The sequence below is a fragment of the Cinclus cinclus genome, chromosome Z (genome assembly GCF_963662255.1).
Source record: "Cinclus cinclus chromosome Z, bCinCin1.1, whole genome shotgun sequence".
NCBI lineage: Eukaryota > Metazoa > Chordata > Aves > Passeriformes > Cinclidae > Cinclus > Cinclus cinclus.
The window spans coordinates 31,050,099-31,122,187 of record NC_085084.1 but is presented as its reverse complement, the minus strand read 5'-3'; the positions used below and the strand labels follow the sequence as shown (position 1 = coordinate 31,122,187).

The window sequence follows — 72,089 nt, the reverse complement described above, 5'->3', positions numbered from 1 at the left end:
GTTTCATTCTAGTGTAATTCTAGCTATAAACAGTTTCTTTGCATATATTTCTAAATATGCTATAAGTAAGGAAAACAGTACTTGGCAAAGTTCCATATTTCTGTTCTTATTGCCAGAGCTTTACTTAGGACTGCTACAAATTTTGGTGCAGTGTTTATATTGCAGCAAAGCAAGAGGGTGTGTGTTACCTACTTTGTTATTAATTCTTAACCAATAATTTTCAACAAGTTTAACAGTGTTATAGTGTCAACCAGTGTCTGTATAGTCTTGTCAGAGTTGGGTTGATTCAATAAATATTAGGCAAAATGGATGTGGGTTAATCGATTTGGGTGTATTGGATGGGCAGTGATTCCTCACACTGTAGCAATAACATTTCTTGAGTGTTTATTCTAGAACACTAAACTGAAATGTTTACAAAACACATTGATAACACTAATCTGAGATGGGGTAAAATTAAAACAGATTTTTGTTTCTTGGCTTGTTTTAAATCTTTATTATGAAGGTTTTACATCTTCATTTTGATGTTGGTGCTGTTTCAGAGGCCTTGACCTCTGTCTTTTTTTAATTTTGGGATTTGCTGAATATGAACAACACTATTTCCATTCTTCATTCAGCTCCTTTCCAAGTGCAGTAGTACTTCAGGAGCAGTTGCATAGGCTGCGCTGTCTTACAACTTTCTTATCACATTTTAGTTTCTCCATGAAAGCATCCATGATGAGGTGGTGGCAAAGCTTGCCAAGGCCTATGCCCAGGTCCGCATTGGTGATCCATGGGATTGTAAGTAGCTATTTCCAACTCATGGGTTTAGGAAACAAGTTGCTATTGGTTTCTTTCTGTTTAAATTCTGAAGCAATTATAGATCCAAAGTATCTAATTTTAGAAATTTACCAGGGGGTGGAAATAGCTGGTTTTATTTAGAATACAAACTCTGAAAGGAAGATGAAGAATCTGGCTAATACTGGTCATCCTGGACAGATTAAACAGTTAGTTCCAAGATGTTGTGATAAGAATATTTGCAAACAGTTTTTATGAAAGTATGCTTCTGAATATTTTTTTTAGCTGATACCCTGTATGGGCCTCTTCATACCAAAGAAGCTGTGAAAATGTTCCTTGATGCAGTAGAACAAGCAAAACAACAAGGTGGCTCTGTGGTCTGTGGTGGAAAGGTGACTTAACTTTTATTTTCCCTGCTACAGTTTGTGCTCTAGGAAAAAAATACAGTGGCTTAGCTCAAGCTTGTACCTCAGCTTGTCCTGTCAGCCACTACAGGATGTTAGTTTAGTCAGTGTGAGAATGTTTGAATTGGAATCCTGTCTTCGGGGTAAAGGCAGTTCTGCTTGGAAGCTGTTCTTACACCACTCCCCAGCTGCCAGTGATAGTGAAAATAAAAACAGCAATGTAAGTGGTAAATGTCAAACACGAAACAAAGGAAAATTGCAGTTCTGTTCCTCACAATATCTAACTTGAGGAAATATCGGAGATTCAAGACAACCACTTGTACATCTTCATCATACCGGCTGTTTAATTCTCATTGACTTGTTGTTCTGGGACTTCTTGTCTTTCATTGGCAACTTCTTTATACCTTTAAAATTCTAAGTAGCTTACAAGTAGGAGAAAGGAGGTTTCAGCTGCTAGGCTGTACAATTCGATTATGTCCTTAGTGGACATAAGTTATGCTTCTATATTTTAAATGCTTAAATAAGTAAAATTTAAGTTACTCAGACTACCTGGCCTTCCATTTCTCAACTGTCCTGTCAGACCATGAAGGATTCCTTTCATATACTAATACTAAACTGCATGTTGATTGGAATGTAATGGTTATTTTATATTATTATTTTGAAGGTTATAAATCGCCCTGGAAATTATGTTGAACCAACGATTGTGACTGGCCTTCCTCATAATGCACCCATTGTCCACACTGAGACATTTGCCCCCATATTGTATGTGCTGAAATTTAAGGTAAAATAACAGTGGGGAAACAGGTGTCAAGGATGGTAACAGTAGAGTCATGAGGGAAATCTCAGATATGTGTCACATCCATGCAGTTGTCCCAGTGCTTCAAGAAGTGTTCTTCTCTTGTTTTGCACTGAGAGATAGCCACTGTTCTCACTGTGTAGCTGCATTTACGTGAAAAATGGTGGAGGTAGGGTGAGAATCTGTACAGGAATGGATTTCTGCTGTTTGTGTTCATTGTTGATATGTTCATACCTGTGCAAAAGCAGACTGTGTTTAGTGCAGCAGTGGAGGTATTGCTGACGTGATACATTTATATTTGTCCAGTGCCATTCTGTACATTTGCATTATGGCTATGGTATGTTGGGTTTTTTCTCACAGAACTTCTTTGTAACTGCTTTGGGTAGTCAGCTTAACCATTGACACATGCTTCTTCTAGGAGGAAGAGGAGGTTTTTACCTGGAATAATGAAGTAAAACAAGGTCTTTCCAGCAGTATCTTTACCAAGGATTTGGGAAGGATTTTCCGCTGGCTTGGGTATAATTTAAAATATTTTTATACTTTTGTAAGGTACATAAGATCAGTCTTTCATGTCTTTTGTAAACCTATGCATAGTGCTAGCTGAGCATTTTACAGCCCTCATTTTAGGGAGGCAGCCTTTCCTGATCCTAAGGAGGAATTGTGCCTTATCTTTGTTTGTAGGCCAAAGGGATCTGACTGTGGAATTGTGAATGTTAACATCCCAACCAGTGGAGCTGAGATTGGAGGTGCTTTTGGTATGTTACTTGTGCTTCTTCAAGGTTTTAATCAGTCCATTTAAATGACTAAATGTGAATAAATCAGTGAAGTTAATTTTGAATAATACTGCTTTAGCAGAAAACAGATATTGACTGGTGGTAGTTAATTTTTTAAAAATACCTGTATTTGATTTCTAAAAATTCCATGTTATTTCCTTCTCCTCTCCTCCTTCAAAGGAATGTAACTCAGAGATATATTCTGGAGGTGTTTAAAGGTATGGCCAGACAGAAAGCTGTGTAGAAGTTTTAATTAAAACAATCTTGAGCAATTTTGTGTATATTGGCATGATGTGTACAGCATGTAGTATTTTTGTAAGAAAATAAAATAAATAAAATTTTTTGCCTTTCTTTATCTTCTTTGTATATACTTAAGGAAGCGAGGAGGTGGAAGAAGAAGCATTAACCTTACAATTTAAACAGTACAAGAAATGAGCTCATTCTTGTACTCTTGTCTTGTGTTAAGACAAAATGTTCTTAAAACAAGTTCCTCTGGTGCCACTGTGATGAGACTTTGAACTCCAAGCAGATATTTCTTTTGCATCAAGCATGAGGGGAGAACTAGTGGTGTGTGTTGTGTGGGGTGGTAATTTAGTTCAGATACAGGACAAGGGAAGGGAATAGTTTTTCCAGTGTATCTTTGCAAAAATGTTTTACCTCCTGGAATTAGTCCAGGTTCCCATATTCAAAAATAAGTTTTAATTTATAATGTTTTTGCTACAGGTGGTGAAAAGCACACTGGTGGGGGAAGAGAATCTGGAAGTGATTCATGGAAACTTTATATGAGACGGTCTACTTGGTAAGACAGACCAAATAAGTTTAAATTACAGATGAACTTCCAAAAGTTCAAAATATATAAGTCTTTGACTACAAGGCTACTGCCTTTACTGAGTGTGAAGTAACCATCTATAAATGTAATTGCATTTTCTTCATATTTGTAGTACAAGAAGATTTGAAAGGTTTTTATAAAGACATTTTCTTAACTTTCCAAAGGAAAAAAAATAGGTGGTTTTGGGTTTTTTTCCCCCACTTTTGATTGGTTTTAAACTCATCTGAAAAGCTACTGAAACTTGTCAGGAAATACACTGAGTGGCAACCACAGTGAGGGGACCATGACAGCACCATTATTGCCTCCAGTAGGTGATTCAGCTGTATATTGGTTATCTATCCACAAATCTCCTGACAGCCCATAGTGGATGACCATTAGGATCCTGTGCTGACTTCCATAGCCTTTACTTGTGCTATCTTTGCTTTCCGTGCTAGGACTTAATATGAGAAATCCCACCTTGATTTTTCTGTATGGGTATTCTCCTAGTAAGAGATTAAATAGATAAAAGAGAAGTAAGATTCTCCATAAAGGAAGAGATAATGGAAAATGTGGTCTTTTCCTGTACATGGTTACTATATTAAAAATTGGAGTAGAGTTAGTTCATAATTTTAAGTAGGCAAACTGCTGTAGAGAAGTCTTTTGTTTAGATGTGACAGGAATCAGAAGCTTGTACATAGGAAGCAGACTGCATAATCTGTTTTAGTGATCAAGTCTGGTCTCTAAATTCTTGTTTCTCTTTCAGTACAATCAACTACAGCAAAGATTTGCCCTTGGCTCAAGGAATCAAGTTTCAGTAACAACCTTACGAATGGATATGCTATGAACCGTCCTAGCATTTTAGAATCAAGCAGCTCCTAAGCATCTTGGGGATAAAAATTAATTCTATGAAACCAGTTCTGTCCGAAAATCAGCTACTCTTAAATTGCTTCACTTTCTATGTATGTATTTACTAATTTAGTCTTCAAATAAGAAGTCTGTGGCCTTTGGGAAGAAGGGAGGGTGACTAAAACTAACTGCCTTGGATTCAGGTGGATGAGATAACATGTTGCCTTAACAACGTATTTCAATACCAACACTGCCCCTACCCCTTCCCCACCTTTTGCTGGTATTTCCAGCAGTGTCTGTGTTTCAAACTGTGTGCCAAGTTTCCTACAGGTAACTGGTGCTGTGGGGGAAATTTGGGCTGTAGTACAGGGCTGTCTTTCAATGAATAAATAAAGGTACATTTTGTGAAATATCTTGGGCTTATAATTTGTTTTATTCACTGTTTCTGAGCAGGAATATTCAGTGGACTATTCATTTTCACACACTGAGCTAGCTGTGAGAAGAATCATTGTTCTGAAAGCACTGCTTTAGTTTTCCTGCCTCACCTTCAGAAAGGAGACTTTCAGCGCACATGTTGGGAGATAGAGGTCTACAGTGGTTTCTTGGAATCTCCTTTTAATACTTGAAGGGGTTACAGCCAATCCAGCTTGTCACAGCTTCTTGTGATACCCAACCACCAGACTGGCAGGAGATGAGAACTGGAGATGCAGTTAGAGTGAATACTTTTCTAGGGAAAAGTATATTGTTCACTTATGTTTCACCTCAAATGAGAGTTTATTTTGGCCACTGGAGACTACAGGCAACAACAGCTCATTTAAGAGCCCTGCTCAGGACTCAAGATGAGAAAAGATACAGTGCTACTAGACTGGTTTTAGCTTTCCACAGAGGAGTTTCTGAGGTTCTTGAAGTGTTGTTTCTGGGGATTTCTTTTCTTCTCAATGTCATATGCCAAATTTCAAAAATCTCTGAACATGGCAGAACTGTTCATTATGGCTCAGATTCTAGGAGTCTGATTTGACTACTGATTTATTTTGATGATGTCTTGATGGCAATGCCATGCAAACTGGCTTGAAAGTCCACCATACCACAGTGCTAGTTGGTCTCCTTTCATCCTTGTTTCTAATTTTAAAATACATAGTCTTTAGAATTTTACATCTGTCTAATACAAGGTAATTTGGGTGTCACATTCTGTAGATGAAACTTTAGGCTGCCAAAGCTTTTTTTCCTGCTGAATCTCTTGCGGCCAGGAGTAGTCTTTCCTCTAGTTCTTTGTGTCTGGCCATTTCACTAAAGAAAGTTGTATGTTAGCACACAGAATGAACTGACATACCTTAAGCAGACAGATAATCACTAGTAGACAGGACAGAGAAACAAATTCCCAAAATTAATTGTTCAGCAAGTAGCACCAGTTTATAGAAATTTTACTCTTTAATACTATTCTGTGGCACTGAATGTTACTATAAAACTCTTAACAATGAAAAATAAGAGTATTCTTATATTATTATATTTTTATTCTTACATTATTATTCTTATTCTAATATTTTAAATATTCCTGAAAAATAAATTCAAGAATTCTGTTTTCTTACTGCATATAATAGTTTTTGGATAGCCTCATACCATACCTGTTTTTTCTTTAAAATAAAAGGTCTTTTTAGAGTGAAATACTTCTTTAGGGCAAAATTATCTCACAAGCCCAGTTGTTTAATTTCCACAAATAAGTTTGATTCTGCCATCTGGATTTAGATATGGGAATTCAGCTCGTAAAAGGAACAAAACTGGTATGGCGAGTCTAATGTTTGGCTGGTTTTCAAATCACTATCTAATGAAAACTAATACAAATGGAATATATGCACAAATGTGATCAAGAGGTGACTGCATTGCAAACACACTAAACTTTGGAAGGTTAGCTTGATATCTTGATATGTAATTCCTTCTTCAATACAGACTTTTCTAAGGGTAGCCTTACAGGGGACTCACCGTGAAGTACTTGTGTAACTGCTTCTGTGTGTTATGACTAAGTGGTTTAGATCATGAGAGAGGCAGAGAATGGGCTCTCTGCACGTATGAAGGTCACAAACTCAGCTCCACTTTTGCGGCATATGCGAATTGATATTCCAAAAATCTGTTAGCCTCACTGTTGCTGGATTGCTAGTGTAGAATCAGAGCAGCTCTTTCCAGACAGCTTTGAATTGCTTATATGTGGTGATGAACAATCTTACTAGAATTGGTTGGCTTGCTGAATGACTTCCTTTGAAGTCGCTCTCGGAAGAGTGTCTTTTAAAGACTGCTGCAGATTGTAATATATTTTGGCAAGTATTTAGGTGCCTATAAGTAGTTGTGGTTATGATGAAGCATTAAACTAAGGAGGTTTAAAAAACTATAAGCACACAGATTCTCAATTCCTGCTTTAACTTGGATGGTCCATTCAGGAGATTGTAAACTGCATTTGCTGTCAGTGGGTTATCTCACCCAAGGAAAGCAATTTTGAGAATTCATAAAATGTGTCTTGGAGTTACTGGTATGCTCAACATAATGGGCTTGCAATTTTAATACAAATTCTATCAGCGTCTTCCACTGTTGCATAAACTTAATTACCACTGAGTGTGTAACACCAGTGAATAACAAGTGTTAAATGACACATGATCAATAATTCATTTGTTAGCACAGTATTGCTTACTGTGAAATGACCTTGATGGCAACACTCTTACAAGTAATTCCTTTTCTTTTTGCCATATTATTACCTGAAGAAAAAATTCTACTAATATTTTTGCTGATAAACAGAAAATGCTTTTTTAATGAAATGTGAGAATGGGAGCTGTAGGCTGCTTCTCTTCTATCCTGTTGTGCCTTATCACAGCTTCTTGCAGAGGTGATGATTTTCATGAACCAAGGATACTACATGCCAGTAGTAGGTCTCAGCTTGGGATTTTGCAAAAGGTCCTGCAGTGCTGAATTTAAAGCAACTGGGAAAGTTCACCATTTTCTTTCAGGAATAATACAGCAGCCCATTCATGTTATATCACATTCTTTTCATTTAGTTTTTTCATCATTCTGTGCTGTTGCCGGATGAGTTCAAAACCACATAGCTGCCAGAACTTTTGATTTGTGGCATCTATGTTTCTGTATGAGAAATTATGTGTATAGGTGCTGCATTCAAGACTCATCAGATGTACTAACCCATTTATGTCTCTGCATTAATTTCATTAGTAACTATGTGAAAAAGTGTAAATTACAGGACACTTCTGTGCCTGTATTTTCTTTCGAATTGCTGTCTATTTTGGTCCTGCACTAAGATGTTGGTCATGTATTGCACAAGTACGTGCTCTTATTTTCCTAAGTGGAAGCAGAAAAAAAATTAAGGCTTATACTATAGGGGTGAAGCTATTTAATCACACAGAATCAATTTCTGGAGTAAAAACAGTGACTTAGTAAGGATTTATTTTAGTGTCTTTTCTTTGGTATTCCTTATTCAGTAAGCTGTGCTGTCATGTGGTACATGCTTGGTGTTTGAAAACTAATGGATTAATTGCATTCAGTGTGCAAACATCTGCTGTCACTGAAGTACTGCTTGAAATGAGAAAGTGTTTTGGCTCACATTTTGAATGTGGTTATCCACATTAGCTGGTACAAAGATAAGTACTGTCTTATATAATAGCAGTCTTTCCTTTCTGCTAAGTTATAAGCACTGATTTTACATACAGCTCATTGCTTTCCTCCAAATAACAGAAAAATGTATGTGCATTTTGGACAGGGACTTACACAACAGAGCACAGCAGAGCCTTTTTTGAAAACCTTTGTGTTCCTCCCGGTGTCGCTGTTGGTCAGGCTAAAGCCTGCCCAAGGGCAGCTTTTGCAGTTGCTAGCCAGCTGTGTAGAACACAGATCTCTTTGTCTGAATGTTTTTAATGTTTCAGTACATCTGGGACTGCTGCCTCTGAGCTAGTAATTAAATACACTCTATTCTGCAAAAGCCTCAGTTGATTAGTGCAATTGTTATATAAAACATTAACTCCAAAAGCCAAAGGTTAAAAATAATAGTGTTTCAGCCAGGGAGAACAAATGGTTTGATACGTACTTTACCCAGTATGCTGCTGCTTCTCTCTGGCATTATAGCCCTTTTCCTGCAGCCTGATTTCAAGGTGAACTTATGAGGAACAAACAGCTCAAGTTAGATCCCTGAATTTCAGAGAAAGACATTATATTTATTTCATTATATTTAAGTCTGGAAAACTGGCAGTATGTGGCAATTGTGTTTCATGCTTCCCTGACACTCTCCTTACAGGTGTCCCAAGCCTCCTTATGTGTGATTGTGAAGCTAATATCACCTGCTTTTATTGAGCAGAATGTTATAGAGGTAATGAAATGGCAGTGTTTAAGTTTAAAAATGACAGACTCAGGAGGGATGGGATAAATATTAGCTCTCTTGCTTCTAAGGATTTTTAGTTAAACCACAAACTGTTACTAAGTGATTATTTTCTTCTGTCTTCTGTGGATTTTATAAGGCCACTTATTCACAGCCTGATTTAGACTGACCTATAATACAAACTGGTCAGTCCAATGTGGCAGCTGTACTAGAAACATGTCTCAAAAGTAGCACATACCTCTTCTTTGAGTTGTATTTTGTCTCCTACATTTTTTTACCACAGTTGCTGATATTTTTATTAACACATTTACCACAAGAAGTGTGTAGAATCCCAGAATACAAACTTCCTTCTAGCTCCTGTGTGACTGTTTTCACTTAACACTGTATGTGCTCATGATTAAGTGCTGGAGAGATGGGGGCTATCTGTTTTCCACAGTCCTCTTCTCAGTTTTACCTAGACAGCAGTTGATTTATGGTCTTGGTTTAAAGCAGAATAAATAACAGAACAAGGTTATGGTGATGTTTCATGAAACAGTAGAAGTTGAACTATCCTCTGAAGCTTTGCTGTTGTTGTAAGTCCTTGTAGGTTAAACACCCAGTATGAGGACTTTAGTTTGGCTTAACCCACTGGCTACTGTGAGTCTGTTTTGCCTGCTTGTTTTCTTCCCATATTTTTCAGTTAGCTGTTTTACTGATTTACTTATTTTTCCCCCTGCCAATTTAATGTTGAAGTGACTCCCTGCAAAGTCTGAAAAGTATTTTAGTTTTGCTGGAGGATGTATTATAAGGCACCAACCCATTGCTGGCTGCAGAAAATGAAAGGGCCTTGAAAGTGAGAATGAGGAATTCAAAATCACCAGAAAAGATTATGAGATGCTGATGATGGGAAGCCAATGTGAAAGGCACAATCAGGATTTTAACTACCAGTACCAGGATTTTAACTGCTGGCTATTACATTTGGAATGCTGAGGAAGGTCAGACTATTGCAAGTGGGAGGTGGGGCAGAGTGCACAAAATAGAATTAATTTAAAGAGCATGGTTTTGAATATATAAAAAGAGGCTTACTGTGTGAGGAAAATTCAGGGAAAGGAGGCAGATGTAGTTTAAGATAGCATTAAGTTTACATTTATGGCAGATGAGACACAGACATATTCACTAAGGTACAGTATCACCCCAAACCTCCAAATCTGTTCAGAATTCATCAACTGGAGCATGAATCTAGCAGGCTGTCAAAACTATCTATTGTGATTAGGGAAAAAGACCCCACCAAGAACACAAAGGAAAGCATCTCAGAACAGAAGAAACATTGTTTTGATGGTTGTGTACCTCTTAATGTGTTCTTTGCTGTAAAAATTGTCCCAACATCATGAAGCATGTTTTGTCAAAGAAAAGCCCCAAGCCAAAACACCACACCAGTCTCTTTGTTCTGTGTTTTTAAAATCATCTCTGATGTTGCAAACCATGTGTTTCAAATCTCTGTGAGATTTATGTCAGCCATTGTTTGTCTAAGTACTCTGGCTTGCATGCTGATCATATAATTTTCTCTTCCGGCTCTTCACTGCCTTCTTTATGAACAAATACAGAAAGTTCACAGAAAGGATAACCCTTCCTTTTACTTAGCCTACTGTGCACAATTATTTTTTGAGTTCTTCATACTAAAAATTGCCTAATTAACTGAGAAGTTTGTAATTCCTCAGAGACTTAACTTGTTTCTTTAAGGATTTTTGAAACTGTGATAAGACGTCGGTGTTTTGGAGTCTGCTGAATATGCAAAAGATGAATGATTTTCTTGGTTGTCAATGTCTTTCAGCTACTCAGAAAACATATTTTGAATTCTGTATTTAAGATGCTAAGAAAACTTCTTCTGCAATGTGGGTTAAACATGGAAGTCATGATGTTTCATGAGTTGTCTGCCAGAAATTGGACCAAGTCCTGTTGTAGAAATATAGCAGATATTATTGAAGTCAAAACAATAAATTGACAATAAATTGACATAATAGTCTCTACAGCATCTCCATGAACTTGCTATTTTTTAAAAATGTTTTATCTGTTTCATCATTCTGTGGCTTCTCATTCCTTGGTACTAAGGTACACTTTTGTTATGGTTCAGTAAATCATGACAGCAGAGCCAAAAATATTTGTGTTCTTTTTTCTTCTGAATTTGTATGGTTTCTGTTTGTATAATTTGATCTAATTACTCAAGATTTGTATTTGCTGGGGATAGAGAATCAGATCTACCAGGCCACTTAACTTAGACTCAAGATACTAATTTTTGCTCTCATCCACCCAGGTAAGATGAATACATGAGTACAGCCAATACACAAAAATCTGGGTCTTCCCAATCTTTTCTGATAATTTTCTTTGCAGCTCTTTCCCAGGAGAGTGGATGCAAAAAGCTGTATTTTTTTTTTTCCAATATGCTTTTCTGCTACCTGTCCAAGAAAAAAGGTGTCCATGCTTTCCTGTTGCCCTTCCTGCCCCATTGTGGAAGCCTACACCCATCCAGCTGGGGTCTCCTCCCAATTTCTCATCAGCAGGGGTGACTGCCAGGGATCAGAGTTACCAAATAAAGACCTCATACTACATGAGCCACAAATGTGGTGGCTTGACTGCAGCATGTCCTGACTGCCAGGTGAGAGCAACCCAGGAACATCTTGGGCTGAGTGAGGTCTGCTCCTGTCTACAAGATTTCCAGAAGAATTATTATTGCTCCACAGCCCCACAGTGGAGAGACAGATTTCAATATGAAGACAGTTTCTTTACACAGATGTGGTCAGAACGTTACAAAACAAGATTTTGGCCCGTGCATTGACTTGGAGGTTGGACCGGATCTTGGTTACACTGCTGCCTCATCCTGCTGTTTCTCACACAGGGTGTGTCCTCCCCTCTGAAACAATGCTGTTCTCTCTGTGGTCTGCCAAATAGTCTGTTATCAGTTGCTGTCCCAAAGCATTTGTCAGCCTGATTTGGTAAGTTTTCTCTGAGCCAGCACAGGGAATCTAACAAAACCTGGCTGTAACTGTTTTCCTTTTTGTCCAGGGATGTGTGTGATGGTCCTATCCAACCTTTGCCTAAGCATAGGAAAGTGCTGCTAAAAGGGAAATAGAAGCATCTATTTAGAACCATCTAAAAGGGAATAGGAGCATCTTCCACATCTACGTATAAGATGTGAATGTATTATTACCCCAGACTCTCATAATTTCCAGTTCCACATTCCTCCACCAAACTGATTATTAGATGCTCTAATCTTTTTAGCAAAGCTGACACAGCAAAGGTGATGCAACATATTTTTGCAATGTGGACTTTGCACAAAGTAATTCCAGCTCATTTTCCTGGAAGAAAATAAGGAATACTGCAGCACAGGTGTACTGGTAAGGATGAGGAGCAGCAGCATATTATCAGGAAGGTGGTGATGGTAAGGTGACAGTAATAATGGGCTTTAAGGAAAGCAGCTGCTGGCAAGTTGCAGACAACAGTCACAGCTGGCTTCACTTTAAATTCTTAATGGCAGAGGGGATGGACACATACATGGATCTGAATTGACTCAGGCAGATGAATGACTAAAACCTTAAGGATCAGGCAGTGCTGATTTCTTTACATTCATTTTTAATCTCAGGAAAGACACCAGAGTTGTGTAGAAGCCTAACTTACTGCTGCTGACAGATCTGGTCAATTGTTGGTGGCTCCCTGGGAAAGCACAGAGGTACAGGAGAGGTGTGCAGAAAACTTGCCTCAGAATATTGCAGTTTCCAAAGCTGCTTCACTTTACATGGAATGCAATTGCAGAAACAACAGAGTAAAAAAGTTGTAATGTCAGCAAAGCTCCTAAAGCATTATTTTAGGCATTGTACAACATGCCTGCATTTGATACTGGGCTCTTTTACAGATTCTTATTCATACCTCTGGTGGAAAGTTAACTGGTCTTGGGTGGGTTACTATTTAGAAGATGAGCTTTTGGATCCAGGCTACGTCTGTAGAACAAGATGGGAAATAGAGGCAGAGGGTGGTCTGTAAGCAGGAGGGAGTATCTAAACACTAGAGCTCTCAATATTCAGCTACAAGCAGTCTCATATCCTCAGTCCTAAACCTAACACAAATCTTTTATTCTCTTATTTCACTTAGACCCCAGCCCACAAACTGTTTTTGTGGTAGCTTTTACTGTGATGGTCAAAGAGTGATTGCAGAATCATAAATCGATGAAGAGACTTGGAACAGAAGTGTGGAAGATGTGTTCATACAATCAAGAACTTGGCCTTTCACACAACATTCTTCCTTATAGTCATCATTATTGATCAGAGTCTTAAGAACTGTGACCATTTTCAAGTCAGCAAATGTAGATTGTATTGTTTTCTTCATGTCTGCTGTCAGTGGCATCACTTAAAGCAGTTTTGGGGTAAAGCATAGAAGGACATCTCTTCATCTGAGTATCATAAGCTAGTGTTGAAGCATTAATGTTTCATGATTAATTTGTGAGAGAAAGCTTGTTGTTTGTTACATTGTGGAAATAGCTGTTGGTATAAGTGGACTTTCTTCCCACACTGGCCTTGCTCTGGAATGGGTCCCTGTGTGCACATTGCCACGATAGCAAGCTCTAAGTGCAGGAAGAATTCAGAGCTGTTTTTTTTGTCCTATGTGCCAGATTCAGCATGTAAGGTTGTAATTAAGTTACTCATTACCTTCTCTTCTTGGAGGGAGCCTTTCTCCATCTACCTGTAGAGAGTGTGAAGAGCTGATTTTTAATTTTGTACTTGACAGCACATTGGAATGATTTTTCTTTAATCTCCTGCTAAGCACTATTAAAATGTCTAGTCAGTGGAAAATTACCTTATCAATACCATTAAGTGAGAGCAGGAGTTAAGAAGCCTTTATTGTATAGTGCAAACTACCTGCATTGCCAAGGACTATAAAATCCTTGTTACAAAGCCTAATGAAGAATGTCACACCTCCAGAACATGACGCAGCTACTACATCATCATGACATGAGCTTGCTGTTTATTATGGAAAACTAGGGAAAGATATATTTTCAAATTTAAGAAAATAGTGAACATTTAATTAGTTTCCAAATGGACTTAGTACAGAAACTGGAAAGATAAGAAGGTCACATGGTAAAATACATCAGCAGAAACTCTACCCACAGAGGACAAATTTAAAAAAACAATTAGGGGAAAGAGCTATCTAGACTGAACTCATGAAGTCTGGCAATTAGTCTGAGCCTAGTCAGTATATAGAGGGCAATAATTTCTGTGGCAACTCTCTTCTAGAACTAATTTCCAAGATTTTTGGCACAGGTGTTTTTTTTAGCAAACAGACATCCAACTCAGGGCAGACTTTTTGGCACAAATACTGCCCATTGTAGGGAAAGTAGATAAAGTGATTCAAGAAAAGCATTTGCAACTTCAGTAGGGGATAGCTGGAATATTCTTGTCTGTTTTATATATGAAACAGTCTTCGGAAAGCAAAGTGTTGGAAATCTGACGTACCTTGAATTCCTGCTCAAAATCTGCTTGCTAAGGTGCTGCATCCTGACCCCTTGTTTGTAAATCATAGTAGATATGAAACTGGTACAGGAGAAAAAAAACACTTCTGATTATCAAACTAACTGTGCTAGTATCCTCCCATAGCACACTTCTAGTCAGTTCCTTCTTGGGGTCATCCTTTTTGAGGATACTACCACTAGCAGGTGTAGTCAAGGTCTTATATACACTAGATCTAGGCCTTGTCACCCAAATAATTTGAGATTTAATCCAAGATGAGTAGGCATAGTCTCCCTGGCCAGTTTGACTATGTGGAAACTCAAGGGCCACCAGGAAGAAGACCAGAAGGTCTGAAACAAAAAAAAAAGTGATATACCTATATTTTTGACAGGAATAGTGATAGGCATCATAACATTCCATGAAGCTCAGGGAATAAACTCTCCCAAGTGCTGTGGATTTACTGTAGATTGTATATTGTTTTATTGTTCACATTTGACTAATTTTTTGTTAAAATCCAGGATGGCTTGTGATAAACAGGGAGTAACTTTAGACACAATTAAATTACCTAATTAGACACAATTAAATGAAATTTACTGACATACAATTTTTGTGGTTGTTCACTGAACAAGGGGTTATTATGAGGCTCTACATTCATAAAATAATACTACACTGATTTTAAAAACAAGAAAGCAAAAGACCCATCCCTTTTGTAGAGTCTCATTACATGCAATCATGTTTAGCAGAATGCTCCACTGGGTTCAAACCATAAACCTAGAAGTGTCAAATGAAATGAATCAATTTTCCCTCTTGAGCAAATGTGCCTGTCAGACTCAGTCTCACCAGGCAAATTGAAAAACAGGTGCTGGTAAAATCCTTTCAAATGACATTATTCCTCTGCTGTTTATAGAAGCATGCACACAGGCACTGAACACAAAAAGAACTGTTTGCTCAGTGTAACTGTTTGCTTAGTTTTCTGTCTAAATAGCCAGCTTTTTCTGATCATTACTGCATGTCACACCATTCTCTGTAAATGCAAAATCTCCTATGTATTTGGGAATAACACCTCACTGGCATTTGTAGCTGAACCATCTGAGCAATAGTCTGCAAAGGCCTGGATAACACCAACCAGGAAATTTCTTTGGCATTTGTCAACTGAATATGAGGCTGAAACATGGAAATGAAACTGCAGGTGTAGCAGGAAGCAAAAAGCATTATCACACACCTGTACAAAGGCTCATGTGAAAGCATTTAATAGTATTAAATTCAGATAAACTTAAACACACATAAAAAACTGCTTGTCTTTCCTGCAAATGTTAATGAGAGCTATGACCTTTGATGTTCTGAGAGAGAGGCTTTCAGCAGATAATACTTCCTGCCTAGTGCTGGCTGCATCCTTCACACCAACAGTATAGAAAGCTAATCCAACAACCCCCCAGTCCCAACAGCCAATACAACTCCTCATTATTTTTTCATTAACTACAACTAGAGAAAACACAGGTGATGTGCCCCTCTTGCCTTCCACCCGCAAACTCAAAGCATCTTCCCCAGAACCTGGCAATAACTACTGGGTCCTAGCCTCTATGCTGTGAAGGACAACAGGTAGACAAAACTGGAAAAACAAACACACAAGAAATTTTAAAACTGGCTTTTAAAAGCAGATTCCCATGCAGCCTATGCGGCAAATTTCAAACAATTGTTACTAACAGTGTGCGCTAAGAATTTTTGTGTGCATTTCTGACTTCCCTAAAGTCACATCTTTTCCACCTACTTCTGCAAACTCTCCAGTTGCAAGCTTGAATAACAGGATTTAAATCACTCCACTCACTTGTAAGCTTTCTCCACCTGGGGCCTTGCAGCGCTCCCTGAAGTACCTCAATACTGCACATAGCCCACTGTGCCCTGATGCCTGAAGAGTGTGACATCCTTGAGACATCCTCCTCCTCCTCCCTTGAGGAAGAGGGGGAGTAGGGCAGCACCTGAGGGGCAGGGAAGAGGTCACACTGAGCTACGCCAGGGCGCTCACGTGGCCGCTGTGTCACCAGCCAGCCCTTCCTCTGGAGCGTAGTTCACTTTCCTGCGTTGGAAGAACACTGTGACACCTTTGTCCAGACTCGCCTCCCCTGGCATGCTGCTGCAGCAGGCTAAAGGGCACACATCCACCTCCCATTGCTTATTCCCTCCAGTAATTATTTTGTTCCGTATGGCTAATGATAAGGGCTTAGCCTGCCTGATTTACTTAAGGTACATATCAAATATTTTCTCTCTCTCTGTTCTCCTGCAGAAAAGCACAGACTTGATGATGTAAGGTAAGTAAAAGGCTAACTCATTTCAGCTGCTGGATATAACCATGTTTTCTTGTACTTCCTTTGATAAAAGTGACTATCAGCATCAATTTTTCAACCACAGAGCTAGAGACTTCTGATACAGAATTAAAGGGACAGAAGAAGAGAAAGTAGACAATGAGGTGAGAGTCCAAAGCATTACATAAGCCATGCAACTGTAGAGGATAATAGGGAAAAGAATGGAAAAAAAAACCAAAAACCCAAAACAAACTTATTTAAACAGCTTTCTTGTGAAGCTGAGTTTTCCAATAGCTGAGGAAGCAAAGGCAGAGACTTCACTAAGGAGAACAGTCAAATCTCACTGATTTCTTACATACTGTGCTCAGGTGGAATCTTGAGCCAGGCAGGCACGCTAGAGCCCTCAGGGCCCTCTAAGCTCCCTCGACATTCTGATACTCATCCAATCTCCAAGGAGGAAACCTGAGAAACTTGACAAAACTCAAAACTCTGGGGGCCAAATTTGCTCTTACTGTTGCCAGTGAGATCCAGAAAGAAATCACACACAGTGGAGTCAGAGGAAGGACTGCAGAAGGATACAGTTCGTAACCCCTTGTGTTGGGTGCTGGGTTTTGCACAAACTTTGTGCTGTGGGCTATAAGCCTCATGAATATCACATTGGACCAAAACTGATGGACAGACGTGGGTTCATCCAAATTATAGTACTGAGTCACTTGTTTTAAAAAATTTTATTTAAACAAAGTAGGTACATTTCACAGAAATGGTTATAAAATGCATAGCATATTATAAACAATACTGTTACTTCACAGATAGTAGTTATCCTAAATATTGCTTTTTAAAAACTAATAAGCCTGCTTGGTGAATCAGAAAGCTAAAAATCCCCATCTTAGGCACTCTGGAAAAAAAAAGTATGTGATATAACAGAGCAGGTGTCCACTTTTTCATTCACTCTACTGATTGTGTTGCTGCACCATTAATTTGCTAGTTCTCATCATGTGGAAATATCCAGTCCCTAGAGTCACATACCAAGACTAGATTTTCATTTATTGGACTACAAATTACACTTGCTCAGCCAATCAAAACCCCACGGAACTCCAAGGAAAGCTGACTGAGGATCTTCACACTGATTAACTTAAGGACAGAGACCATATAAGTGGACAGAAAAAGAGCAGTTTTGCTAAGTTGTGCAGGTGTGTCATACCATATTGCTATTCATAAGCAACTTGACTGTAAATTGACAAGTCCATATAGATTTCAGACTTGACTTCAATGGAACCTGAATGCCCAGTAGAAACAGACCTTAGCCTCAGTGGTGATACAGTGTCACAGAAAGTGGAATTGAGCCTTTTCACAGCACTGGAGAACATTTTTACGGCACTGGAGACCTTGAACATTCACGACTTTGCATACCCAAACACAGAGATGTCTGTTTTCTGATCTTTGGGATGTCAGGGTGAAGAGAAGTAAGTAAAAATGAAAAGCACAGCACCAATCCATAATAATATCTGAAAAAGATACCTGCTCATTCACACAACATTTCAGTACATGAATCATGACTGACATTCTTCACATTTATATATGTATGACAATAGGCATAAAATAAATGTTGAGGTAAAAGGATATGCACCAGGTTTGCACTGGTGTAAGCAACTCTACAATCAAGCAAGTTGTAAAATCCATTAGTTCACACACAATAGAGAAAGAAAAATCCCCACATTTTTAAAACACAGATACATGTAGATCAAACCATATATGTTTTCAAAATATATAGATACATGCTGAAGAATCAGCTGACTTTTTTGCATAATGACATAAGATTTAGAGTAGTTAAGACTTGGCTTGGACTGAAAATAAAGAAGATTGAACTCTGGCCAGCAGAGCTCCTTTGGAACGGTTTGTCAAGACAGAAGAATGAGGTCTGAAGTAGTCCAAGAACACTAATGTTTCATTCACTGTCTTCAAGTAGTTTTTGCAAGTTGTTCTGTATCTTAGAAAAAGAGAGGGAAAGAATTGGGAGGTGAGAAGTGTTACAATGCATTTTAAATAAAAAAGAAAATCAACATACTCTTCAATATACTCTGTGTGCATGTTAATTCTGTCACACCTTTTCATACAATGACACTCCTGTTAAATGCTTCCCTTATAAGTGTGTCAAATGGAACACCGAGACAATCAACTAGTAGGACATCTAAGTTTCATATGATGAATATTCCCTGAAATTTTCTCCTATAGATTGTCTCCTCCATTAGTTATAAGGAAAGACAGAAATAAAAATCAGAGCTAGAAGCAACGGGACAAGAAGTTGAATAAATCAAAATCAAAGTAAAAGCCTCAAACTTCCAAGTCACAGCTCTATGGCTAAATGGATAATTCAAATAGTTTTGTAACAGCCTTGCCCATGATGTGTGCACAGCAAAATATAGTCTTCTAACCATTAGCAGACATGTACAATTTGCCAGATTTAGTGAATTGGTTGTGGATTATCTTCCTTTAGTTGCAATTAATGTCAGCCAGTTGCATTCTTGAAATAATTGGAACAGACCTATTTTTACACAGCCTATTTATCCACTTTTCATCTCCTTGTCCTTAAAAGCACAGAGGAGGGAATAGAGTGGGTCACATCCCCAGACACACATGTTCTCAATATCTCAGTATCTTAGTAACTTGTTGGCAGTGGTAACAGATTTAGTCACAGCTCCTTTCAGGCTGTAATATGAGGAGCCTGTTCAAGGATGCCACTTTTCAGTACTACCTCAAGATTTCTATCCCAGATACGTACTTTCCTCAAGAAGGACATTTTGTGGAAAGGGAAACAGTAAGGAACACCTAATTTTATGAGAGTTGCTTAACAGGTAAACAGGAATTTTCTTTTAGCTTTCTAAGTTAGTGTAAAGGAATAAGTAATATTAGGTCACATTTTCCCTCCTACAATTTAAAGCTTTATCATTTGATAGACACAGTGCATTTTAACAAGCTGCTAAATGCAATTAAAAGCCAAATTAGCAGATTTTTGCTAGACAATGGTAGTTTCTTGGCTTCAAGTATGAAGGAACTTGTAAAGACCACAAGGTCACACTGAAAAAGTCATTGCAACATTGTGCACTAACCATTTTTTAACTGCAGAGTGGTTTTTAGTTTTTAATCTAGATAATCTCAGTGCTTCACTTTACATTGCTGTGGTCACAGGGAAAGTAAGGGAAAGACATGACAAGTTATACTAGAACATGTACACTACCTTTGCTGCTGCAGCCAGTTACCAGCACTTTTCACTAAGACATATGAAACTATTAAGCAACTGCAGCAACTTTGCTCAAAGAACAAAAAGCTCTTAGATTTCTAACCACTGCTCATCTAGATTAGAACAGGATGTGGCAATATGCAGCTAAAGGCAATTCTGATTTAGCTTGTATACTGAACACTTCATCACCTTGAATATTTGGCAGATAAGTCTTTAAGGCTCCAATCCTGTACATATTAAACAAAGAAAGCAAGACACTAAACAAAAAAAGCACACCACTTAAGACTCTAATTCAGGACAGAAGGTCACTTCTCTGGGAACAGCTGAATGATCTAACCATCCAGCTGTCTATTACTGCCTCCAAGCAGAGACTATATAAGGCAGTGGGACAGTGCCTAGCCTTGCTGCAAAGGGCTGGCTGGATTCCCACTGAAATGAGCTCTCCTATGAACCATCTTGCCAGATTGTCCCCAATTGTCAGAAAGCAGTAACCTCTTAAATGACATAATTTGGCTGAAGATTGTATCTGGTAACCATCTGGTAAGCATTTTCCCCTTGTATTCACACTGTTACTATCCAGAAAATACAGAGGAGTTAAGCCAGCATTACTCTAGATTTCCATAAAGAGGGTGAAGATGTGGGGGGAAGAAACCCCTTTTTGGCAGTATTTCTAAAACCTATGCCACACATGTAAAGAGTGATATTATACAGTTTTAGCTTTATGCTATTTCGGAAATTTGGTTTGGGGGAAAAAAAGGTGTTGAAAGACCTTGGGACAGACTCAGTTTTAGAAACAGAGGCAAAAATATCCCATGTGATTTAAGCACATAGGAATTCAAGTAACTTTTGGTTTTGTTCCACTAGTGCTTCTGTCATGCTCGGCCTGTGTATGTGTACCCAACACAGAGCATTTCACCCACTTGTACCAGGTGCATTTGTCAGGGTTTGGGGGCAGGTGGGGTGAGGTCTGCAGGGGCAGCAGCTGTGGGCCTCAACCAGGGGCTGGCCTGTGCTGGACACAGCCATTCCAGCAGCACCCAGCAGACCCACCCCAGGGCACAGCCCAGCCTGAGCCATAAGAGCTGCGCAGCCTCTGGTAAAGTGTTTCAGAAAGGGGAAAAACACCAAATAAGGAATCTGCACATCCACTAGTTTCACACAGAGGTTTCCAATTTAAGTCACCACATACATTTAGCTTTCCAATTGAGAATGGTAAAAAACAAGGGTCAAGTACAGGGAATTGTACAACTGGTGCAGCCGCATTTGTGTTACTGAAGTAAAACAACCAGATTCCAGCCAAAATGTGTGAAGAAGCTGACTACATATGTAAGCAAGCACCATTTTTCTTAATCAAATTGAAAAATTAATCAAATACCAATAAAAGTTAAGTTCAAGATCCTCAGCCCTGATGGAGTAAAATAAAAGCCCAAACAACCATTGAGGTCACTAGATAATATAATAATCACCCCTGAAATGTCTACCTCAGGAACGCTTCTCCTGGTTATAAGCCTCAGTTCATTGCAAAGCTTTTACACATACCAATGTATATACTAGGGTTAATCTACAGTCCAAAAACTAATCCTAGTTTTTTCTAGGTTTTTTTTTTCTAAAAAATCTAGATTTTTTCCATGTCTAGGAAAACATGCCACTTTTTGGTATAGAATCTGGGGGTAACTTAACTCTTTTCAAGATAAAAGATCATAGAAATACAGCAAGAACCTGACTGTTATATCAACATTTGCATTATATCATATGACATTACCTTTTCCAATTTTCTAAGATTAGCAGTTAACTCATCACAAAAGGCATCAGCATTAATTTGCAGGTGAGATCCCAAATCTTGGTGCACTTGATGTCTGTCAAACAGAATGAAAAAGTAAGTGTGATAGACTCAAAAAAAAAGAGGAAAACAGAACTGGATAAACACATAGATGGCAACAAAGGGGCAAAATTGCAAACTGTTCTTGTTTACAGAAAAAATTAGTCCCTTCTTGACTACATTTGTTATGTGATCTCATTCTCCAGAAGTTTGGATGGAACACTTTATACTATTTCCACTGAAAAGTTCCACAAGTTCCAAATCCTGTGACTTGGAGGAAATCGGAAAGCCCAAGCCCTTGACACTGCAGAAGTGCACATTAGATTTTCCTTCCTGTATCTTGTACTGTTTGGGATCAGAGCAACAGAAACAGGACTTTCTTGTGTTAGTGCAACGTTGGGTTAGTGTTTCTGAAGAGGGACACAGTATCCTGCTAATAAAAACATTCCAGAAGTGAGAAAAAGGCTTTTGACATTGTGTACTATGTGAGGCAGGTTTACCCCACTTCTTGATTATAAATTGATAAAATATAAATGTTAGGCCACATAGATAGAGCACCATCTCCTTCCTATCCCTTTTTTTATGAAGCACCTGGCTCTGTCTTTTGGCACATGCATACAATCTGCTTTCCACAGATGACAGCTGAGACCAGTTGGATCATAAACAGCACAGTCATTGTTTGATATAACCACAAGAGCAATGTCAGAGTGAGCTGTTTTGTCACGGATGGGTAATCAAAGAAAGCTGAGTTTAAAAGTACACTTATACAAGCTAAATTTGAACCACTTTGCAAACAGTTCCATCATGCCTGAGTCAGCTCTGTCTTGAATTTTATTTTTCCCTTCTCTTTTTCATGTGGTGCTTCTCCAGCTCTAAGAATTTCCACTCATGTTGTATGTGGGTGCAGGTTTTGCACTGAGTTTACAAATTATTTTTGAAGCCATATTGTTCAGAGCAGCTCAGGGAAAAATCTGTTATAAGAAGGCGAGAAGAGTTAATGCAGATTCTAATGCTCAATAACTTGAATAGTTTTCTCAACAGTATCCAGTTTAACTTCTTTCTGTCCTAAGACAAGAACAGGAAGCCAATACAACTTATAGAGGCAAACTACTGTGGAAAATACACATACCTCTGCACTGCCATTTAATATTTACATATTTTCTATCTGTGCAACACAGAGACAGAAGAAATCCAAATAAAAAACTAAATGCAGGGGCAGATGACAGCCATGACTCTAGTTACAGAAAGGAATTATTTATGTAACTACAGTCCCTTCCCCTATTTCGTCTTCAAATACACAGACACTTGTCCTTCAGTGTGTTTAGATTTTGTTTTGATTTGATTTTGTGGTGTGGGGTTTTTTATTTCAGAAAGACAGGATATCAGTTTCTAAGTGGTATATAGACAACACAAAACTTTATAGAAGCAAGACAGATGTATTAGGTGAAAGAGTATGAAGTAAGTTTCTAATATACTAATCAAATTACACTAAGACTGAAGACAGAAGTTACAATTTTTCCATGGAATCATTGCTCTGGAAAAAGATTTTAAATCCCCAACATTCTTCCAGAGTTTAGCTTACTCCTTAATATGTGAATCAAAGGCTGTCATGGACATAAGTCGTTCCTCCAGGACACTGATTTTATATCTCATGTAGAAGGTAGAAAGTATTAAAACACAAACACTGTAAGAGAAATAAAAATAAAGTATATCAGTTAAGGAAAATTTAGCAGTAACTGATAAATTTATTGTTAAAAGCCATTTAAATTGTTACTTGTACATGTTCAATAATAAAGGCATTGTTCTTAGAAACATTTCAGGAATACCATCAATGGCATTCAGACAGTCATGAAAATCTCAGACCTGCATATGTGTTTGCTAAGTGACATGCAAAAGGAACCTCTGCAAGTACTTAAACATTTTTAACATTTTCTGAATCAAAAGACCCTTTGCTTTTAAAAATAAAGTATAAGCCTGTCTCAGCAGGCTTATATAGAAATATGTATATGCATATATAAGTATGTTTGTATATAACACATTTCTGGAAAGTGTAAAGGCCACAATTCCCAATATATTCCTTTTTTTCAAATAAAGCTTTGATTATATGAATCATGCTTACATTATATCTATCATGTAAACATAAGAAAATCCTAGCTTTTGACAATCTTATTACTGGTAACTTACAGAATTGCATAAAATATGAGCACGTGGTTCAGTGATAAGAGCTTCTGGGACTTCACTTTGTGGAGGAACCTGAAGGCTTCAGAATGGCCTGCAAGGGAAAGAACCAAGTCTTAATTTGAGCAGAGCAGACCAGAGAACATAGTGTTTTGAAGAATGCAACAAATAATGCAAACAGAGGGAGAAACCAGAAAGAGATCTTCTATATTATGTGAACTGCCATACTTATGCAAACTTATCTGAAGTTATTCCAGCTGAAGATCTGTCTTTGATTTCTTACCTTTTCGAGGACTGTTTCGGGGTTTTCCATCAGGCCCACGTTTACTATGTGCATCTGAACGAACAGACTTGGCCTCAGGCTTGGAAACTTTCAAGTGAGTCTCTGTTTCAACAACATGATAATCTGTCAAAAGAAAGATTTTTAACAGAGGTGATATATGAAGTCAAAGAAAATTATTGACAGCTTATGTTGGTCAAAATATAGAGGAAGAGGAGAATTTTCAAAGGTGCATATCTGTACTTTTGGGTAAAAAGGCAGCAGTCAGTTTAGTATCCTTGAAACGATTTACATACTAATTCTACGTCAACACAACATAAAAAGAAGCATCTGGATTGAAACAAGATGATGTGTGTTGCATTTATAGTCCAGGTCTTTAAAAAGGTGGCAGCCCATGAAAATGTTGAAAGCTACTACTGGATTTCCTGGCAGAAGATTATAATCACAAAAGTAATCTCTCAAAGGCCTGAATTTCTGAGAGAAATGATCCCAAATTACTTTAATAGCAACATCAAATGGGGATAGTGCATTGTAACTTTACAAAGGACATGACAGCTCCCTTTCCTGACTGTCTTTAAAAATGCCAATGGTGTCTTGAAAGAAATGGGACAGAAAAATCTAATCACACTCAGTTTTATGTTCTACTTGCTTACCCTAGACTTGCTCTAATGATGCACAAGAAACAACCATGAGTGACAGATGTGCTACCTTTCACCTCTGATTTCAATTCCTTTTTCCTAGGATGCTTCTTTGCCTGGATATTTGTTTTAATTTGTGGAAAAAGAAAATTGAATGGTTTGAAGTAGTTACTAGCCATCAGGAAGTAAGACAGCAAGTAAAAACATTATTCAGAAGCACTTCTGTGGCATGTGATGACACCACAACTTAAGGAACAACACTACAGAACTAAAGACAGATGAACAGGAAATATCAAGTACCCATGAAAGCGAATAACTCCAAATCATTCTGCTGAACAAAAGACCCAGAGCAAAAAGGAGAGCTAATAAAAAAAAATCACACGACAGAAAACTGCTACAGAAATGACAGTATCTTTCAAAAGTTTCTTATACAAATTACAGTCAAGATGGAACTCAGAGTACTAGCATCATAACAACTCATTAGTATCTTAATACATATTAATTGTACAAGAGAATACTCTAGGTTTTCATAATAACATTCAACACAAAGCAAGTATTGCTGTGCTCATGAAGTTATGAAGTATGAATTAAAAAGTGAGTTTCAATCATAACAACTGCTTATCAGATGAAGAACTCGAGACAATAAATTACAGAGAGTGAGTTAAATAAAGAACAACTTTGGATAGTATCTTCAAGTACCTTAATAGTTGCAAAGAATAAAATGAGTGTTTAAAAAACCCCATAAAAAACACAAGTCAAAAATAAACTTGACCAAAAATCCACCATGGTACAAAATGTTACTTGTGTAGATCAGAAGTAACACTGTGACCTGAACTACTTTAGAATGGGTTTTGACTGTTTGTTTTTCTTTTGTGTTTTAAAGAATGAACAGCTCCTACATTCTATCCCAGCTCGCATGACTAAGCAACTGGAACCAGTAGAGACAATTTAGATCAGCTGATGACCAAGTCATTGCCTGAGTCTGGTTTGCAGAGGGCTATAGTAACAGAAATATAGGTACTGAGGCCTTGAGGAAGACATCAAAATCCACATAATCCTCCAGGACCATGGACAATCTAGATTCCACATCAGAAGGGGATACAGAAGCAAAACTGAGAGCTAGTCCATTTTCCTCACTCACCTTGGAAGCATTCCAGCTCTGGTGTCTGTGAGCCTGTGCTGCTGGATTCTTCCATCTCTTGTCTTCGCTGCTGCACTATTCCATCCAGATCAGAATAATCTTCATTGAAATCCTGATGGGAAGAACGAATCACAAAAAGGCTCAGCCATATTCTAAATCTAAACAATCTAATTTCCTCTAGAATCTGAACCAAAGATCAAAGCTTTGGGACTGTTTAACCAGGAACAACCTCTGATATCAAGATGTTGAGATTAAATTAAAAAAATAAGCTCCATAAGACCACTAGAATTCAAGCTTCATCTTCTGCCTTCTCTATAAGAAAAGCTGCCAAGTTAGACAAGTTGTCAAGTCCAGGACAAGCACTAATAGACTTAGACTCTGGTCATCACATGTGGCTTCACAGTTCTTTCAGATGACTGAACTGTCTTACAGGGGAAGATTTGCTACTAGAAACACTTCAAAAACTGTTCATGGCAGACTTTACATCAGCACAGTGAAATCTGACTGCTAGACAGAGCTATGAAGAACATACAGACCTTGAATAAATCCAAAGCATATGCACATATATAAACTGCACGTCACCGGATAATTATGCTAATTGTTCCCAACTGTCTTCTAGCCTTAGAGACTCATGGAAATTTTAGAAACAGATGTAATTATTTCCTTCAGTTTCCTTTTTTCATACATTATAAATAGTACTTGCAATGAAACATGCCATGCAACAAAATAACAAACTTCTAAGCCATTTACCAGGGGCAGAGTTCTAGGGCGGTCAGCCCTGAAGCTGTTTTCTGCAGAAGAGGGATTTGGACTGTTGCCCATGCTTGTATCCTGGAAAAAAAGCAGCACTGTTAACAAGGAACACAAGAAGAAAGTACCTAGTATTTCACATCAGGATAGCAGTAATAATGAACACAAAGTTACATACCATCTTCACTGCCACTAGTACTTACGTCAAGATGTCTACAGATAGATTTTAATAGCTTGTAGGTGGTATCTCTGGAGAGTAATGAGACAAACATGTACTGCAAAACAAAAGTTCCGTGACTGTTTGCAACAGACATACAGTTTTCCTTCTATCTAAATAAAACTGGACAGGTGATTCTGCTGATCAAGTTACAATTTTCAAGAACTTTAGTATAGCAGGAAAATCCTGCCATCCTTCAAAGCCTATGACTTAAGGTTTATCACACAAACACAGAACAGGCATATAAAAGTTACTGCATTCTGCTGCAGGAATAAGAATATAATCCAGATGTGTTCTTTCTTTTAAAAATACTTCTCAAGCTATGTTTTGCCTACCCCTTAAAAAATCTCCAAACAAACAAAACACAAACTTGCTTTTATATACTGTGTCCTGAACCCAAAAAAAATATTTTTGCAATGAAAATGCATTGTTTCTGAAGCTGCTTCTAAGATAATCACATTTACTACTGATTGATGCAATTACAATTTCTGAATATCACTGTAAGCAACAGTGTTTTGTGTGCCTAAGGTATGACTGGTTAGGTAAGAGATACAAGTAAATAGAAGAACACTGACAGAGCTGTCAACAAAGAAGGCAATACTCTGTGCATGCACCTCCTGACTCAGCTTTTTCAGTTCCTCTGGTGCTATGAATTCTTGGAAAACAGGGAATGAAAGATTACAGAGAGCATGTGGCAAAGAGAGATTCTGGTTTTTATTTACTCACTGAAATACCATTGTCTCTACCAGTACTTACTCTGTCTGTCACTGTTGCTATGATCAGAGCATTTGGCACAAGAAGGGCAGTTTTGGTTTTCTTCAGAAGTGTCACTGACAGCACAGGTATACTAATCTAAAACAAGATCAACATAGCATTCAAATCCCAATACTCACAAATCTACTCATACTGTCTTCTGAGGGGCCAGCCCAGCTACTGGAATAAGCCAGACCCTCAACACTTAACCATTTAAAGATTTCTCCACTGCATTTCTGGTTACTATTATTTAAAGTGAAATAACAAATAGTAATAATCTGAAACCATACCTAATTACTTTTACTTCTGCTTTTATAAAATGCTGATCCAGGCTTTTGTTTGTGTTCCTTTACTGATCCCTTATGGCTCTCACAAGACTACAGGCTTAGCGCATTCCAGATAAGCAAAACAAACGAATCTTAAAGCTATGCTTCTTCGTTTGGAAACCAAATATTTCAGAACACATCAGACAAGACAAGCTTGTTGAATAATGAACATAAAAGTCTTCTCATCACTTAGAGATTTGCAACAAGGAGGTGAGTAAGCAGCTTGTCCTTCAGCAAGGTTGGAAGACCCAATACTGACACACCTGCTGACTTCAACTGATTCCTGTGTGTGTCAAGGAGGCAATCTACATTTACATTGAAAAGTTCTCAATTTTCCTTCCTGCTTTGTGTTTACATCCAATACCCTTAGCTTAATGTCTGCTAAGTTTCAGAGTATTTCACTTCTGATATTCTGCATGGACTCTTCCTGTAAATCCCAGGTTACAATGGTAAAAAAACTTGGTTGGAGACAGTGAGTCGAAAAGCCTAGTGGTTTAGTGAGTTAGGCAAATATAATAATTCTGGGTATGTATATTATGTAATAAACATGGATAATAACATCCATGATTAAGAAGCAGATCCTGGTCAAAATACCTTTGGCACAGGCTCTCAGAACTGAGAAATTTGGAAACAAGTTTAAAAGTGTCCATAAATTATTCATTTAGCAATCACAGCCGAGTTAAAACATGTCACTGGAGGAGAATGAAGTTACTCTGTGCAGTTCCTTGTTAATTCTTGTTCAGAACAGTAACACAAAATCATGAAATGAAAAACTGTACCGGGTTAAAAAAAAAATAAATCTTTGCATATAACAGTTTGGTTGCAAGACTGCCAAACACTATTTGAACAGAAGTCCTGCTATAAGCCACAAAAAAGCAACTTACAATTTTTCTAGTAGGTACAGTTCACAATTCACCTTAAAGAACTTTAGATCAGAGATGCAAACAGCATTCTACTATGTGTAGTTTTGATGGATAACATAAACGCAATCAAAACTAATGTGTCCATTCAGCACTTGCTTATGCACTTTTCCAAAGCATTAGATTGAAAGGGTGGAATCACTGCTTGAGCAGAACTACTTTTATCTGGAACAATAATTATTTCAGAATACAAGGTTTACCTGCAGGCAACACAGAAAGTAATTTCAAAGGGTAAAACAGTGTCTAAATCTAAGGAAGACTCAAGGCCAACATATATAGCCAAATTAGAGCTACCTGGAAAGAAAGTTTTTCAATGCTTATTGAATCCTGCAGAAGCAATTTACTTTTGAATATACACAGTGTCTTTATTGCATAGTCAAAACTCCTGAACTGCACAGCTGCTCCATGCATGAAAGCTTTCAGTACAAAAAAAATCTGCAGGTAGAATTCTTGTCAAAAAATTAACTGGAATGTGTAGATCTGCTCTTTCTCACAATAAAACACTTTATCCCTAAGCTTAAATTGTTTTACAAGTTCTAAGCAATAGAAGCTTTGTGTCTTGGAAACTTTGTCAGTGTATCTGATTGCTAAGAATGTTCCACTTCTAGTCCAGCTTGATTTCCTCCTTCCTCTCCCACAACATAATTTTTCATTGTATCCCTGACTTTCCAGCTTTTTTCTTGGTGGTATTCCTAAAAGCTGAACAAAGCTGTAAATAAATGATAAAGACTATCCCCTTCACTCTCAATTTTCCCCACAATGTTTTCTGAAAATAAGACCCATAACTGAGTAGTTTGCAATATTGCTATAATTACATTTACAGTGTTTATCTTGTAAAATGCTTCCACTTTTCAGCATATAAGTAAGTATGTATATATTCCTGAATTTAAAACCCTGTTGACAAAGATAATTTCCTAGTACTTCATCATTGTAATTCCGCATCTTTTTTCCTAGGTTTTTGTACTTAGTAAAGTTCTACCATATTCTTGTACACCTATAGCTTAGTTGACATTAGAAAGCTGCTCCACAGTTTGAAGTAATTACATTTGTTCATGGTGAATGTAAAATTGCTAGCACAACAGCTTATATTTTAATAAATTGCTGAGATAGTTGTTACAAATATTGAATGACAGTATTCAACCAGTTTTTTCCTTTGTGTCACACAGCTTTCACCAACATATAAATCATCCACATTAATGTACTTCTATGACTAATATCATCCATTAACTAGAAATCAACAATAGTCCTGGGCCAAGTGGTGGAACACAATAACCCATAAGGTCACTATGTGCTGTCAATAATTTTAAGCATTCTTTAAATCTATTACACTTTTTATAAAGTCCTTTAACAATGGAAGGTATTCCATCAAAACAGTTGACCACAGAGAAATGAGAAAATTTCAATCCCTAAACTGATTTCAGCATACAATTCACTGAATCTAACTGGGAACTTTGTTCAAGGATGGGCTTGAAAGGAAGAAGCCAAATAAATCCTTGAAGCAAACTGAACTTCCCCAGAAGAGATCAAAATCAAAGAAGTTTATGTAAACTAAGCACACTCCAAAAGCTCCAAATCAACAGATCCAAGCCTTTGTTTTTATTGTATGCGTATCATCCCCTACAGGGGTGCTAAGCTTTAGGTGGATCACCAAGAAAGACTACTTTATCATCTTCCCAACAGTTCACATCTGATTTCTGATCTGCATATTAGGCTCACAAGTAAAAACTTTGCCAACTTATTTTTCTTATCCTGTTCTCTGTTTATGCAAAATGGTACTGCTAGAAGAATCCTTCAGAGAGCTTTGCTACTCAAGTCAGAAACCTGTTACAGTTTTTCCTCTTTAACTTCCTTAATATGCTTGGCCCTTCTCTTCAGTGCCCCAACTTAATAATTTTCAGCCTTCATTCCTCTTGCTCCTCTTCCTCCTCCTCTTTTAAGTACTTACCTCATAACAAACATTTTTGCAATTTGTATTACATGGGTTTGACAATGCCCTCACTGCTGCTTGTCAGATCCTTTCCTTTCATCTGTTTCTTTCAGACATGAAGTCTTTAAACAAGAGATTCAATCTCTAATAATAATAGTGCTTACTTTTAGACTGTATTCTAAACATCACTTATAAATAGTGACTGTATTCAATAAAACTTGGAAGTATTACTATTCTAGCCTTCCACAATAATTCAAACTTTTGGTGATGAACAGATTGTTAAGAATAGCATTACTATTCTATACATAAACATTTTACTAACCTTAGTGTCTTTACCAAAAACCTTGGAATGGAAGCAAATCCAGTTTTCAGAAAGGAATAACTTTCCTTGGTACAGAATTTCTTTCTGCAGAGCACAGGTAAAACCTGAAACAAATAGATATTCTATAATCTTGAATGAAATCACAACCCAAGCCAAGCCAACTTGGCTTCTGTTTTGCTCCTTTTACAAAGCTCTGATATGTTTAGGTTTATACCTTTTGATTAACATAGTCAAACCTCAAAATTTTCAGTAAGTTTAATACTGACAAGCTCAGAAGATGTCATGTGCCTAAGTTAAGGCTTGAAAGTATTTGAAGGACAACAACTGAAATGAATAAAATTAATAGCAAAAATTACTTAAATGTGAAGAGTTTAATGAAAGATTTTGTATTTAAACTTCCAGCTCTATGGCCATTGTCTAAACTAGATGCCCAACAGAGATAAAACCCATGTGAAGTAACACTGCTTTTACTTCACAGACATGGAGCAAACCATTTCTCACTCATGAACCACCTTCCCTTCATTTCTTTCAAGAAACATTTGCTATACATATCTGTATAGAATTCTGTTCTTATAAGTACTATACATAATAGTAAAATATTTAAACATTTAAACATTCCTTTTCTTTCTAGTGTTGTTAAATATTAAAACACCATCAACAGCAAAAACTCAAGCTAATCACTTGACCAATGCTGTCTCAAGTACTGCCTTTGTTAAGGAAGATTCAGTACCAAAAAATACTGCATTAGGCTACTCTCCAGGAATGGCAAAGTGGGCTACAATTTCCAAACATACCTGTCTTGGGATGACTAAACCAAAACAACACCAACCATGCAGAGATGTAAATTTTACAAGATTACAACAAAATGTCCCCTGCACGTGGATCAAGGCCCTGCAGCTGTAAGCTACTAGAGTTAAAAGATTTTAAAATTTAGGTAGTTCCTCTTGTACATCACCACATTTGTTGGGTAACAACATTATTTAGGATCACAGTAAACAACAACCTAGGGGTAAAATACTTACTTTGTTTCAGTGGTTCATCAATGGGAACATCTAGAAACAGCTTATGAAAATGTGCGTTTGCCTTCAGCTACAAAACAGAAACACACACACTTTAGTAGACAGTCTGACAACCAAGTGACCTGCTCCACTTCCTGTCTTCCACACACTTTCCCATTCTGCCCTCTTGTTTTACAAGAAATCATCATTTTTTTTTTCTGTATGGCTATTAACTCTATATACTGCTTTACTCAGACTCTAATACACTGATGAAAAAGGAACTTGTGTCCTTGTACAACCATGAACTAGAGGGTTAGTAAACAAAAGCCATGTCATGGTAGTTATGTGTTTATTTTTAATCTATGTAAGCAAACAAATGGAGTCTCTGTCTTACCTGATTTGACGCACGTTTTTTCCTTTCAGTCTTGGAGTCACTCTTGATTGTCAGGACTGGACTATCTGTGCTGCTCTTGGTTCTGAAGATTTAAAGCATTTGATGTAAGCCCAGACTCAGTTCATTGGTCTTGTTAAGTTACCAACAGGATGTGCTTTCCCATGGAACATATTAATCCTTTAGAAAACTTATCTAATTCATCAAGAACCATGCAGAGATAAAGAAGAGTATATATTTTCTTAAACTTTGTCAGTCTGCTGACTATGACAGTCTGATGAAGGTCTCCTTTAAATGTAGAAGGGGTAATCTAAATAACTGACTAGCTGGTAAGGAAACAGAAAAAGTTCAAAACATTTTTACAGCTTAATGAATTATCACATTGCTTAGCTTCACCTTTGTTTCTGCACAACATATGAAATATTAATACTAAGCAAGCACCTTCCTTACTAATGAAAGATAAAATGATACAAAACTTAGTAGTTGACGTGGAAGGCAGTGTACAGAAAGCTATGACCTTGTAATACAAGCTGCAGGCTCATTTCAAAAGTGCAACAAAGAAGAATAGGTGCACAAGTCAGAGGATGGCTATGAACTGTATAGTGTAGTGTAATGAAATCATTAAGACAACCAGAAACCCTACAGGAAATGAAATGGAATTCTGAGTACCAGTTGTACAGATAGCTGTATTGTACAGCTCCAGCCATTTATACTGGAAAACCAAAGAAAACCTCAAACAACTCTAAAAAAAAAAAAACAAAACAAAAAAAACAAGTACAGATCAAATTCTCTGTGGATGGCTGGGAAAATCAGTTTTTCCTGTTTATACAGGAGGAATTAATGGCATGGCATTAACATATTAACATACTATAAAAATCAGCTAGCTCTTTCCCAGAGGCCTCAGATACAAACTGAACAGCAGAAGAAAAAAATGTGTCACAGGACTCATACTGAATGACCTGAAAAATATGTTGTGCTAAAGATACAGTAGGGAAATAAAGGTGCTAAGAAAGTTTCCATTACTGCACCATATGAGTGAGAAGAAGAGAAACCATGAGTGTTATGGAGACACAGCTGGAAAGAGATCATATAGCAATCTGACTTAGACATTGACTTAGACAGCAGAGAAACTGGCTGCATATCTCAGGACATCCCTCATAGAAGAAATCTCTAAAATATGTGAGTACATGTATTTGTGTGCTTGTGTAAAGTACAGGTCAAACTGAAACAAATAGTAACCCTGACAAAAATCTTACATTTAGCCTTCACCAAAAGTAGTCAACTACAGCATATGACAGGTAAGACTGCAACACTTGGAAAAACAAAAAAAAAAGTGATAACACACTTCCTTCAAATACCTTTTCCTCAAAGAAGCTTCATGAAATTAAGTGGTTTTTGGAAGATATTTGTCTTGTGACCAAAATAACAGTGTCAGGCTGAACACTGACATTTGCACTGACTGTTGAGTTAATGAAGTGAAAAGGATGCAAAGGGCCAAGCCTTCCACGTGAGATTTTAGTGTTTTTTAGAAGCACTTAAAACACAGTCCAGTTCTCCAATAAAGAAGAATGAGTGTCTTTGTAGGACATAACAAAAACCTGATGCAATATATGGCACAGAGTCCAAAATTAAAACTTACGTCATAGTTTTACCGTGGACAATCAATATTCCTGCATGTTCTGGAAACAGGCCAGGACTAGAACTGCAGCTCAGTTTGACTGCCTGTCAAATTGATTATGAATGGAAAGTAACTAGCAGTGGCACCAAACACTGCAATATATTTTTTCCTTGAACACTGGAACTAAGCCAGCTCAGAGTCTAAATTCTGTATGACTGCTTGCAGTGGGTAACAGAGTAACCAGGGAAGGTGCCTGGATTCCAGTTCTCTTGCAAAATGTGCAAGCTAACCTCTGCTAGGATATCTGATAAATACTGCCACTCAGTCTAGCTTTTGAAGTGGGTTGCAGCCATTCTAATTATCTTACTAGAAGAAAATTGACATTTCTGACGTTACCTAGCAACATCAACTTTTTTCCGGTCATCAAAATACTCCATTTCACTGGTAGGGGTCTGCAGTGACACCGTGGGTGATTTTCCAGCCTTTCTTTTTTCATCAGTTCCATTTTCTCCATCTGAACTGCAGGGGGGAAAATAAATAAATAAACAAATAAATAACCAAAGAAATAGAAGTATGTATTACAGGATTCACAGTCATGTCAAATGCCACTGCAACATGTTGACAATACAGCATATACTAAAGGACAAAATTGTAACATATATTTCTGTTGAGATCCTGAAAAAATCTTTGTCTACTGACTGGACAGTACTATACATCTGAGCTCCCGTACTGGAACTTCAGCAATGAAGAGCGGAAAATTGAAATACTGCCATGGATATTTCAGCACTCATAAAATCTGTAGCTCTAGCTTCCGTTCTGAAGAGAATGTCTCGTTTAGGAAAAATGCATTCCATGTTCAGTACTCAGACTCAGATGACTAATGGAAATTAATTTGATTGGCAATCCAGGAAAAAAACATCTTGCATGATAGCACTTGGTGTTTAGCAGATTATTTGTGGCTCAATATTGTGAGAGGAAGATGGGTCCTATTTTGCATCTCACTTCCCTCTTTTGTGAGAGTCCACATGTAGAATTTTTACAATAAAGGTCTCTCTTCAAGTACAAAAAGCACAAGTTTTATTTTACAAAAGCAGCACTGCCACCACAGTGCATTGTCTTTTCACAGCATGTGCCACTGCTTCAGAAATGTGTGGTACGGACCCAGAGTCTCAAGGCTAAGCAATGTGCCATTAGAACCTACCCCTGGTTTCCCTTTCCATAATTTTCCAACAAAATGACAGCTCAGTAAACTTAGAGAAAAAGAGCTGTTATTAATAATAGGGTGTGAAGGATGGATGATGACACTCCAAAATGACATGACAAATACATACACACACTTGCCTGCAGAAACCTGAAGCCTGAGAATAAACTGTAGGATGCTTTTGGGAAAGGAAAGCCAAACCATGTCACCCACTAATTTAGTGTCTGGTCTGAATGACTCCATTTATAGAAGCTTTCCATTATAAAGTTTAATGTCTGCAATTTTGCAGCAATACCACAGCCATCATGTGACACTCTCTTTACTAGGAACAGTTTTTTTTCTTACTAAAACAAAAATTTTGCTAACAGAGGTTTTCAAACTAATTTAATCTTCTTTTAGGAAGGGCACAAAAAGATCTTCTGCTTTTATTACAGTCTGAAGAGTAAGATCAGAAGATATGCCTCACAACACCTTAATTGAGGTCTAATGAGGTGTTATCCTACCTCACAGTTAAACTAGAGCTTATGTCACAGGACAAATGCCAGGATTCTAAAGACATCTTATATTTACATAGAGCAGCTATTTCCATATCTAAGTCTCCCTCAGCACTCCCCATCACAGGGGCACTGAATTTCAACTCCGTAAGTTACACTTTATTAGTGCTGTAATCCTTTCAATTATACACAAAGCAAATAAAGAAAAAAGCTTATTATTTCCCCATAACTTTACTCTTGGATCAGCTCTACCTTGACCACATATCATCAGCTTTTATTTTCAGTTGACATAAATGACAAATAGGCAATTCATGAGATTCAAGTAGAACCAAATCTGCCTGAACAACCCAAATAAGCAGCTTTATGCTGTTTGAGATTTTAAGCAGACAGACAAACAGACTACCAACTCAAGATGCACTCTGCTAACATAGGTGAGTTTGTACTATAAAAGCCTGCAAATCCAGAAAATGTCTTATTCACAATCTTGATGTATTTCTATTACCCAAATTCTTGGGCTCCAAGGGTGGGCAGAGGATATCAGAAATTAGTGGGATGAGGAATAGGGTGTGGCAAAATTGCCACGCTCAATAAAAGAAGCTTAGCATGGAAACTCCCAAGTGAACAGAATAAATCATTACACAGCATTTTTTTTTAAGATTAGTTGCTTGAGTCTGAAGCCTGACTGGTGTTGATCACTGCCTTGGTCATCCTGCTATTCTCACATGGCTATGCTACCAACTGATCAAGGGGGCCAGTCTCTACAGTACAAATATCTTTTTTTTAAAATCTGTAACACAGGTTACCACTCACACCTGTCAGCATGGTTAGATGCTTTACTGCTGCCTTTTTTATTTAAAATTCATACTTCCTTTCCCTCATCTATTCTTTCTGTTTTCCCTACTAACTTCTTCTACTCCTGAATCCCTAGTGTCTGATGAACCCATTCCATCTTGCTGCTTTCAGATGGCATAGAGCTCAGGCATCCCAATATGCTAATTCTGCTGACAGCTGTGTGTGGGAACACTGAGCTAACTTGTGCCAGCCTGCTCACCTCTCCAGGATGTCTTCTGCAGCTGGGAACAGCAGCACAGCTGTGAGGAGACTCACCCATGTAACACAACACTGACAGCCAGAGGGTGTATTCCAACTAGCTGACACTGTTTCACTGTGTCTATCCTTTACTCCACCCCCTTACGTCTCCTTCACATAATGAAAAACTATGGATGGATTTCTCCTTATATTTCTGACAATTATACCTCCACACAGCAAATAAGTTATTAGTAGGTGTTTTCTAAGTATCTGAAGAACTTTCCCCTTCCCTTCCTCACAAGTAAATTAAAGCACTCCTCACATTTTCATAAGTGAATCAGTACTCATAAATGCTTTGTTAAAAAGAGCACAAAAGTCAGGAACAACAACAGTAACAAATTAGATTAAGAGCACTTAAAAACAAGTGATTGTCACTACAACTGTTGGGAGTAGATGTACATAAAAGAACTGGGTTTGCAAATGTCAGGGCAAAACAAAAGAATTTGTGACATTGGGACCACTGAAATGAAAAATAAAAAAATTCATATTTGGTACTACACCAACCCTATTAAAATAATAGCTAAAAGAAAAGAAGTTGTCTCTAGTTTCCAAATAAAGAACAGTTGTCACAGGCAGTATTTTGAAACCCAAGTCCTGCACTTACAGTGGGATCATACTAGTGGGATCTAAACTAGTAAAAATAAATATTAGTTGTGTTTAAGAGAAAGTCCTATGAAATGCATAAACCAAGGTTGTGGACTAAGTTCCATTCTAATATAATTCAGAAACACATTATTTATCAATAAATTTTAAAAGTCAGAGGAACTTCACGTCTTCTGATCTGAATGGTTTCTAGGAAAACAAAACTTTGTGGCTGATGTTTGTTAAGTTCCTTGTATTGTACAAAATTCTCTCAATTTCAAACTTTCTGGTCTTACATTAACCATCACCAGGACCTAAAAAATTCAGACTCCCTGTGAAACTTACACTGTACCATGTTAATGGGAATTTTTCAAGAGAAAAAAGACTAAATACATTAATCTAAAATAGCAACTTTTCCTCTGTTCCCTTCAAATACAGTTTGAGTAAGAAGCACTGATCAAAAAAATATGTGAGAGAGAAGTGGTAATTGGACACAGTTTGGAAAGTGAACCTCAAGGAACAACCGCTGTCTTTGACAACCCCAGTATTGAGCCAGACACAAACACTTCTCAGGTGTACACAAGAGAGACCAAAATTCCAGAACTATATGGTGGTTACTGTCTTCAATTCCCTGCAAACACATGAATCCTTCTACATAGCTTCCTCAGGACACCCACTACTTGGTCTGCCTGATAACTGCTCTAGAAGTCCAGAAGCCACAATAAGTAGTGACAAACCAGTCACCCAGTCCACAAATTGCAGATCAGTTATGTAGGAGTAAAAAAGACCTGTTGAATAATTAGAGGTGCTAGGTACATCTTCAATTGTTATGTAAAGCATATTTCCCAAGGGTTTAATGTGATTCAGCATTGGTGCAATGTTCCTTCTGTGGATGCAGCATACATATAAGATCACCGTGTTACCTTGGAAGCCCTGTTGGTCCAGTTTCACTTTTATTATACCAAAAAGGAATAATTTTGCAACAGCAGTTAGACTGCTGTATTACTGTAAATGATCAATCTAAGTACTTGGGAAATAATTTCTCCCCAAATGTCCACAACCATGCTTGGTACAACCCATGAGAAAATATCCATCACAAATACGGTGACATTATTTTGGTTCTGTTGGATTTATTGGGTAGCTGTTGGTAGACTGACAGAATTTGACAAAGGAATCAAAGTAGTGTGAACAATTGCAATGCTAAGAGATAGTGTTATTTAAGCTATTCTTGCTCCCTTACATGAGTTTATGCAGGTAAAGGACTGAGTTACTTTTACAGAAACTTAAAGTCCAAGGGAGAGACTCCAAACACTTAAGAATCCCAAATAAAGATGGCAGATTTTGGCAGGTTTTTAAAAGCAGAGAGGATGGAGCAGCATGAAGAGATTTATCTAGGCATTATCCAAAAGATGTACCAGCAACATGCTTCAAGCAGAGATGACTACAAGATGGTAAGATGGAATGTACCAAGGCTTGGAAGCTCAGCATGCTGCAAGTCACAGGTCTCCTCCTAAGCACTTACTGTCCTTGATCTATCATGTGTTAGAGAAGCAATCATCTCAAACTACTTTTTGCTAGGACTAAAGTGTTAAAGTTTTCCTTCAGAAGACATGTCCTGTCATTCTACTGGAACTTTTCTATGCCACAGCAGTCTGAGCAAACCTTTTTTGCATGTGTAATCAGATTCTGGAGTGCTTTATCTGATGAGCTTGCATTTATACTGTACACAGTTCAATTACTTCACACCTGGACTAAAGAAAATACCTTTCCACTGTAAACTCTCTGGCTGTCCTCTTCATATAGGATTAGAATGGTCTCCATACTGGAAAAAAAATATCAACAATGCTCAAATTGAGGATTTAAGTCCTGTCTGTACAGTCTGGTCACTTAGAAGCAAAATGCTCCAGTAGCTCTACAGCCTTGCTCTAGTGTTATGTGGCACACAGCACTGTTTATGCAAGATAACACATCTCCCAGAAGCAATTTCTCAAAATAATGTTGTGATTTAATCTACTTTGAAGACTATATACCATTCTTACCATGTAAATGGACAGCCAAACACTGACTATCACTAAGAATCCGAAACTATCAAAACAGGCAGAATATGAGCTACAGCTACTCTAATCAAAAAGGGGCAGAAAGCTGCTTAACAACTGCTATAATAGATGTTCGACTGACAAAATGTATCTATTTGGTATTTGTATAATTCCAAGTACACATCTTGTACTTAGGGCTGAAACCTGAAGGAAATAAAGCAGCCAATTCTGAACTGCAGGATTTTGTATGTCTTTTGTATAGTTAATCTACAGACAGCAGATGTATTTATATCAAATACAGAGAGCAGCAAAGCATTAATGATGGTGTGGAGATACGAAGCCCTGCATGACAGAGAAGGTCAGTTTGTCAGTGTGAATAGGTATGAACCAGACTGAGATTTAACTTCCTCAGGTTGATCAGGGAGCAGGCTAATTCTCCTCTCATGAGATCAGAGCCAAACATAGTATAATGGAGGCAGAGTTACACAGCTGCACATTAACTGTGTAAAACATACATATGGATGGGCACACTGGCACATACACCACGTGCTTCTCTACACATTTCTAGGTTTAAACACAACTATAGGCACAGCTGGAATCTTGATGTCAGATGGCATCAAAAGAGAAATGAAACCAATTCTTTAGGAATTCCTCAAAACCTGAAACTAAATTTACATATCAAGCTACTTAATTGCAGAAATGCTTACTGCGTTCTATTCCACATCTATCTCTTGGAACACAATTACTCACCTGTGAATAGTTTAATATGTTTGTGTTGCAATGTCTTTTTTAAAAACAGAAATTAAATTTTGGAGTTAATACTGAACAGAAACCCCTCCAACACTGTTAAGGACAGAGAAAGCCAGGTTTTTCTCCTCAACTGAATAGACATTTCACATAATAACTAGATCAAGTTTCACACTGCCTTGCCACTTGGACATCAGCAAGATCACTGTGACACTGCAGACGTCATTAGCAAGTATGTAAATTCTCTGCTCTAAATACCATCTATTATTAACTGTCTGTATTCCCTGTCTAATCAAAACCAGACTGCTATCATGTTCCATAGAAAAAAAAAAACACAGAAGAATTCCCTGTGCTCTGAAACAAGAGACACTATAACAAGATATTTTACTAAGTTAACACTAGAACAGGAACACAAGCCATTTAACTCTCTTGTCTTCTCAAGAGTTTCCGTTTCATATATCCACTTCAAAAAGCAAAAGCCCTCTCGTATATCTTCACTCAACTCCACAAGATCCCCATCACACAGTTTCCATGGGAGTTCCAGTAGGATGACAACTACTATTTATTTGAACATAGTCATAGTCAAATCTAGCACACTACAGAAATCTTTGACAGACACATTTCTTGGGAGACAAAAAAAGAAAAGTAAAATACACTCATTCACCTCTGCTTTGGATGGGAGCATATCTTTTTCTCATTCTTCAACCTGCTTGCATCCTTTAGAAGAAACTGTTTTCATCTCTCCTAGTTCTAGCCTACTCAATCTTTTAACTCAAAGCAAGACAAAAATAGAATCACAAGTAAATTAAAGCATAATGAAAACAAAGCATACAGTCTTAACTCACATTTTTATCTTTAGCTTCCAGATGTGACAGGAGAAAGGGAAAAGAAAAATTTCCTGATTTATCACTTGTTCAGGGTGCAAAAAAAGAGAGAAAATGCACTTAAGTTCCAGGTCTACCAATTGTTCAATACCAAATTCAATTAAAAAGATAAATACTGCATCTATATACAATTTGTATGTTCAATACCACCACATAAGCATCTATCAATCAGAGCTGTTCCTTAACTCAGGCAGAAACAATACATATCTATTAAAAAATAAAAGCATCTTTACAAATGAGGCCTGATCACCACAGAATAAGTATAAAGGTTTGGTGGAGTTTCCTGAAGCTGCACCTCTGGCTTCTGGAAGAAGAACTCCAGAGAAATATACCTGAACATACTGCAAAACTTGGATGCCAGTTTTTTTGCATTAATTGTGCTTTTGAAAAAAAAACCTAAGCAGTTACATCAGACTCAAATACTTAAGAAAATAGAAGAGAACCCACAAAAACCATAATAAATCCCAAAAAACAAAATAATAATTAAAAAAACCCAACAAAAACCAGGCACCTGCAATTATATTAACAACCATTATTAAGAATACAGTTAGAGATGAAAGCAGAGATCTGGTAACAATCTTATCAACACTTTTATTCTATTCTCTGCTGCTAAAAAGTGAAGCTGCCACAAAACTCTTGACCAGCAGCTTCTGTTCTATGATACGTTTAGAAATAATGACTCACTAAGCTGCACAAAATTGTTTTAATCAATGTACATGAGAAAAACATAATTTTGATTCTTCTTTGACAGGTTATATGCAAAGAGAAGGAGGGTTAGATTTTCTCATAAAGCAGTGTCTTTGAAAACTGGCACTGGTAAGATTGATAAGATTTCCCTGCTTAAAGTATGTTACATCCTGCTCCTACATATATATTATTTACACTTATTTGAGGTTCCCCAGCAAGATTAGTGCACAACAAAGCCAAATGAAAAACAATGAAATGAAAATTAACTTCTCATTGTGTTTATCTACTATGCTTTATCATGCTTTCCTTGTTTAAAATGCAACACTAATCAAGGAGAAAAAATTCCAAGTTTCAAGGAATACTAGAGTACATTTTTGACATATCATCACACATTTCACCAAGGACAGAAGTGAACCATTCACCAAGGATCTGACAATGCTGAACTTCCCTTTATTATCTTTTCAACCTATGACTACTCTTACAGACCCGCTCATGTGTTCATGGAAAAGATCAGAACAATGTGGATAATTGAATACAAAAGCTACTATTTCACACTAGGAAATACTAGCTCCCAACAATGGGTCTAACCAACACCAGCCACAAGAGTGCCTTTGACTGTGACACTGAATATAAGGAACCATTTTCCTTCCAGTGTCTTGGAAAAAGGCAGTCTTATTAGAATCAGATGTGACACATGGTAGCCAGACACCTGCTAAGGACAACTGGATTTTCTGTTTTCACCATTTCGTTTCTATTTTTCTACGTAACCATGACACTGAGTCTGAATGCTCCCAAAGCCTGAGTCTTCAGTCTGAGCCTTTCCACTGGCCACAAGCTGTCCTCCATGGCAAAACACACTCTCTCCTACGCTGGCCATAGCATGTTTACATGTATTTTAAAATTTTTCAAAACCAAATAGAATACATGTAATTCTGTTATTTACTGGTCTTTTTGTAACACAAACTTCCTTCTTGTTGAGAAAGAGGCTGAATAAATCTAAACAGCTCTTCTTGAACTAGTATAGCATGGATGGCAGCTACAGAAGTATATCAATAGCCTTTTGCCTATGTGGTCTGTCTTTCAGAAACAGACTGGAACCATAGCCAGAGGGCTAAACTGAGGCATGTGTAGGACATGCCAGGATATGGCTGGATTTATGGGGGAATGTACATAACTGCTGTTTCATAGTCAGATAGCTAGGTTTCTCTCTTCTGTCCACAGAGGGTGAAGGCTTCAGGTCTGACTCTATGTTCCCTGTTCTGCTGAAATTGTCTGCTGCCTGTCTGCAGCCTACATATTATTTCCTGCCACTCTTTCTGGAGCTTATTAACATCCCTAACCTTAGTGTGCTATTTTTCAAGGACAGAGGCAAAGACACTCAGTACTAGGTAAAAGTTTAGTTAAAGTAGCACACGTCTGAGAAGATTCATTGGAAAGGATATATGTGGACGTTGTAAGAGCTATGAACAGAGCGTAAAAAAAATTCATCTTAGCAGTGGCCTCATTAGATAAGCACATAATTTCTAACCATATAACTGAAATATTTATGGAGATGGAAGTAAAAAGACAATACTGTGATGGGATGTTTATGCATCACCTTTCAAATAAAAGCAACAAATCCTGCTGCCCAAAGCTATAGTCATGCTGCCTAACAAGCATTTCTCACAGATACCATATAACTAGTAAATACATTAGCCACATGAGGCAGCTAGGTGGAAAGAAAAAAACTCCTCTGATCCATACCATGCAGTTACACATGGAAAAAAATATTTTTAAAAAGCTACTTTTATAACTTAAGCATGCACATAAAGTGAACAAAGTGGGAATGGCAGGGAGAAAAAAGGGAAAAAACAGAAGTGATCAAAAAACATCATCATGAAGAAATGAAGGTTCAAACCTAACCTCGAACACTCCTGTCACGCCATAAATTTAAATGCTTCATTTGTAAGCCTCTCCTTCTCTAGAGATCATGTGTTACAACTTTTGCTATAAAACTGAGGAAGAAATACTAGGGAACAATTAAAAAATATGATACTTAGTATATGTTAGTATCTTCATCCCCTCGAAGTACATACTTACACCTTTTCTCCTTGGCAAAAAAAACCCAACACCAAAAACAAATAAACAAACAAACAAAAACAAAATTAAAAAAACAAACAAAAAAACACCCTAAAACTTTGACTACTGGAAAGGAGTTAACCTAGATCAAAGTAGAAATAAAACGATAAGTCAGTAATAAATAACTTTCCCTCTTTTCTCTGCATTTTGCATTTTTCTTAAATAAGAGACTTCAAAAAAAATAGTGAATTTTGATTAAGCACAAGTCAGTCAACTAATTTTGTTTTAATTTATCAACTGATAAACAGTTATTAAGAAACATCTGTTAGGGTAGAATAGAATGCCAGACAAACAAACCATAAAAATCACATTCTCCCTGCCCAGAAGTACCCAATTTGCTTGCAAGCATTTTCCACTGCTTGCAGTAGCATATTTTCCCCAGCACTGCAATGCATTTTCACTAAAAAAAAAAATTTAAAAACCTTCCACATATTACAGCCTCTGAAGTCCAAGTCTCTCCAATTCTGTAAGTTACACTTGGTAATTGGGTATTACCTGAATCTGTAAACCATAAGGGGACAGAATGTGCCACTTAATGTTAGCAGAATCTTGCCATACTGCAACCCATCACATCACACTTACACAGACAGATTGTATCATCCCAGGACAAATATTACCTGTGGCACCAGAAAGTACTACATGGACTTTGTCACAAGCAAGCATGGGTAAAAGCAGAGGGATGCTGACAAGGCATATGAACTGCTTGCTATTACTTCTCTGCCATTTCTCCTTAATGTGCTACACTCTTATTTTTAATGCTCAAACATCTGTTCTACCAGCTGTCCCTGAAGCAGGGCTGACAGCTTCTACAGGAGGTCAAGTGCCACCACAAATAAAACCCACCCCACTTTCCAGTCAAAAAAATAAATATTCTCTAAATACAGTGCAAGGGTTAACTCCTTTTTGGTCCAAGGCCACATCAGGATGTGATGGTTAGGGAACTCCACTTGGAAGGTTTTTTCTGTCCACAATTTTTTAATTTGCTTGGAAGGAATTCACATAATGACAAACTTTTGGCACATCACTATTTTGGGTCTGCATAATAACCGTGCCCATCTTCCACACAGTGTTATCTCTGGGGTTACAGCTTGCAGAGATCTACTGGAAACTTCGCAAATATGCAAGTATCAATAAACATCCGAGAGTAGCCCATTTTCTGAATCAGTATGAAAATACTGATTGAAAATTGTTGGATAAATACAAAATTCCAAGTTTCTAATCTTGAAACACTTAAGAAAAACGAATCCAAAAAAACTCTGGCAAAAAAAAAAAAAAAAGAAAACAAACCCCCCCCCAAAAAAACAAACAAACAAAAAAAAACCAACCCAAAATTCTTTTACAGCTTCAGTCTTTCAGATGCACCTATCCCTCAGGGAGTCTCTATGGTAGCAGCAGCAGCACATTAATCTATGAAGTTAATCTCTAAACTGAGCAGCATTTTAAGCATACCTCCAGGAAGTACAGGTTACTGTATACACATAAATCTCTTTACACACATGAATCTCTCTCCCCTGGAGCTTTGGAAAACACTAAAGATTCAATAAATCTCTATAACCCCACTAACATTTTTTTTCAAATAGAGGTCATCATGAGCTCTCTTAGTTGCATATTGTTCCCTGGAAGTACATGAGAAGAACGAAACTCCACCAAATCCACATACACTTGCATACAACATCTTCTAAAACCAAATCTTCAACAATACAGCTTGTAGCAATCTCATTTCCAGCTGAATAAAAGTCATGCTTCTGTTCTTGAGCTGAATAATCTCCCCTGTAACTTCACATTAGTCAAACCAAGAATACCTGGCTTGTGAGGTTAACTCCCAATCAAATTAACACAAGAGTTTCTCAGACAAGTTTCTCAGTAAAATGAGGCTGGAAATTAAATTCCAACTTTGTTTCCAAAGAGCAAATATTTCAACAATTTTCTAGTTTAAGACAAAGTGTTTCAAGTTCTGCTTTTCCTCTCCCAGTCTTTTCACCCTCCCGGGTCAGGCCACTACTGCTGAGCACTGTATCTTAAAGTGTAACAGACTGCCTAGCTCTTCCCTGCATGACACTTACTGAACAGCAAAAATTGATAGCTAAAAAAACCTAAAGAGTCACAGTGAGTAAGACTTCTCTGTTTGTCACACTGGCTAAGACTGACCTTGTTTCTAAAACTGTTAACTGATGAAGGACTGAAAGACTAAACACCTGGGGGCAAAACAGATGGTCAGTTACTTGTGCATGTGCAATGCCCCCAAGATCAAGCTCTCCATATACTATCTTGGACTACTAGTTCTGTTTACAATAGAAAAATCAGATACAGATCTTGCATACCTGAAGAACTTCATTAGGTTCACTGGCATAATTCTGTGCAGGGATCAGGATCCAAGGTTTGAAGTCAGAAGACTCTAGAGAAGGTCTGGGATTTATGTTTCATTTGTAGTGTGAAGTCACTGATGTGATTACACCATACAGGATAAAGGACACTTAAAAGACACTTTGATTCCCAGGGCTCTCTAAAAAGCAAGTTATTTCTGGCAACAGATTTCACTGTGATACATAGTTTAGGAATACACCTACTTAGAGATCACCCAACAACAGCTGGGGGAAAAAACCAAAAACCAACACAGACTTTCCCAACATTTGTTTCAAAATAAAGAGCTAGCGGCTGGTAAACTGTTTGCCTTTCTCCTGGAAGCCGTTTAAGAATAAATATTTGTGAAGAAAAGTTCTTTGGGGAGAGAAATAATCTCATATTAGGAACAAGTTAACTCTTTTAAATTTCTTTTGAGGAGAAAGTCCCACATGTTTTAGTTTCTTGTTTTGCAGACGCTTAACTTCTCAAACACTGTCCTTGGGACTGCCAAGACCCATGTGAATTGGGAGCCTGGTAATGGAAACAGACAGCTGTCTGATTCCAGCAACGTTTTCACGTGATGGTCATTGCCACGGCGCACAGGGACCTGAACAACCTGAGACCTCCGCAGGAAGGAGAGACCAATGAAGGAGATGAACTTTTAACTCTTGACGTTCCCAGTCATCATAAGAAGCCTCAGGGGAGTCCTCCCACCCTTCTGGGCACTCTGACTTCCCTACCTTCCATCAGTTAGTCCAAGCAAACAGCCTTTACCAGCTAGCATGGCCTCCTCTTACTCATGAAGAATATTTTCAACCTCTTCACCTGCTCAATATTTCTCAGGTTAAAAAGCAGAAGTGTGATTAATGGATATGACCACGGTGGGCGAGGAGCCCAGTGGGGAAACATGCCAGGACGGGCAAAAGACCACCATCCTTCCCGAGAAGGGACATCCTCCTCTTTCTGGGATGTCAGAATGAACTCCCATTTTAATGTCTCTTGCCTGTATCAGACTTTGTGAAACTTCGACAAAGTTCTGGGTTTTCCTGGCACCCAGAGGAAAGGGTCACAGCTTTCCACAGGAGCCCGCGCACTTAAGCGATAAAGCGCAACTACTGTATTTGCGTGCCACGGCTCAGAAAGATTTTCAGGCTGTTGGATGAAATGACTAGAAGCGATATTTTAACACCTTGCTCCTAAAACTATAACTTGGGAGTTCAACGCTGAGCTCGAGCGCGGGTCCCGGCTGAGCAGGGGTGTCCGCGCTGGATTTAAGCCTGGGGGCGGAGTCCCCTCGGGGACTCTTCCCCGGGAAATTCCAGGCCGACGCCCCCAGCAGCGCGGCCCCACCGCTCGGGGTGTCCCCCACCGCCCCCGCCCGCAGCTCCCCGCGGCCCCGGCTCTGCCCGGCGGGCACAGCCCCTCGCGGGGCCCCTCTCCCGGGGGCTACACTACTCACAGCCGCGGAGCGCCCTTGTTGTCCCGCCGGCCGGCGGCCCTCGCTGCCCTCGGCTCCTCCGCATCGCATCGCGGCTCGGCCATGAGCACCATCGGCACGGCCAGCGCCACTCACGCCGCCGCAAGGCACTCCGCCGCCGGCGGGCCGGGCCGGGCTGGGCCGCCCGCTCCGCCCTCACCGCCCCGCCCCGGGGCGGACCCGCCACCGCGGCCGCTCGGGGCCGGCGGAGCCGGAGCCGCCGCAAACCGGTTGGGCCCGCCCGGCCGGGCCCGGCGCCGCCCGCGCCGCGGAGCTTGTGACCGATGCGGCCCCTCGCTCCCCGTGAGGCCGATCCCTTACGAACTTTAAATTATTCAGTCGGGACGCTGTCGCGTGAGACGCCGGCTCCAACAAAAGCCATCCTTAATGTTTTATACGGGGGTACAGGATATACGCGGTTTGACATGGACGTGGTCCCGGAGGGGAAGGGGGCGGTGGCTGGGGCCCTGTTGCTGGCAGCACACTTCCCCAGTGACTCGTGGAAGCAGGAGGTAGTCCAAATATTGATACTGGGCTCTGGACTGCTCTCCTAATGAGGACTTCTGAAGTGCATAGCTGGTATTTCCATCTGCGGGTTTACATCTTGAGCAGATGAGTAGGTGGTTATGCTTCCTTTCTCAACAGCAGCACCCCAAGCTGCTTTGTCTGCACAGAAAAAAATCACAAAACCACACAACGGGTAATGTTGGAAGGGACCAGTGGGTCCATCGTTCTGGCTCAGGCAGGACTATCCTTGTGTATATGCACAGGATTGTGTCCAGATGGTTCTTGAATATCTCCAGCAAGGGAGACTCCACAACCTCTTTGGGCAGCCTGTTCCAGTTTGTGGTCATCTGCACGGTAAAATATTCTTCCTCATGTTCAAGTGGAGCTTACTGTGCATCAGTTTCTGCCCAGTGCCTCTCCTATTGCTGGGCACCACTGACTGGCTCTGTCCCCTTGGCACTCTTCCTTCAGGTACCTGCTGACATTGATGTTGTTGCTCAGTTGTCCCTTCTTGAGGCTGACCAAAGCCAGCTCTCTCAGCCTTTCCTCCGGAGAGAGGTCCTCTAGTCTCTTGATCAACTTAGTAACTCCCTGGACATCCCCAGGAGCTCCTGGTCTTGTACTGAAGGACCCTGTACTGGACACAGCACTCCAGGTGAGACCTCACCAGGGCCAAATAGAGGAGCAGGATCACATCCTCCAACCTGCTGGCAGTGCTCTTCCAAATGCAGCCCAGGATACCAACAGCCTGCTTGGCTGCAAGAGCACACTGCTGGCTCATGGGGAGCTTATTGTCCACCAGAACCCCCAGCTCCTTCTCCACAGAGCTGCTTTCCAGCAGGTCACCCCCAGCCTGTGCTGGTGCCTGGGGTTGTTCCTCCCCAGGTGCAGGACCCTGCGTTTGTCTTTGCTGAATTTCAGGAGGTTCCTCTCTGCCCATCTCTCCAGGCTGTCGAGGTCCTTCTGAAGGGCTGCACAGCCCTCTGGGCTATCAGCCACTCCTCCCACTTTGTGTTGTCAGTGAAATTGCTGAGGAGGTCTCTGCCCCTTCATCCAGGTCACTGTTGGATAAGTTAAACGAGAATGGGCCCAGTGCTGGACCTTGGGATGAGCCACCACAGACAGGCCTCCAGCTAGAGCCTGTGCCACTGACTATGATCTCTGGGATCTGCTGTTCAGCAGTTCTCAATCCACCTCCCTGTCCATTCATCCCGTCCACTCTCCCTGAGTTTGCCTGTGAGGACATTGTTAGGAACTGTGCCGAAAGCCTTGAAGTCGAGGTAGAACAAGATCTGCTGCTCTCCCCTCATCCATCCAGGTAGTTGTGTTATTGTGGAAGGCAACCAGTTTGGGCAAGCATGATTTGTCTTCAGTGAATCCATGCTGACCACTCCTGATCACCTTCTTGTCTTTCCTGTGGAGAGAGGTGGCCTCTATCCACAGAGAATGAGGTGCTTTCCAGGGGCTGAGGTGAGGCTGACTGGATGATAGTTCCCTGCATCCTCCTTCTTGCCCCGTTTGAAAACTGGGGTGTCATTTGCTTTCTTCAGTCCTCAGCCACTAGTCCTGATTCCCATGACCTTTCAAAAATGACCATAAGGTGCATAGCTATGATGTCCGTCAGCTCTCTGAGCACTTTTGGGTGCGTCCTGTCAGGGCCCACAGACTTGTGTATGTTGAATTATCCTAGGTATTCTCTAACCCAATCCTCTTTGACCAAGGAAAAGTCTTGCTTCTGCCATTCCTTTATCCTGGTCTCCTGGGTCAGAGATTCCTGAGGTGTGGTCTTGCCAGTGAAGACCAGTGGAGTAATACAGTAAGGGATTCATAATGGAAGCATTCAGTAACTTTGCCTTCTCTGCATCTTCTCAGTTTCGCTTTTGTTACTGATGTATTTAAAGACATTCTTCTTGTTTTTTGTCAACATTGTCCAGATTTAATTCCAGATGGGACTTGCCCTTGTTTCATTTCTACTAACTCTGAAAAAATTACTTAATACTGTGCAAAAAACCAGCAAGCTGGCTTACCCCTAGCCTTCCTTGGGCCTGTGCTGGCAGAGTTGGGGGCAAGTTGACTGCCCTCAGGAAGGTTAGATTTAAGGCAGCATTTGACACGAGTCATCTTGCATGGCAGGCACAAACTATCAATGTACATATGAAAAAAGTTTTTACTACCTGGTTCATACTCCAGTTAGGTTTCAGTTTGGTGAAAGTGTGTTTTCCTAGAGCTAAGATGGACTCTGTGGTTGTAAGTATGCTATCAAAAGAGAGAAAATCCTGGGATGACAGTTCAAAGTAACATGTCTAGATAGAGGTCTGTTTTAATATTTTAATAAAATTAGTAATAGAATAACTTCCCAACAGCTGACTATTCAAATGAGCTGAAGGGAGAATATGTTCAGTAGAATGGTTTCTTTTAATGAATATATGTGTAGGAGATAGATACTTATGTACATTTCAGATTGAAAAGTGTATGTAGCAAATAAATCATCTTTGAATACTTAGTCTTTAGGAGGTGCAAGAAACAAGGTTTAGGTATTGTTGCAATACTTCCAGGAAATCAGTGATGAGAAAGAGGTGTTAATGGCAAAGTGGCTCAAGACTGCCATAGCTGCTTGGGCACACAGAACCTGCAAAAAATGTGAGATTGCTGTATTATTTTTGCTAGACTGAGTGGGTTTAATTAGCTCCACTACAGGAAAATTTAAAGACTATGTGCTAAGATGCATAGAAAGGAAGACATTTAAAATGCCTGTATTTCTGAGAGACACCATTAACTAATGTTCAGGTAGTATTTAGCATAAAAGTCACGGCACATCTGGAAAAGAAATGAGATTTAATTTACAAGAGTTTATTCAGCCTGTTAGGCCCTGTACGTGTGAAACACTGATTGCTGCTGTTCTTCCCCATGGAGTACCTGACTGCACTTGGCACTACTTTGTAGAGCCTCTCCCGTCCTCTCACACCAGACACAGCCTGTGGCAATGTAACTGCATCTCATTTATCCAACCATAGCAAAATAGGAGCCGTTTCAGCTGCCTGGACTATGAACAGAGCTGGAACTGAGAGAACTGTGGAAGGCATCATGTGTCTGTTCAGGCCCTTTTCTTGGGTACAGCAGCCTGTGTGAGGTTTTAGGTACCCTTAAACCTTGTGTAAGTGTGCACAAACAAGGCATGCACAGGAGGATTGGAATCATTAGGAAGAGTGACTTCTTACCCCTCATCTTGTTTTTGGAGGCTTTTCATTGCACTAAAATAGTGTTTGCTAATTTAGTCCTAATTTCGAGGCGGACTTGTGGTTGAATAATTCCTATGTAACTAACTATACGCAGTTCAGCAGAAGCACTGGTTTTAGTAGGTGAGAATCTGACTTTTAGACATTTGAATAAATAAAATTTGCTTTCTTTTGAGTGCTTAGATTTTAAGTCTGTCGTGTTTAACCATCTGTTTAGGAGATAAATGCTACCACCATTTTGTTCATTCCTTGCCAGAGGTTCCTGTCTTTACCTCAGTGGTGCACGAACTAGAAAGGAGTCGCTTGGTCCTGGAGCTCAGTGTCTCTTGTACTTTCATCTGGCTCCCGTTCTCAAGGTGTGCACAGCTCTCTGATTTAAATAAATCTGTCTCGTCATTTAGTGCAGAAGAATTGATTAAGGCAATTGATTTAGGCATCAAATAAATTGCTGCCTAAAGCCTTGATGCTAAAAAATGAATCCTTGCTTAGTAATTTCTTCCATATCACAGTATCTTAACTCATGTCAGAGACTTGGTTTTGGCAGATTGCCGATACACATGTTCTGAGTCCAGCTTGCTGTTATCTGATAATGACAGTGGAAGTAATAAACAATGAACCAGGACTATAGCTTTTTTTGAGGATTTGAAAAAGAAACTCTGTGGCCAACCTGTGTCAAGCTGTACAAGGTGCTGCCAGAATGAGACGGGACACTCCTGAGGGATAAAACTCTGAATACCAGGATTCTCAGTAATATTCAGGGAGGAATGCCTTATATTAAACAAGCAAATGTGCAATGCTCATGTGGGTGGAATACACTTGAAGACCATAAGCTTTTATTTATGATCAAGTCCTACAAAAAAAGAAAAAAAAAAGCACAAAAGATGTTTTACTATACTGTGATAATTGCTCATATATACAGATACACTAAAGCAAATATTTGAGGATCAAGCTCCAGCCGAGACTTGTGAGAAAATCTAAACTGTGTTTTTCTCTGACTGCTGAAGGGCAGATTGGCGAGAGAAAGTAGTGTTCTATAAAGTTACTGATTACTTTTTAATGCCTGCAGTACTGGTGATGTGGTATAGACAAAAATTCACATGTTCCTGCTCTGACGAGTACATTAAACTTTAGAGGGGATTCAGGGTTTTCAGTTATTAGGGCCTTCAATATTATGTGTAACACAGCAAAGGATAACAAATTAGAGATGGAACAGTAAGAAAAAACTTTCATTGCAAAATAAAATTATTTGAGATACATATGAAATCACAGAAAAGCAGAATGGGGAGAGAGACTCACTGACTCATTGAGTTCACTCTCTGTCCCAAGTTAAGGCCTGCTACTCCTGTGTCATTCCTGGCAAGACTCCTGTCTAAATCATTCTTAAAAGTCATTAATGTGTTCAGGCCACCAGTTCCAGTGTTTGCTATTATGTAGGGTCTGTCCTCAGCCCACAGCATGGTTTTGAATCCTTATTGCTGAGATCTAAAGCCACTGCTTCTTAATTTATTCAATATGAAGAAACAGTGAAAAACCTGTCTCTTGTTTCTCCTCATTTTCATCTTATCTTTAGTCTCAGAAAAAAACTTATAAATTGTGGGTTTGGACTTTTTTTTTTTTTTTCCTTCCAATGAACTACCTCTTGTAGGTTCAGGTATTTCGTGAAGCATGATCCCCCAGACTGGACACCAATAGTCTAATGAAGGCTGTGTAGAGAGTAGTTTAAAAGATTACTTCATCAGTCCTATACACTGGTCATATATTGCAGCAAAGTGTTTGTGTTTCTCAACAGTGTGAGCCTGGCTCAGGTTTAGTCAAGCACTATGACCTAATGAAGCTTTTATAAACGTCAGCTGAGATGTTCTCTAGTACATTGGCAACAAATGGTAAGACTTTACTAAGTATGACCATCTACATATCCCTTGTGCATTTTCCTATGTTTTTGTTTTTCTTTTTTTTCCTTTCCAATCTGTTTCCTCAATTTATCAGAATAGTTATGGATTGTGTCTTGAAGGACATGAAGAAAGAGAGTAAAAGAGCCTAATGAGACACATGAGACACACTGGAAAAGTCAGCAGCAATGTAACTGCTACCCATGCCTGGACATTCATGGCTAGGATATTGCTGTTGGATGATGAAAAAGACAATCTAGCTGAGAACGGACTGTGTTAGAGATTGTCTTAATCAACAAATTTTATTTCAGTACAGTCATTTTGGCTGCTCATAAAGTATTTTTCAGTTAATCTGGTGAGTATCAGCATGCCTGAATGTGAGGAAAGTTCCTTGGAAAGAAATAAAGCAGAAAATCAATAAAGTGGTTACAGGCATTCTGTGTACTTTGAGCACATTTCTCTCAATTCTATGTTTCTTTGCAGGTGTAAAAATGTATTAAGAAATACAGCTTCAATAGTGCCTGTTACCAGTATTTTTCCCTAACAGGTCAAAATATATGTCTTGTCTTCAGTTTTCTTTATGATATTCTGCATTGGTAGGATTCTGTGAAAGGTATGCAAATGTCTTGGAAGCCATTAAATGTTGAAAGACCTGCTAAGTCCTTATTGTGTAACTGTAATAGTAAAGCAGTCTTAGGTTAGATACTATAGAAATAGGAGCTCTGATAGTATGAGACACAAACTAATAGACATTTGGAAAGATGTTGAAACGGGAAAAAAAATCTAATTTCTAGAATACACACAAGTCATCCACAAATCAGAGTGAAGCCAGCTTGTGAGATGTACACTAGGAAAAAAACAAAACAACTGGACTAAAAAGGTGGTGCAGCATTGGAAGAAGTTTCTTGGAGAGGCTATAGACTCTGTCTTTGAAGAGTATAAGACGCTGCTAGACAAAGCCATACTGATCTGAGCTGGTGTTGATGATACTCCTGACTCAAGCAGAAATGTTTGAAAACAGTGTTCAAGTTACTCAGCATATCTGAAGTATGCTCAGAATAGATTGAGCCAAGGTCCAAAATAGTCTGTGGCAGATAACTAGGGCCAGAACACAGTGAATGGTGTGATTTTGTAAGGAGTGAAAACCAGTTTTGGCCAGTTGAGTCTTGTTCCTTGTCTTGGTTAAGAATTTAGTAATTTATTTACTTTTAAAATTTGAGATTACTTTATAGATACCCATATCAGGCAATATTTTTCTTCTGAGCTGTTTACTGGAAGTCTTATCTGACTATCAATTCCTGTTTTTTGTTTAAGGTAGCCCGGATTACTGTACTGGTTGAACTCCCCTTTGGATGGTGCAATGCATGTAGCAAATGGAGTAAGCTGGACTGAATGAAAGCTAGTTGGAGCCCTAATCACAAATGGTGATGAATGCCAGGGCTCTTTCTTTTTGGCTCAGTGCTGGAGCAGTTGGGTGAATGAGACTGCACTACACTCTGCTGCTGTAACACCCAGCAGGACAAAGGAGAGTGACAGCCACACAAAACTTCTGGAGTATTAGTAGTATGGTGTCAGCCCACCTATCAGTGAGCATGTAACACATTGCACAGGTACTCGTCAGTACATTTACTGCCATTTTAGAGCCAATGACCTTCAAAGTGACCTGTGTAGAGTCACAGAAGACAGAGTGCATCCTGTGAGCCTCACCACTGTGTCTTACTGGGCCATGGTGATCAAAAGAATGGTATGAGAGGGAGGGTTAATGGTGAAACACAGTGGAACCGTTGAAATAAAGGAATATTCATCTGCATCCAAATTGTTCATGGCAGCTTTCTTTCAGTCTGGAAAAAGCAACCTTGTGGTATATAACAGTTCAGTTTTGTTAGCTGTGAAAAAGCACTCAGCTTATTGGCATTTTGCTGAAAAACATGTCAGTGTCTCCTCTTAGCTCATGATAAAAAAAACCAAAAGAGCAGTTATAGTATGTTTTCATGCAGTATATTGGCCTGGATGTCTCATGAATGGCAATGCTAACATATTAGAATACTGTGATGCCTAGATCTTGTCATTTAAAATGATTGTATGAAATCTCATGGTAGGAAAATCCACCTTCTCCATTTATAATTTTAAAAAGATATTTTCAACTTTAATAAAAGAAATATATATTGTCATTTAATATATTGTCCAGCTATGTTAAAAGAGATAAATGCAAGTATTGCTTGTTCTACTCTTATGAGTCACATTAGCTTGGTTTGTCATCTTCTGATTATAAATATCCAAGGAAATCCTGGACAACATCCAAGTGTGACATCTCTGTATACAGATGACTTGGACAAAAATTTCAGTCCAGCTACAGCTGTATGTTTAGGGTATCAAACAGATGATGTGTATCTAATGAATAAGGTGCATGCATGTATGTAATTACTCAATCTGTGTATCATAGAGGAATACATGTGGGTCCTTTTTGGAGCCACATATGCCTGAGTGCATGCAGACATCCATGTTCTATCTAAATATGTTGATCATTTTGTTGAAAAAACCTTTAGTCGTCTGGTTGTCTCTGAAGTGCAGCAGTATGGTATATTAAGTATGTAAGAAAATGAAATCTGTCTTATTTAAGGATAAATTGAATCTTCCACAAGAAAATATAGTGCCCAAACTTGCCAGAAGCTTAGGAAAGGTTTGTTCTTACCTTTAGAAGAGGAAGGTTAAAGTGAGGAACACACGATAATGTGAAAGAATTAATCATCCTTATCAGTTTTCTCACAGTTTTTACATCAGATGGGGTTGTGAATAATAAGGTATTTGACTATGCTTGAACAGTTACTGTTCTGTCTCATTTAGAACATTACTCTGGGGGGAAAAGTAACCAAAAGAAGTGCAAATACGTCTTCATAGTCAGGCTACAAAAGCTGAATGCCAAATCCCAGATCCAAGCCATTGATCAGTAAGGTGGTTGCAAGTGTTTCAGGTATTCATAACTGAGTTATAAAAGCAGCACACCTTTTAGAAGGTGGTATATGCCTACATATCTTTTTAACGTGACTTCTTAAATTAGTCTGAGCTAAGCCTCAGTCTTACAACAGTACATGGGAAGATTCAGAATGGTATAATTTCAATACAGAATTTCCTTTAAAAAAGCTTTCTGTCAAAAAGATCTTTAGAGAGGAAATCTGGATGTAGGGTTCCTTTTTGTGTCCAAAAAAAACCCATCTGTAATAAAACCATATTAAGGTTTATGTTACTAGTTACTACAGATTTTTTTCTGTTATTTTGTGGTATGCAAAAGATAGGTAAATATTAATGCCAGATCACAGATGCAAAATGTGAGTACTGTATTTATGTTATGTGTGTATTGGAGTGCACCAAATGAGCTGCTGGGTCAGGGCTAGAGTCCTTTTTGACTTCCATTTTCATGAGATATTTAGAAAACAAACCTCTCCAGGCTGTACATTTTTCTATAATTTTAAAAAAATATTTACTAATGTTAATGTTACTGACAACCGCTGATGTTTTTCTTTTTTTTACAAGCATTTAATATATAAACTTCAATGTGATTATTGCTAGGATTGGTGTAAATATATATAGCATTCTGACATTCACAGAACTGGTGGTCTAGATTGCTGAAAAAACTAATTTCTTTGTGTTTAATATGTTTGATTTTTTTTCTGAGGATTATGCAAAAGCCTTGAGGTTTTTCTAAGCTTTAAGAGAACTGGATGGAGGTATTTACTCATATTATAGGGATGGGCTCCAAATGGGAGCTGGAGATCACTATTTTTATGGCCCATATTTTGTTCTGGCCTACTGAGAAATGTTTTGTTCTGATGTCAGAACAGCTCTATACATTCATACTGATAAAATGCTGCAAAGACATGTGGGCAGGACTTTTATCAATAAAAATTTCTGATTGATAATGTATGGCTGACAGCTTTAGGTCCAGAGTCTTAATTTGCTTCTGAAATCAGTTTTGCTGTATGTCAGGAATAACATGCTGCCATGGTGATAAACCGCGAGCTCCCCATTATGAAAAGTTAATGACTCCCTGGTTTCTGCCAAATTCATGCTCATCCACATGGTGCCTATTACAGTGAGGTGAAAACAGATGTGTATAAAAACTTAGGCATATAGTCAGTTTTTTGTCCTCAGGCATGAATAATTGGAATGAACAAGAACGATCATTAATGTAGTAAATTTTCTCTGTGGGTGCATCTTCATATATAGAAAATATACTCCAAATAGATAGAACTCTATGAAAATAGTACCGAAAAATTCAGAGCCTGCATTTACTTTTCTCAAAAAGCATTCTCCATGATTTTTCATGTGGCTCATTTTCAATAAATGTATCATGACTGTGACAAGCACATGAAAAGCAGCTTTGGTGAGAGCTCAGTCCATCTAGCTCATTGTGTGCTATCGTGCATCCTTCTTATTAGATTGTCTAGCATTTGCAGCCTACTGCTCCATCTCTGCTATTGATAGACGTATAGTTTCACAGCAGGGTTTTATGATCATATTATCCTTACTGAACCAGCAACTGAGTAAACTGGTTTTCTAGGAGGCCTGCCCCTACCACTCAATGCTTGGCAGGCAGGTTGATTATTGAGAAATCTGGGGTAAAGGACTCTCTTCTTTGCAAGGCCTGGTCACATTGCCCGCAGAGCATATATGAGAGCTTTTTCTGTACTGGTTATTTAGTGAGAAATATAAGAGTAGGTAGCTCTGTCTGCCCAGTGTTCTGCACAGGCCACAGAAAGGAGGATAAAATTTATATTGTCCAGATTAGGAAGTGCTTAAAAATCACCAACTTGTGTTGCTACCCTCCAAATAGCTCTGTATGTACTTACATCCCACACCTAATTGGAAAATGAGATCAAGAGGCATATGAAAAGTCATGTGATTTTTTAAAGAATAAACTCTAAGTTATTAGTTCTAGGTAAGAGTCATTGACAGCTCTAATTATAACTTAAAATTTCTGATTCTCTGTTATCTGTTCAAACTGTTGGACATTATCTCTGACATTTGATTTGGAAGAAAGGATGACATGCAGATATGATATTAAAAAGCTCTAATAATATTTCAAAAGAGAAAAAATTAGGTCAACAGACTCTTTTATAGTAGTCACCCAATTAGTGATAAGATCTGTCACTTCACATAAAGAATTTGTTTACAGCCACAAAGAGATATAATTCAGCCACTCAAAGACTGTGTAGGGGTTCCAAATCACTCTTCAGGATTGTTTGGCACCATACAACAATTAAGGACCAGCTCTTGGCAAATAATTTCCAAGCAGATTAAGAACCAATAAATGTTTAATGATATTTTGAATAGCTTTTTAAACTATTCTATTATTGATGGGTTGGCATAAGTACTGTGGGTGTTCACTTGTCTTGCTCCTGCATTAGGTGAGGAAGGATAAGCACTAAGTGCCATTCGTCCTCTCATTGCCTTGCCTCATTTTTCTGTGCTGTCGAAAACATGGATGATTTATCCAAAACTCCGCATTGCAATGAATTCCACCACAGAGAGAATTTGCAATTCAACAAGTCCACCCTTCCAAATTAAGAACACAGATTTCCCCTAAGGCTTCTTTCCCCCTTCCCCCCCCCCCCCCCCCCCCCCCAGTGTTCTATCAGGTATATCTTTACCAGGATTCATTTACCAAGTTTTCTACTTCCATGAATATTTCTTGTGAATAAGGTGGCACTTATCTTGAAAATTAGTTTAATAAACATTATGGAGTTCCTTTAGGCCAAAACACACATGAAAATATTTTGTTAAACTCCCTGATCTAACAAAGTTTACATTTGTTTTGTACAGAGATCAAATATTATAGGCATTTGGGTAATCCCATAGAGTTCACTTTAAAACTTGAATTTTATTAGTATATAGTGTTATATGCATTCAAAGCCCTATTTCAGTGTCAATAGATAAGGAAGGAGAAAACAATACCCTTATGTCCTCCATCACAAGTTTCTCCTTTACAGTATACTCCCCTTCCTAGTGTAATCAATAAGATATGTGAAATTACCATCTCTGTGTGCATTTCCTTCTCATTTTAAGCTTCCTTATATCAGTATTTTTGTTAGTGCACTTGTCTCAGTACTCTCTTATGTTGCTGCCCTGTTCCCTCATTATAAGGCACATAAAAAGCACTCAAACATATTGAGAATTACCTTATAAATACTGATCCACATTTCCTTCTCATTTTAAGCTTCCTTATATCAGTATTTTTGTTAGTGCACTTGTCTCAGTACTCTCTTATGTTGCTGCCCTGTTCCCTCATTATAAGGCACATAAAAAGCACTCAAACATATTGAGAATTACCTTATAAATACTGATCCAACACTCTCCGTAGGACTGGCTGGGGTGTCATTACTTGATTTTCGGAAGCTGTTCTGACTTTCAGAATGGAAAACGGAGTCCTCATAGGAGCTTCCTTTTTTCAGCATTTTAATGGAGCTAGCTGCAGAGTTAGTCAAGTTCAATCCTAGAGCAATCCTTGAAACGCACAGCCTTTCACTGCTGTAGGAAGTGCTGTCTTCGTGTGACTCCAGACCAGGTTCAAAAATCAGTTAATGAGTAACGTAGTGTTGTGATATCATAAGGGAGTTTTCTTTTTTACCTGCAGCACTTCAGAAGTTTACTTGAACACAATAATATCGAATCTAGGTGAAATGTGTCTTTGAATTTTCATTATAACTAACAGTAACTTGTTTGGATGAATTGAGGAGTGTAAAACAAGAAATCTGTTTCAAATTGCATTTTGTTTTCAGGTTTGTACCTAAAACTGAAACATGGCCTGCCATAAATTCTACTTAGTGAATTATCCACCTATCTCTAAGTATCCAAGTTTGATTAACGTATTGGTATATGTTTAAGAAGTGACTACATCCACCTGATGTTAACATGCCAAAATTATTGTATTGTACTTCTCTGGTGACAAATTGGTCAGCATGTGTGCATGTAGCTGCTGTAGAAGTCAAATAATTTCAGTTCAATTTAAATAAAAGTAGCATTTTAATTCTCAAGGCACAGGAACCTAACTGGACTAAACCAGTTTGTCTAACCAGTTTTTCCATAGGAATTGGCAAACATTAACTATAAACTTACATGGTTTTCTGTTTGTTGAAGATTACTATAATGATTAGGTTAGTAAATGAAATGATCAGAAGTCTTTGTATTTCAGATCCTCTTATTTAATTCTGATTTAGTACCCGAGGCATTTAGAAATTCTGTTAAGCTTCAGCTCAGAACTGCATGGTAATGTACATTTGTCTGTGAGACTGACCAAAGATGTTTAATGTAATACACTCATTCTGTTCTCAGCATCTATAAACAGCTTGTGAAACAGTACAAATCCTTTCGGACTATTCACAGATTTTATTTGTAAATGCAAAGGTATCTAAGCAAACTGATATATTTTTCTCTTTTTAAATTCCTTCTCTTTCTGGTTTCTTTCCTTAACTAAATACCTAGTCTTTTTTTTTTTTTTTTTAGTATAAAATTAGTTTGTGATTCATATTAAGCAACTTGTAATGAAATCTATAAATGTGTGAAACAGTAACTATTGAAATACAGGACTAGTATAATTGCCAAGAAAGGTAAAGATGAAACAGCTATTTCCTTGGAAGAAAAAAATAAATATGAGAAGACTTTCAAGAAAAAAGGCAGAAAATGAATAAAATATATGATATTTGTCATCTTTAAGTATTCATCATGAAACCAGTACTTAAGGAGCTGTATTTAAGCTACTTGGATTCTGAATTAATGCCTCCTTGGCTTGCTATGATGTACGTTTGGTTTCCTGCTGTCTAGGCCTTTTTTGTTACTCTACACTTGATCCTGTGTGATCATAGGCTACAATCATAGGGCTGCCTAACTAGGCAAAGTCTCTGTACTTTATTACTCTTCCATAAAACAAGTGATATAATCCTCAACAAATGTGAAGGCTTTTTCCTTCTCTAGTCACAAGAAGAATTTGCCTTGGCTCTGTTGTGTTGGTCATATCAATTCACTTAGGATAGGAAGTCTTTATTCTTTTCAAAGAAAGAAACATTCTTAAAATTGTTTAGAAAGGTTAAATGACATAGTGAGCTTGTATACGATTAATATAATCTATTTTTCTTCAAAAGCAATCCATTTGTACAGTAAAATGTAATGAAACCCCTTCATTAAAAGTCAGAATGGCAACTGTGTTCTTTCTCTATGTTAAAGAGCAAGTACAGTGAGAGGGCGATTGAATTTTTCCCTAGATGAATAATTGCAGGAACATTCTTAGCAAGGAAAAACGATGACATGATTCCTTCCTTCAATTTTATGCATGTTTGCTGTTCTACAAAACATTCAAGTTTTGCAGTTTCTTACCGGGTACCATGCCTGCTTCTAAACTACTGTTTTCCATCCTATACCACAGTAGTCAGTGGTAAGTGTATGCTTTCCAGCCTGCAATTATATGGCTTGCATATGCTTGTCCTGAATGGCTTCTAGGTTTGCCATGCTAGTGCAATGCTAACCAGGTCAAGTACTAGGCTGGGGACTTAAATGCTCCTGCCTACACAGCTGGTGCTGCTAAGCTAGTTTAGGTCAGCCTGACTACACAGAATCACAGAATCATTTAAATCAAGTCCATCCATAAACTTAACTCTGCTAATTCCACCTCAGGAACTTTGTTGCTGTGACAGTTGGTGTTATGTGTGGCTATGTGAAGAAAACTAGGTTTGTGTGACAGTGCCCTGAGACTCTCACTGCTGTTGCTTATTAAGAGGTATTATCTGTCTTGAATGTTGCAGCAGTAACTCCCTGGATTGATGAAGAGAAGAGGAGCAGGCCTACTAGATGCATTTCTAGGGGGAACAGAAAGGTACAGTGGTAGTAGTGCTGTCACCATATACTCAAGAGATGTTTTCTCTCCTTATTATCGGGCCCACACAAACTGAGTTTACTACTGATTTCTAGTGCCTCTGCACAACTTTGATCTTGAGCTGTTTTAGTGCTGGAAAATGGTTAATTGTAGTTAGGAGGTCAGAAGGGCTAACCTGATGGTACCTGTTTAAACGATAAGACTTGAATTCTTGCCATTTTTATTCCATGTGGATCTAAGCTGTATTATCATCTTTGGGATTGCCCTATTTTGATGCAAGGGTATGAAAACCACGTAGTTTGTAACCACTACACAATTTAAAAGCAGTTGATCATTCCATGTCTTTCCGATTCCTGGTATCCATATATATTTTCAGGGGAGGTTTAGATACCTACAGAAATGTCACCAACAGATATGTGGGACAGATACAGAACTCGCTTTTTGTAGCTGTTCACTTCAGACCTCTTAGCAGTAGTTAACAGACACCAGTATCTTTTCTCTTTCTGATGCGATGGATCAGGTGTGGGAAGAAGTTGATACTCCTGATGGTGTGGTTATCTGCTGTACATGGACTTCTCCCCAGAGAATTGTTCTTCATGTTCTGAAGAACTAGTAGCTCAGTAGCTTGTAAGCGTGAATATTTTTTTTTAATCTAACTCTTGGTGTCTCATATAATGAAAACATCTTCCTCCCTTTATTTCTTGAGTTCCTTTTCCTTTAATCTACTTTTCTTGAACTACATATTCACATTTGGCCAAGTTTCTCAATTATCAAACTATGCCCTTTAATTCTGACCTTTGTCACTGACACTCTGTTATCGCTTATCTGTTAGGCTATATCTTGTGGAGTCTAGTACTGTTGCAATTATTTCTGAAAGGCAGGCAGAGAGGGAAAAAGCTGTGGCTGGTGTCCTTGAACCTCATACAATTTTATTTTCAGTCTGGAGCAGTTGCCACTAAAAGGTTAAAAGAACTTGTCCAGAAAATGTACAGGTTTTTTTATTCATGACTTTTTTTTTTTTGGTAGGTATTTTTGTGTTTTTTTTTCCTCTCCATTAAAATAAAGTGAATTACTCCCAGAAAAAAAAAAAAAAGGTAGATTATTCTTGCTTTCTCAGCCCCTGGAATATTTCTTCTGAAGGTAGAGATACTCAGAAATATATTAACAATGCCATTTGTGTTACACACATTTTAAGTTTTATGTCTTTACTAAATGGTCTCAAGATATAGGATATGAAGAAAAAGGTGGTGAAATCTGGGTATTCATAGCAAGAAATTTAATATATGCTAGGAAGGCCTTGTTATAGGTGATTGCTAAGAAACTACCAAAATATTGCAAGTTGAAGTGATGATACAGGGAGATACTGTTAGACAGAGTATATAAAGAGATGTCAGGAAATATATTTTGAACAAAACATTCAATTTTATTACCATCCTGGCATGAACCAAATGATCAATAAACCAGCTGCTGAACTTGTGGCTGAATGTCATATTAGTGACTTGAGATGGTAGTGAATGTTACTATGCACAAACTTATAAGAGTTTACATCTTGGCTGGAGTGTGGCCATAAAAGCTTATAGATTTTTTAGTAAAGAGAAGGGGAATCAATGAGTGGTCATTTTATCAGTTTCTTCTGAGTCTCAGAATTTACTGGCCTGTAAATATTGGACTGCATAATTAGTCTGTTATGATCCCTAGAATAATGGGGAGGTAAGTTCTTACTTTGTGGGTTTAGCTCTCATGAGTTTTGTTTTCTGAGGTATACACAGAAGCAGCTCCTCTGATTCTGAATTAACATTGTCTTTCATGGGATTGTCTCATTTTTTTCCTGCTTGGACCAAGTCTATTCAAGAACTAATATTTTTTTTTCCTCTGAACTGGACATGTGCAAAATGCACCTTTCCACAAATAATTCCAGAAGGATATATGGGTCATATGTTGGTGACTAAAACTGACTCAAAAATAATTTTGGACATTTTTAGGTAAATTTTATATCTAGTTTTTCTGATCTTAGATGTCTTAGTTTTCCTCTTGCACAGGGGTTGATCTGTTCTACTCTGTGCTTGATTTGAAATAGTGAGATACACTCCGTTTGTATGTAGTAAGTTTCCAGTTGTGCCTGCTCCTGCTTGAACTTAGACAAATGCTGTGTTGAGTATGTGGGATGCCATGGGCAGATATGTAGAATTGCTGTGCTTGTGTTACTCTGAATGCTGCATGGGACCCAAACCTATGCATAAAATCAGACAGATTTGTAGAGCAAGGGCACAGAAAACTGGTCAGGGGGAGTGAGAGCAATAAATGAATGTAGCATGGAAGCATTGTGCCTAGAGGTACACAGGAATGAAATGAGTGGTGTGGTGTCCCAATTTGTGGAATCCAGTGACTGTTTTGCTCTTCATTAATCTTGCTGTTAGAATATGCTCTTAAAAACTATGTCTTTTCTGCTTCCTTGCATGGCAGTCACCTTAGTAGATGCTGTTTTGGTTACTCCATGAACATCCACTTACCTTCGTCATCCTGGAGCTCCCATATGCTCAAATTTTAGAGGTCCATATTTGTATTTGGAAGCCTCTACTTCCAGGCAGGAAAAACCTTTTAAAGAAAAAAACCCTCACCCAATGAATTTGGAAGAAAGCCATTGGGGTGGAGAAGACAGTTTGATGTGTTGGGATTATGAAAGGCAACTTTCATAACTTACCTTAGACAAGACTTGGCAAAATTTTCTTTTAACAGAAGGAAACACTGAAGTCTGAAAAATCAAACCTTAATTCTTGAGCACCTGAGGCTGATAAGGAAATGTAAGACAAAAAGTGTCTTGAGAAAAAAAACAACCCCTGAGTTTGTTGCCCTGTGTGAGAGACTGGGGTTTGCTATTAAGAAGAGAAAAACCACTTTATCTGGTTGACTGAAAGACCATTACTATTAATAAAGACTGGATCTTTGTAGGATATGCTTTAAAAAGTTAAATAAATTCAGCTTTGTAAATAGCTGTGTTTCCCATTCTCTAAATGTTATATAGACTCTTGCTATCATTCCTATAAAAATGTGAATTGATCTGTTCTCTTCAGTACTACAATACCAATACTAATATCTTCATTTATACAGCGGAATCTGATGAGTTTGTCCAGGTAATGTTTTCAAACTTTCTGTATTAATGATGAAGATTACTGACAGACACAGAGTGAAATGTTGCTAGGAGTGAGAAATAATAATAGTTTACCTAGCTGGTGACAACTGACATGGGAGGTAGAAATAAGTTTGGTGAATAGCATTGTGAAGTGTTGGAAATTTCTGCTTATCCATACTATTGCCATCTTTGGTGGTGAGCTAGCTGTCTCCTGGCTAGATCTCTGCTTTATTAAACATTTCATTTGGTAAATGAGGTATTGGTATGTCACCTCAGGACACATTTAAAATATTATTGCTGGCTGTATTTATAGTGACACCCCCTCTCAAGAGCTGCATGGGCAAAGGCATTAGTGAATAAAATAGGAAATTCCAGCAATGTTCAGCTAGAGTTGCAGCACCAAGAAGATGCGTGAGACCACAGTAACATTAAAGAGAAAGCAGCTTGTCAGCAAAGTTGACATACATACAGTTGTCAGCAAAGTCATACAGTTGTCAGCAAAGCAACAACAACATGGTAATAGGAAGCCAACAAGAACAGCTTTATTAATATGTCTGTGTAGCAAATAATTAAAACAGAAATGGTATTTGAGATATTATACAAAACCCCACCTCAGTGAATGGAAGCTTCATCAGAATTCTAATGAATTCTGGCCATTCCCTGCCAGACAATCCTGTGTTGTAACACTGAACTTAATTTGCAGGTAGGAAGCATGGAAAGTCCTCACTGGATAGAAACTTGCCTACAGTAATCATAAGGGTAATCTAAACAACTAATGAATTTGGTTGCTCTGATTTTCCCTGGAAATGATTAGACTAGGCCAGAAGGAAAGTAAACAAATCCATGAAATTTAAGCATTTCAAACTTGTTTTTCTGTTCTTCAAAAGAAAAGTGGTGGTTTACTGCTTTCATATAGTCCCAAGCAGAATTTGCCCCTACTTGTTTATATGGTCCCTTCTAACCTCTTACCATGTATTTTTATTTAGCACAAACAATAGGAGGAAGGGTTAGAGATACAAAGTTAATCTTATGTGATTGTGCAGTAGAGTACTTCCTGAAAGTAAAATAAAAAGGCATGTTTAGTTTTAAAAGTAACTTTTTCTTTTGAATGCCTTTTCAGAGATAAATTTCTATCCCTGTATACGCAGACATAGTTCTATCTACTGTCTTTCTCTGTGCAACTGTGTTAAGAGCAAAAGAGTTTTTTGCCTAGGAATGATAATTAGAAGGAGCCTTACCAGTGCAAAAGAAGAATTAAAGCTTAGGTACATTTCTTTTCCCTTGCAGGTTTTATATTTAATATGATTTTACATAGACCTCAAATCCTTCCTTCATGAAGAGAACAGAAGAGCACAGAATTGACATTGTTCAGAAACAAAATTCATACCTGCAGCCTAGACAATGAATTATTTGGTTTTGCTTTTGTTTTTGCCTTAATTTGCTTAATTTCTTTCATTCCAAGAGATTTGTTGTATATACTTGTCTTGTGTAGAGCATTTTTGAGGCATTTACAAGTTGATTGATTTAATCTGTCCCTTTTATCACCACAAGCACAGTTCCAATACTACAGCTCTGCTCCTGTGACTGTGCACTTTTGAGAGAAGATTGTCTATCCTGACCTCGGGGTCTGCTTTTCTTCTAGTGTGAGAGAAGGCAGTCAATTACCAGAACTGAGGGTGACGATGAAGACTGCTGCTGAAAAAGTGCAGATGTGGTGAGCTGAAATCTGTCATTCCTGGTGGTATTTAAAAGACCCATAGATGTAGCATTTGAGGACATGATTCCGTGGTGGACTTGGCAGTGCTGGCTTCAGTAGTCTTAAAGGTCTTTTCCAGTCTAAATGATTCCATGCTTCTATGTCACTGGTAGCTGTAGGGCCCATCAGATGGTGCTGTGTAGGGCTGCAGAGAAGGAGGGAGACTGCAGCACCATTCTGCAAATCGGTGAGGTCCATGCTTGGACACATACATTTTTTTTTCTTTTTTCTTTTAAAAATATTTTTTATTCTCTGAGGCTAATAGGCACACAGCCTGCAGTCTAATGGGGAGATTTATTTTAATGTACACATCAATTAAAACTGATTGTTGTACCAGTATTTGTCATTTAAGAGAGTTTGCACCACATCAGGTACTAATAAAGAAATTGCAATTAAGCAGGGATAGGTTATAACAATAGAGCCTCATTAGTCTAAAACATCTCTGTGTATGTTCTAATGAGGAGCTTAACACATTGTACAAACAGCATCTAATGAAGTTAATGCCACCCTTGAGAGATGAGTAACAGTACACCTGTTTTTACAGTTGCATTAAGTGAAACTTGAAGATGTGAGGGAATTTGGGAAAGGATAAAAGAACTTGACTGATTTCAATCTAGTCTCTTACCAATTAATGCTCAGTGTTTAAAAAGCCTATTCAAGGAGACCATGTCATTCAAATAAGTGAAGTAGGGAGAGCCTTCAAAACTTCAGCTATTCAGTTTGACTAGCAATGCAGGACTGAGTCCTTGAAAACCATTCTACTTTAGATGGATTACATAAAGCTATGGTTTGGATCAGTTTGCAGTAGATAGTATAGCTTAAAGGAGCTGAACCATGATAATTTTAGTCTGTCCATGTCTGCATGCCTTCCTCAGATGATGGTAACTGAATTTAGGTTTTTAAAAACCTTTTTTAAAAATCATTTTTAGTATTCTTATGGCAAATTTTCCTATCCCTTGAATGAGGGTCAACAAATTTAAAACAGATTAGTGCAGTAAAGTTAATAACTTTGTATCAGCATTAGTATATCTAGAAACAGGTTTGAAAATATAAGGAAGCACTTCTAAAATCTTTACTAGATCTAGCATTATATAGCAACCCTTTTTTACTTTTCAGTGATAGCATAGTTTATTATTAAAAAATAGAAGAATTTAAATTTTCATCAGATCATTACTCTCTAGTATGCTACCTTCCACATGAACAATAAAATATGTGGTAAACTACTTGGTAAGCTAATAGCATAAGAAGTTGATTTTTGCATAACAATCTTTTACGTTGAAACCTATGTTCTGTAGGTCAGTTTGCTATGCCAAGCTATCAATTTTTTATTGGTAGAATGGTAGTACCCTGAGTAAACAAAGGCTATTTATGCTTAACAGACATAGCCGAGTGTTCCAATGAAACTGGAAACAATGCTTCAAGGCTTTTAACATTTTTAATTTCACTAATGTTGCTTTTAATTACTAGCAATTAAAATGATAAAAAATATTGCCTATTTGCTGAATAATCTAAGATGGTAGTAAGTTACTTGCACTAATGAAAGACAGAAAATATTAGAAATGTTTTATTTTCTCAGTTGCTAGTTTTCTTGGTAACCTTCAACATTTTTATATCTGAAAGATTAAATTAAACCTCTGGAACTTTGAATCAATTTTGGTTTATAATCGGAATTGTTGCACAGTTTAAAAAGTTTGTATTTTATGCCTGCCATTCTAAGGCTGTGTCAATCCTATGTGATAGAATCATAGAATCATGACTGTTGGACAAGACCTCCAAGAGTTCTTGAGATCCTGAGCATGAACACCACCATGACAATTAAACCGTGGCACTGAGTACCATGTCCAGTCTCTTCTTGAACACCTCCAGGGATGGAGACTCCACTGCCTCCCTGGTCAGTCCATTCCAGTGCTTAACAACCCTTTCAGTAAAAAACTGCTTCCCGATGTCCAACCTGAACCAGCCCTGCAGCTTGAGGCTGCATCCTCTTGTCTCTAAAACAATGCATTTTAAAATGATCTTGAAAGTCACAGTTTTACTAGGTTAAACCTACCTAGGTTACTAGGTTCCAGAGTCTTGATGGTGACTTTGTGTATATAAGCAGTTTTCACCAGCAGATTTGCTTCCTGTGTATTGTTACTCAGGCAAGAATTGCATTTTTTATTTACCTAAGATGTTGAAGCTAACTTTTGGGTTCAGCCTTGTTTCTGAGGTTTTCATGAGAATCCAGGACAAGCAGATTGTAATGTGATTCTTCCATGACCATCTGCAACTGCTGTCTTGAATGCTTCTCTGTGAACTTTATTTAGGCCCCCAGCAATAAGAAACCCATTTGCTAAATTCTATTGAATCTGCTAACCATAACACCTTCACTGCCTCTCATTATCACTCCTATTCTGATAGAGTCTGCTGTATGTTAATGGTTTAGTGCTTTACGCACTTTTCCCTGCCCCCTTCAGTAAAATTTCCTTTTGAATCAAACCATTATTCTTTGCCTCCTAGTCCTACATGTCTAACTTTTGTGTGTGTGTAAGTTTCTTTTTCCAAGAGAAAATTACTGTATTTTGTGGGTTAGCTGCCAAATTTCCTGATAATACTATATATTTCTCCTCTGTTCCCCTGCCTGGTATGCACTCAAGTTTTATAGAAATTACAGTGTTATAGACTGTTATTCTGAAATGAAGATAAAGTGGAATAAGCCATTTGGAATAACTAAACTTTCTCTTTGTGTGCAGTGAACTTATGATATTTATCAGTGAGCAGACTGGATATTGTTCAGGAAACAAAAGGTCACGTTCTGTTTCCTAAAATCTGGGTTTTGCCTTTTATGTAATCTGCAATGTAAATTTATTTTTAAACCTGTTTATTTCTTTGAATTAATAAAATGAGATTTAATAAAATCTATAAAATAAAATTTAATATATGGTTGAATAATACATGGTACACTGGAGCAGGCTTAGAATTGGATTATTTTAGACAACAGCAGTTAAAAACTTATCCTTAAGCCTACTAGGTCAAAGTTCAGTTTTCTGGTCTAATGTTGTCTCGAGAAAGGGTTTTGATGGACACCAGTACCATTCACGCGAATGATGAGGAGGAAGCCTATAAGAAATAATTCTTCGGAAACGTTATGCTATTTTCTTTTTTTTTTTTTTTCTACAAAAATTGTTGTAACCCTCAAACGTTTTCCTGTCCCGTTCTTCCCTATTTTTTTCCGAGACAAAAGTACTAAATATGTGGGCGAACAGCACCATCTAGCGTGTCCTGCATCCCTGGTGGCCTGTGCTGGGGGGCATTTGCTCCTCTCTTCCCGGGCCGCAGCCATGGATCTGCACCTCTCTGCTTTGTGCTGCAGCTACCAGTTCCCTTTTGCTCGGGATGGGGCTGATGCAAATCACAGACTTCAGATCCTGCAGCCGATTTGGAAAGCACTGCGCAGAAATTGAGCGCATGACTTTTCTGCAGCTTGGGGTGAGTTCAGGATATTTACGAATTAATTGATTTATATAATTGTTATAAAGAGTTTTCTGATAGCATATAAGTTAAAAGCATCCTATTCAAGTGTTCTCCATTTGGGAATGTTCTTGATTATCTCTGCAGTGCATTTATGAATATTAACAGAGCTCTTCAGCAATGGTCTTTCAAAGAAAACTTTTTCCACTGCAAGTCATTCACTCTTCTGTCTCTCAAAAAGTGCCTTAAATGTAGATTATTTTTGCAAGAATTTAAGTTAAAGGTACTTTAAGTGGTTGAGCCAAAAACAATAGAACAAACAAGAAAGTTGATATCTGAAGGCAGACAGATGTCAAAACAGCTGCTTAATAATTTACTTTTTGTGAGTTATTTGTTAGTTTTAATGCAAAATCAAGAAATTTATGAACAGGAGGAAGTTTCATAAAGTTTTCCTTTTAGAAAATGTATGTTTATTATGTGGCTTTTTACTCAATGTTGTATACGTTATGTGTCAATATTTCTTTTTCTACATTTGAGATTACTGGATAACAGATAACATGTGTCCACCAGGTATGAGTATTTGTGAGATCCTGATACATAACCTGTATCTTATTTTGTGATTGGGATGTTTGTTGTTTGTTATATGTGAAGGAGGCTATAAAAGTTAAGAAGAATTCATAGAATTCTATTACAGACCATGTTTTTCCAGCCCTCATGGGAGGGGTATCTTCCACTAGATCAGATTGCTCAGGGACCCATTCCAAACTGGTCTTGACCACTTCTGGGGATGGGGCATTCACTTCTCTAGGCAACCTGTTCCAGTGCCTCACCACTTTAGTGCCTCACCAATTTCTTACTCAAGAACAGAGGTACTTAATAGTGTGAAGCTCTAAACCTGTGTCCCATTAAATGTCTGTTTCCGTGCACAGGTGCACTTAGTTTTGATACTGCTTCCTTCTTTTGTAGCTCCCCTTTGTACTAAACATGAAGGAGCATGATAGTGGCAGAACATGTTGATAGACTGAACCTCTGGATGTAAGCCTGCATAAAAATCTTACAGCAGTGTTCAGCTGGAAACACAGAGCTTGCATAGATAAGTGAAACCTCACTTGAAACTGGAGAAACAGAAGTGACACAGTGTTGTGGTTGCACCCAGCCAGCTACCACTTGCTCATCCCCTGCCAGCAGACAGAGAATCAGAAAGGTTAAGGTGAGAAAACTTGTGAGTTGAGATAAAGATGGTTTAATAGGGAAAACAAAATCTATTTACACAAATAAAACAACAACAAAGAGCTTATTTCACTCCTTCCCATGACAGGCAGATATCTCTAGGAGAGCAGGGCCCTATAATGTGTAACATTGTCTTGGGAAGACAAACACCATCCCTCCAAATGTTTCCCCCTTTCTCTTCTTCCCTCCAGCTTTATGTACTGAGCACAGTGTCACAGGGTCTGGAATATCCCTTTGGTCAGCTGGGGTCACCTGTCCCTTGTGACAGAAGCTGTGCCTCCTTCCAACCTCCCATGCACCCCCAGCTTCCTTGTTG

At 38.2% G+C, this 72,089-nt stretch overlaps 2 protein-coding genes across 4 annotated transcripts in view; one reads left to right on the top strand and one right to left on the bottom strand.

Moving 5' to 3' along the window:
* The window catches only part of ALDH7A1 (aldehyde dehydrogenase 7 family member A1), a 16,685-nt gene extending 11,872 nt beyond the window's left edge, over positions 1 to 4,813 (top strand). The window contains exons 12-18 of one of the 2 annotated variants that reach the window (XM_062513092.1): positions 693 to 777; positions 1,060 to 1,166; positions 1,843 to 1,959; positions 2,393 to 2,490; positions 2,656 to 2,729; positions 3,471 to 3,546; positions 4,319 to 4,813. In XM_062513092.1, coding sequence (XP_062369076.1) covers positions 693 to 777; positions 1,060 to 1,166; positions 1,843 to 1,959; positions 2,393 to 2,490; positions 2,656 to 2,729; positions 3,471 to 3,546; positions 4,319 to 4,373 — 612 coding nt within the window. In that variant the 3' untranslated portion in view covers positions 4,374 to 4,813. The remainder of the gene's footprint in view (positions 1 to 692; positions 778 to 1,059; positions 1,167 to 1,842; positions 1,960 to 2,392; positions 2,491 to 2,655; positions 2,730 to 3,470; positions 3,547 to 4,318) is intronic. The other variant, XM_062513094.1, reaches the window with a different exon arrangement.
* Positions 4,814 to 18,483: 13,670 nt separating this feature from the next.
* On the bottom strand, positions 18,484 to 59,796 carry GRAMD2B (GRAM domain containing 2B). Of its 2 annotated transcripts, none has more exons than XM_062513315.1 (14): positions 59,672 to 59,796; positions 34,451 to 34,573; positions 32,440 to 32,521; positions 32,070 to 32,136; positions 31,048 to 31,151; positions 27,556 to 27,651; positions 26,786 to 26,857; positions 26,583 to 26,663; positions 25,833 to 25,944; positions 24,057 to 24,179; positions 23,780 to 23,867; positions 23,178 to 23,279; positions 21,539 to 21,632; positions 18,484 to 18,525 (listed from the first exon to the last, which is right to left on the bottom strand). In XM_062513315.1, the coding sequence occupies exons 1-14, from the start codon at positions 59,794 to 59,796 to the stop codon at positions 18,484 to 18,486; spliced, it is 1,311 nt and encodes a 436-aa protein (XP_062369299.1). The 2 variants fall into 2 exon arrangements, with proteins under 2 accessions (XP_062369299.1, XP_062369298.1); XM_062513314.1 differs by lacking the exon at positions 18,484 to 18,525 and adding an exon at positions 18,734 to 18,778.
* Positions 59,797 to 72,089: the final 12,293 nt, after the last annotated feature.

What these genes read in the sequence shown, in the direction of transcription:
- GRAMD2B (XM_062513314.1), bottom strand. Translation starts at nt 59,796, where the DNA reads ATGCTGAAAAAAGGAAGCTCCTATGAGGACTCCGTTTTCCATTCTGAA. An exon ending in AAAAACGTGCGTCAAATCAG is followed by an intron (nt 32,137 to 32,439) that starts GTAAGACAGAGA and finishes TCTGTTTTGTAG; the next exon opens with CTGAAGGCAAACGCACATTT. An exon ending in GCCCTAGAACTCTGCCCCTG is followed by an intron (nt 25,945 to 26,582) that starts GTAAATGGCTTA and finishes TCTTCCCATCAG; the next exon opens with GATTTCAATGAAGATTATTC.